The sequence below is a fragment of the Danio aesculapii genome, chromosome 2, assembly GCF_903798145.1.
Source record: "Danio aesculapii chromosome 2, fDanAes4.1, whole genome shotgun sequence".
Taxonomy (NCBI): Eukaryota; Metazoa; Chordata; class Actinopteri; order Cypriniformes; family Danionidae; genus Danio; species Danio aesculapii.
The window spans coordinates 55788527-55860615 of NC_079436.1; the positions used below are offsets into that span (position 1 = coordinate 55788527).

At 36.1% G+C, this 72089-nt stretch overlaps 1 protein-coding gene across 1 annotated transcript; it reads left to right on the forward strand.

Annotated features, from left to right (window-relative positions):
* The first annotated feature begins 4780 nt into the window (after positions 1-4780).
* Positions 4781-58133, forward strand: atcayb (ATCAY kinesin light chain interacting caytaxin b). Its single transcript, XM_056445992.1, has 13 exons — positions 4781-5264; positions 6935-7029; positions 23772-23815; positions 24868-25095; positions 27392-27541; positions 31628-31730; positions 34491-34622; positions 35315-35401; positions 40048-40146; positions 45093-45128; positions 47249-47278; positions 52838-52884; positions 57463-58133. The coding sequence occupies exons 2-12, from the start codon at positions 6953-6955 to the stop codon at positions 52869-52871; spliced, it is 1020 nt and encodes a 339-aa protein (XP_056301967.1). The 5' UTR covers positions 4781-5264; positions 6935-6952; the 3' UTR covers positions 52872-52884; positions 57463-58133.
* Positions 58134-72089: the final 13956 nt, after the last annotated feature.

Sequence of the window (72089 nt, forward strand, 5' to 3'; positions counted from 1 at the left end):
ATATTTAATATTATGGCTATTTCTTTCATGTCATTGTTAGTATTGGTTTTTTGTAAGTATTATAAAACGGCTGCATCATTTTAATCCTTTTGTTTTTAAATCACCTTCAGACATATAATTTGGTGTTTGTAAAACATGGATCTGTTCTCACTTGTCACCAGATAAGCAGATGCAGTTTTTCTCCTGTTCTTTAAGCTGATGGAGGTTTTTGTGAACTTCAGCTCCCTCTGCTGGTAAGTACAGACAAGTACAGCATTCATCCACATCATGTCAGATTAGATCAGATTTAATGTTGTCATTAAACACAAGTACAAGGCAACAAAAAGCATTTTAGGTCTAACCAGGAGTGCAATAGCAGAAAGTGCAGAATTATATAGTGCAACTCTAGAAATCATTGGGTAATGTTTAGAGATGTAATATGAACATAATATACAAGTCGCATTAATAGAATCAGAGATTTACAAATAGATGGACATGATGTACAGGTTGCTATTTATACTCAGAGATATGCAAATAGATGAACATAATGTACAGGTTGGTATTTGCTATGTACAGGAATTACTAATAGATATGTGTATATCATATATTTACAAATGTAGATGCGCAGTGCCAATACTGAGCTTTCTGAAGAAAACAGCTCTGCAATCTGATGTTAATCGAAGTAGGAAAAGTGGATTCTGGTCCAGTAAATTATTAGACACAAATACACACAATATTTTCTAATAATTCAATCGCTCGGAGTGATATTATAATTCCTGCACAGTTAAAGGCACTGTTCAGATGTTAAGTGGATTCAACAAAAATAAAAGTAAGTAGCTTCCCCCCTCCAACACGAAAAACAAGAATCGTGTTGTTTCAGCTTGTTTTATATAAGCAGCAAACTCATTTTCTAGAGTGTGTGCGTGTGTGTTTGTGTGTTTGTGTGTGTGTGTGTACTGTTGTCCGTGAGGCTGATATATACAGAGAAAGCAGATGGTGGAGTGAGTGTGTTTTAATGGATGTTTCAGGTCAGTGTTTGTTTGTACAGAGAGAAAAACCTCAGGCTTCATGTTTCTCAGTCGCTCTCGTCCATTATGAAGAGCTTCAGTGACTGACTAAAGCATCTGAGCACCAGTTTATTAGAGTCTAGGATGGTCATGGCTGTGTGTGTGTGTGTTGAACAAGAGCACATCAAAACCCCTGAGCACTTTTACTTTGTAGGTCAATGTTTTGTTTTTTGTTGTTTTTTTATATATATATATACCTGCACAGACTAATAAAGTTCAAGCCACTGCACTATTTTAGCCACTACACTAATAATAATAATAATTATAATAATAATAATAATAATGGCGGCGGCTCAGTGGGTAGTGCTATCACCTCACAGCAAGAAGGTTGCTGGTTCGAGCCTCGGCTGGGTCAGTTGGCGTTTCTGTGTGGAGTTTGCTTGTTCTCCCCGTGTTGGCGTGGGTTTCCTCCAGATGCTCCGGTTTCCCCCACAGTCCAAACACATGTGGTACAGGTGAATTGGGTAGGCTAAATTGTCTGTAGTGTATGAGTGTGTATAGATGTTTCCCAGAGATGGGTTGCAGCTGGAAGGGTGGAACATGTGCTAGATAAGTTGGCGGTTCATTCCGCTGTGGCGACCCTAGATTAATAAAGGGACTAAAAGAAAATGAATGAATGTCACCACAGTGGAATGAACAACCAACTACTGCAGCATATGTTTTACACAGCAGATGCCCTTCCAGCCGTAACCCAGTACTGGAAACCAGAGCACCCTGAGGAAACCCACGCCAACAGAGAGAGAACATGCAAACTCCACACAGAAATGCCAGCTGACCCAGCCTTAATGTGAGACTGAAAGGAGATTGTGGGAATAAATTTGCATAAAAGTCATGCCTCAAACCAAACAGGCAGATTTATCAGACTCCACCTTCCTGATTTACATGTATGCATAACTGCACATTAAATAGATTAAACAAAATGTAGATTATCTAGCATAAACGTAACAGTAAATAACACATCCAGTTTTTAAAATACATTGCTTTTTGCTTTCTTAATATTTTAGCTTGTACCTGAAATGTACGTATTGTAAAGCAGCACAAGATGAGTAATGTCCTGCCCTATAAACTGCAAATGTCATACTTCATGAATTAAAATGCACAAAGCCTGTGAGCCTCCAGAGTACTAAACAGATGACATCATCACACCGCAGCCCAGCCAATCGGAGAGCGTGGCAGGAAATGAGCATCCTCCAATCAGAAAACTCTAATAGGCGTGGGAGGAGCTTGTGCTTGCAGATGTAGAGCAGAGGGACAAGCAGCTGCCAGAGAGAAATATTGTATTATATTATATTATATTATATTATATTATATTATATTATATTAAATTATATTATATTATATTATATTAATTATATTATATTATGTTATATTATATTATATTATATTATATTATATTATATTATATTATATTAAATTATATTATATTATATTATATTATATTATATTATATTATATTATATTAATTATATTATATTATATTAATTATATTATATTATATTATATTATATTATATTATATTAATTATATTATATTATATTATATTATATTAATTATATTATATTATATTATATTATATTAATTATATTATATTATATTAATTATATTATATTATGTTATATTATATTATATTATATTATATTAATTATATTATATTATATTATATTATATTATATTATATTATGTTATATTATATTATATTATATTATGTTATATTATATTATATTGTTATATTATATTAAATTATATCATATTATATTATATCATATTATATTAAATTATATTATATTATATTAAATTAAATTATATTATATTAAATTATATTATATTAAATTATATTACTATATTATATTATATCATATTATATTATATTAAATTATATTATATCATATATTATATCATATCATATATCATATCATATTATCATATTATATCATATTATATTATATATCATATCATATTATATTATATCATATCATATTATATCATATCATATATTATATCATATCATATTATATCATATCATATATCATATCATATTATCATATCATATTATATCATATCATATTATATCATATTATATTATATTATATATCATATCATATTATCATATTATATCATATCATATTATATTATATTATATATCATATCATATTATATCATATCATATTATATCATATTATATTATATCATATTATATTATATATCATATCATATTATATCATATCATATTATATCATATCATATTATATTATATTATATTATATATCATATTATATCATATTATATTATATTATATATCATATCATATTATAGCATATCATATTATATCATATCATATTATATCATATTATATCATATTATATTATATCTTATCATATTATATCATATCATATATCATATCATATTATCATATCATATCATATTATATCATATCATATATCATATTATCATATCATATTATATCATATTATATTATATTATATATCATATTATATCATATTATATTATATATCATATCATATTATATCATATTATATCATATATTATATCATATTATATTATATCATATTATATCATATTATATTATATCATATCATATTATATTATATCATATTATATTATATCATATTATATCATATTTTATTATATCATATTATATTATATTGTATTATATTATACTATATTATATTATATATCATATTATATTATATTATATTATATTATATTATATTATATTATATTATATCATATTATATTATATCATATCATATTATATTATATTATATTATATTATATCATATCATATTATATCATATCATATTATATTATATTATATTATATTATATTATATTAAATTATAATATATCATCATATCATATTATATTATATCCTAAATTGTTAATTGTTAAATATACTGTTAACTGTTGTTTTTTTCTTCACTACTACTATGTCATTTGTTTTTTTTATGTGTTCTGTTAATTGTAAACAGTACAAATGCTTTGGCGTACATTTTTGACGCAACATTTTTCATGCCAATAAAGCAAGTTTGAATTGAATTGAGCAAAGGGAAAGAGAGAATTAGAGAGAAAGAATATAATTGAAAAAATCTGTATTAAAATGTCTATATAAAATACTTTATATAAAGTACATTTAATATAAAATGCAAATTTGACATTTACCCTTTAAATGCCAAACAAAAAACAAACTAATAATTCACGATATAATGTATATAATTTTTTTTTTGTATGTTTTGTGGTATATTTATGCAATTTTATAGTATATATATTTATGTATTTTGTGTTTTTTTGTATATGCACTTTATTGTTATATATATATATACTGTATATATATACATACATACACACACACACACACACACACACACAACAAATAAACATGTTTTTTTTCTTGCTATGTATGCTTTGCCAATATATATATATATACCGGTTTCATGCCAATAAATTGAATTGAGAGAGAGACTTGTAGATAAATGAATCATTGTAAATACACTAATTATTACTGTTTTGTCCCAAAATGTTAATTGTTGAATGTGCAGTTTATTCAGATTTATTATTAATATTTGTATTTTTTTGCATATTTAATTTTTATTTACTACTAAAATGTTTACTATATATATATTTTTTTATATATATATATATAGTGTGAGTGAGAGAGAGAGAGAGAGAGAGTGAGCGCGATAAAGCGGCTCACAGAGGAGACACTGAGCCCATCAGGGAAGCAGAGACTGGGATGCAGTTGCTAGGGAACAGCGAGAGACGTCCATCTTTTGCAGCTTGTTCCAGATCCAGAGCAGAAGCACAAGACCGCCTTTTATAGCAGAGGGAAATAAATGCTCGTCCGGAGAAAAACACAGAAAGAGACCAACGGGGAGGAGGCTGCAGGTGACATCACATCATCCAGAGCGGGATTATATGCTGGATGCGGAGTCAGCCATGAATAATCACACATCACAGATCAGCCTTTATTTGTGGATGAGAAGGGCAATGCACAGATGCTGAGGAGCTTTTTGGGAGCGTCCTGAAAACATCCAGCCGGCCTGTCTTTGAGGAAAAGCGCGTATACACAGATGAACTGGGAGTATGATCTGAGCATCTTCATCTCATCAACACTATGGATTTAAACATTAGCTGAGAAATCCACAGGCCTGAAGGTGAAGTCATTGAGGAATCGGCTCCGCTGAAGAGAAACTCTTGTGTTGTAAGTGTATTTAAGCAGATGATTTATTACATGATGTTTGTCCTGCAGTGTGACGTATTTCAGAGAAAACACAGCGTTAATGCATTCATTACTTAGGTTATTATTATAGTTTTGTCTTGTTTCTAGTCAAAATATTGAAAGATTCTTAAACAAATAAGTATTTTCTAGACTAATAAGTTTACATTGAGTTTCCTTAAAACACCCTATCTGTTATATTATATTATATTATAATTATCTGTTAGAAAACAAGACATTATTTTATTTTTAACAAAAGCTCCAAGGAATAAATGCACTTATTTTGCTGTGAACAGGACCTTCAGTGAGAGAAATGTTGATCTTGTCATGTGAAGATGACTGGATGTTGACAGGTGACACTCATCTGGTTACAGTGGAGGGTTAAACAGGTGATGTCAGACAAAAAGAAAAGGTTTCAGATTGGCGTTAATTATTGCATTTTGATAAGAGGTTAGCAATTGAGTAAGGGGGTCTACAGAGGAAATATGGTTGCTTAAAAAATAATATTGTGAATATTTACATTTTTCTACAGTATATTCATGGTTTGGCAATGCGGTGGCGCAGTAGGTAGTGCTGTCGCCTCACAGCAAGAAGGTCGCTGATTCGAGCCTCTACTGCAGGGGTCACCAAACTTGTTCCTGGAGGGCCGGTGTCCTGCAGATTTTAGCTCCAACCCTAACCAAACACCTGAACATGCTAATCAAGGTCTTACTAGGTATACTTGAAAAACATCCAGGCAGATGTGTTGAGGCAAGTTGGAGCTAAACCCTGCAGGGACACCGGCCCTCCTGAACCGAGATTGGTGACCTCTGCTCTACTGGGTCAGTTGGCATTTCTGTGTGGAGTTTGCATGTTCTCCCTCTGTTGGCGTGGGTTTCCTCCGGGTGCTCCGGTTTCCCCCACAGTCCAAAGACATGCAGTACAGGTGAATTGGGTAAGCTAAATTAACCGTAGTGTATGGGTGTGAATGAGTGTGTATGGATGTTTCCCAGAGATGGGTTGCAGCTGGAAGGGCATCCGCTGTGTAAAACATGTGCTGGATAAGTTGGCAGTTCATTCCGCTGTGGCGACCCCGGATTAATAAAGGGACTAAGCAGACAAGAAAATAAATGTTTATGTTTTTATTGCTCGAGAAAATACACTCACCGGCCACTTTATTAGGTACACCTGTCCAACTGCTCGTTAAACACAAATTTCTAATCAGCCAATCAGATGGCAGCAACTCAGTGCATTTAGGCATGTAGATATGGTCAAGATGATCTGCTGCAGTTCAAACCGAGCATCAGAATGAGGAGGAAAGGTGATTTAAGTGGCATGGTTGTTGGTACCATACGGGCTGATCTGAGTATTTCAGAAACTGCTGATCTTCTGATGGCTACTTCCAGCAGGATAACCCACCATCTCAATCCAATAGAGCACCTTTGGGATGTGGTGGAACGGGAGATTCAGACAAATCTGCAGCAACTGTGTGATGCTATCATGTCAATATGGAGCAAAACCTCTGAGGAATATTTCCAGTATCTTGTTGAATCTCTGCCATGAAGGATTAAGGCAGTTCTGAAGGCAAAAGGGGATCCAACCCGGTACTAGTAAGGTGTACCTAATAAAGTGGCCGGTGAGTGTATGTAAATGTGTTGATCTTCTGTTGTTTACAGTGTGATCCAGAGCAAAGGATGGGAACCACTGAAGCCACTTTACGCATGGACAACATGGAGGTCAAAGACGAGTGGCAGGACGATGATTTCCCACGGTAAGAAATGATGATAAATCGCTCATAACAATAATACTCATATTTATTGTGTATGTGTATTAAAGGGAAAGTTGACCTGAGAACAGGGCCGGAGTGGGACTCCTTTTCAGCCCTGGAGTTTTAAGCCTTAGACCGGCCCACCTCAGTTCACGACTGACTATATTAAAATAAGGTGATTTCCAATTCAGTTTCTAATGACACTCTCACGTCTTTTTCAAGGAAACAGCTGCTTTAGACCTTCAAATGTTTTTCATAAATATGAGAACATTAAAGGGGAGCTAAATCTCCAACACTATTCTTTAAAACATCACAATGTCCTTTCCTGCAATATCTGATTATATATTCTGTGCAAACTTCTTTATAGCGATCCAGTCCTTTGTAACGGTGGTCACACAAAAAATAAAAATAAAATATGTACACCTATATAAGTAACCCACACAGTATATTATGTCTTAACACTAAAAATGAAAAAAAAAACTATTCAGGTAAGATTCAAACCCTGGTTAGCAGCGTCATAACGCAACGTGCTGACCACAATGGCACTGTTATGTCAGTGCGTGTGGAGTAAAGAATAAAACAAGTATTGCACTGTTTTACATTCTTTTGACCACACTTTCTATTGAGGTCTTTTTCTCCCCTTTTTAGATTTTGATCTCTAGATTTCTGAAGTTATGTCAGATTCATTAATGTAGTGAATCTTCTGATTTTCCTTGAGCAGGTGTCATATCCATTAATTCAGGACTTAATTCAGGGCTCCTCCTCAACTGCCCTCCTCTCCCGTCCGCTGTTCACTTTCACGACTCCCCAACCCTCTCCACTTTTGTCCGCGCCAACCAATAACGTTATATTTGCTCAGGGGGCTGCGAGAAAATAAACATAAAGAGCAGAGCTGCTGTAAAAAAGTGCGACTGCTGAGAGTGCAAGCGGCTAGGGACACTGGCCCTCGCGGCCAAAAAAAAAAGGACCAGACCACCGGGAATTCTCTCGGTCCTCCCGATTAGCCAATCCGGGCCTGAGAATTAAAAATGTTCTCACCCTCAGTCTATCGAAGATGTAGCTTACTTTTTTTTGGTTAAGTAGAACGTTAAAGGGCACCTATGATGCAAAGTCAACTTTTTTAAAGCTGTTTGGACAGACGTGTGTGTACAGAAGGTATAGTGTGTCCACAGTCATATTGGAGTGACAGAAACACAAGTCTCTTCCCAGTGTTTTTGAGGACCACCGCAACATGATGTAGCAGCGTGGATTTCCCCACCCACCACTTGATCGACAGACACATATTAGCATGTCTCAGTATTAACACACATGCAAATATGCACAATTTGCAAAGAAACTGGGATTAAAAGATCTGTTCAACTCTCTGTGATCAATCTGCACTTCAAGAAATAGTAAGTGCTACACTTTGTGTTCTTATAGCAGTAACTCTACTTTTAGAGCAGTTACGTAATTCGTAACTGTTAGTGTACACAACTATAAACGAGGATGCTTCAGTCACACAACAGGAGTCCTGCATGTGGACGTAAAATCAGCTTTATTTGTACTGTAACTGAGCTATAATCAGAATCAGAAAGAGCTTTATTACCAGGTATGTTCACACATACGAGGTTTTTGTTTTGGTGACAGAGCTTCTACAGTGCAACAGGATTACAGAGACAGGACAAAAAACAGATAATAAATATATTTTAAAAATAGAAGTAAGTAGTGAGTGCAAATATACAGATTGACAAGTGTATGTACATGTTTATTACTATATACAACGTTATATGTGCAGCTGTTATGTGCAAATTGGCATGTAAAGTGTGTTGTTAAATAAGTGTATATGTGTATAAAAGTGTATAGCAAGTAGTGATGTTGGTTCCACAATTATTATCATCAAGTGTTCATGAGATGGATTGCCTGAGGGAAGAAACTGTTTCTGTGTCGGGCTGTTCTGGTGCGCAGTGCTCTGTAGCGTCGACCAGAAGGTAACAGTTCAAAGAGGCAGTGTGCTGGGTGTGAGGGGTCCAGAGTGATTTTGGCAGCCCTCCTGCTCGCTCTGGATAAGTACAGTTCTTGGGGAGTAGGAAGCATTGTACCAATGATTCGCTCAGCAGTCCGAACTATTCGACGTAGTCTTTGGAGATCGTATTTAGTAGCTGAGCTAAACCAGACAGTTATTGATGTGCAGATGACTGATTCAATGATGGAGGTGTAGAACTGTTTCAGCAGCTCCTTTGGGAGGTTAAACTTCCTCAGCTGACGAAGAAAGTACATCCTCTGTTGAGCTTTTTTGACAATGGAGTCAATGTGAGTGTCCCACTTCAGGCCCTGAGAGATGGTGGTGCCCAGGAACCTGAATGACTCCGCTGCTGCCACAGTGCTGTCCATGATGCTCAGTGGGGGGAGAGCAGGGGGGTTTCTCCTGAAGTCCACTATCATCTCCACTGTTTTGAGCGTGTTGAGCTCCAGGTTGTTGTGGCTACACCAGACAGCCAACTCCTTAACCTCCTGTCTGTAAGCAGACTCGTCACCGTCCTGAATGAGGCCGATAAGTGTGGTGTCGTCTGCAAACTTCAAGAGCTTCACAGAGGAGTCTTTTGAAGTGCAGTCATTTGTGTACAGGGAGAAGAGCAGTGGGGAGAGGACACACCCCTGGGGGGCGCCAGTGCTGATTGTGCGGATACTAGATGAGAATTTTCCCTGCTTCACCAGCTACTGCCTGTCCATTAGGAAGCTGTTGATCCACTGACAGACATAGGTGGGCACAGAGAGCTGAGTTAATTTGGGCAGGAGAAGTTTTGGGATGATGGTGTTAAACGCCGAGCTGAAGTCAACAAACAAGATCCTCACATAGGTCCCTGGTCTGTCTAGGTGTTGCAGAGCATAATGCAGTCCCATATTTACTGCATCATCCACAGACCTGTTTGCTCTGTAGGCAAACTGAAGAGAGTCCAGTGAGGGTTCAGTGATGTCCTTCAGGTGGGCCAGCATCAGTTTTTCAAAGGACTTCATGACCACAGATGTTAGTGCCACCGGTCTGTAGTCATTTAGTCCTGTAAGTTTGGGTTTCTTTGGGATGGGGATGATGGTAGAGCGTTTGAGGCAGGAGGGCACTTCACACAGCTCCAGTGATCTGTTGAAGATCAGGGTGAAGATGGGGGCCAGTTGGTCAGCACAGGATTTTAAACAGGCTGGTGTTATAAAATCTGGGCCTGGTGCTTTTTTCCTCTTCTGTTTCCGGAAGACCTGGCGCACCTCATCTTCGTTAAACTGTAGGGCAGGTATGAGAGAGGCGGGGGGTGGTGGAGGTGTTAATGGTGGCATGAAGAGCAGTTCAGAGTGGGTGTGGGGGGTTTTCTCAAACCGGCAGTAAAACTCATTCAGGTCGTTTGCAAGTCGTTTATGGGCTACAGTGCTGGGGGATGGTTTCTTGTAGTTTGTGACGTTTTTCAGACTTTTCCACACAGATGCTGAGTCGCTGGAAGAGAACTGACTCCTTAGTTTCTCAGAATAGTTCCTTTTTGCGACTCTGATCTCCTTTTCCAGTGTGTATTTGGCCTGCTTATACAAGGCCCTATCCCCATTCCTGTATCCATTACATTCCTGTAATGACATCCTATATAAGGAAATCCTGTCACATTTGCCTTGAGTAGATAAGCAAAAACAGCACAATATGTTAAACGTGCATATATTTATGTGTGTGTGTGCGTTCATAGCGAACTTTGTAACCACATTTGTGTATAGCTCGTTTGTTACTGTGTGTCTCTTTTTCAGTGTGTCTGATGTGCTGTCTGTCATTTTGCTTTCTTTATCCTGACCCCGATTGTCATTCTCCTAGAGGGCAGGAAGAAACTACTTTGAGTGGGTGGGGAAAACATCTCATTTGCATTTAAAGGCACAGGCTAGAGGTCTGCGCAGGACTGTTTTTTTAGTCCTGCTCCCACCCACTCCCACAAGGTTTTATTCCGCAAGGCTTTGCTCCTGCTGTATATTCAGTCTTTGATCACCCGCTGCCCGCTTAGAATAATTTTCTACCTGACTGTTCCCGCTAAATTCCCGCTGCGTACGCACAAAAACTTACGCCACGTACGCCAGATTTCACGCTCATGTTTGGATTTACGATAAAATGAACGTGAGAATGTGCATTGGTTCATGCCAACTTCATGTCTGGTGTACGTGCATTTCTTGTGTGTTTGTTTTATTTACATTGGTGACTCCTAGAGGCAATTGTGTTAAATTGCACACTACAAAGTGTCTTTGAGCCGTGCAATGGCAGCTGTATGGGGATCATCCGCATGTCTAGCAGGTATATAAGGTTTCCATACCATGCACTTGACCAGCCAAACATTAAAACGCAACTTGCAGCGATCAAATTTGCAGCAACGTAATCGGAGCGATCGACTGCACACACACTGCTATAGAGGCGCCATCTGAAGATGAATTTGGATGAATCAGTAACATTTCCATTCAATAAATGTGCAAATAATATGTGATGCTCAAATGCGCTTAACATACATAATACACACACTTATTAATGATTCCTACTTGTCTTCGTCGTGATGAAGAGTAGGTAAAATCTGATATGTAGTGGGGGAAAAGAAGAATGAGTTCATCAGACGCTGGGTTCGAACCGAGTTCATGCTCGAACGTGACAACAAGAAGAACTTTAGAGGAGAAGCACTTTAGAGGAGAAGCACTTTAGCATCGAGAGCAACACCGTGTAAGTACATTTAGACCTGTTTTCAGTTGCTGTGTTTGGTTAGAGAACACTTAGACTTGTTTTCAGCTGGTTGTGTTGGTTGCAGGACATTTAAAATTGTTTTCAGCTATCTGCGTTTAGTACTAGAAAGTTTAGCCACTGTTTCCTTGGTTACTGTAAAAGCTTGTGTGTCGACGTTTTCGCGCCCAGCCGCTGCAGTTTCGGGTGTTTTTACTGTCGAGGCGTGTCCAGCTGAGCTCAATCAGCAAAGCGCTCAGGGGTGTATATAAGCAGCTAGTCTCACCGCGGCAGCCTCGTGTGAAGACCAACGAGAGTAAAGACCATCGACTCTACCTGCGCGACTCCACCGAGCTACGCCACTCACACTGCTATAGACGCCACAAAATTTTACACCTTTAAGCCGGACGATTTCTTTTTAAATTCACTTACAGTGCGATGTTCAGACCCAACTGCGTTAACCGCGTCAGCTAAACTCTCTCACTCTATTTTTTTTCTTTTGTTATTAATTCCGGAGGACAAACTTGCAAATAACACCGTTTTCGTCCAGTCTACGTCTGATAGGAGCACCTCCAATTCACATTCTGTTCAAAGTTCCTCCTTTTGCTTGCTTTTGCCTTTGCTTTTTCGTTTGGTTTAGCTAAAGTAGAGTCATTAGCATATTCATATGAGGGAGGAGGGAGAGAGGGAGGGGTTTTGTGCTCGTGCACGTGCGCTCAGTTTCACGTTAATTCGAATGTACAAAGAGAATATGTGTGGGATTCTGCGTACACAGTGTTTTACATCTGAATTTTTTACTGCGTACGCTCATTTACAGCTTTGTGCGTATGCAATGTCTTAATATGATTTCAACGCAAGTCTTCGTACATAAGGCCCCTGGTTTCCAAAATTTTACATTTAAATTGGGTACTACCAAAAGAGAGATATAACTGTAGGATGTGCAAGGATTGTAGGCTTACTGTCAGTTTTGTTTGCCCCTTTGTGATGAGACATTAAGCCGCCTTAAACCTGAGGTTCCAGTCTTGTGACTGCTAAAAGGTAAAACCTTGAGGTATTATCACAAAGGGTAATTTTCTTCCAGACTTGCCTGATGTGGGTTTCCTAACAGTAAACTGTTTTCCAATGCAAGCTGAACGCCCTTTAAGGACAGTGCATCTTCAGATTGCTCTGCCATGGTAAAGCCCGCTCTGAGGACCGTTATGCAGATGATACGCACACAGACTGTATAAATAAAAAGCATGTGCAGAAACACTGGTCATGCGTTCAGCATGTGTAACAGTCATGAGCGCTGGCTGTACCCGTGCTCAATAATAATGAGGAAATCACAGATATGCTGTTCTGAAATAACATCTGGAGCGCTATATTGTCTGGCTGCCCGCTCCCGTTCAGATTACACCAGAGTGACCGACTGCTACTGCGTTTTGTTAAGAATTCTATTCCATGGGACTCGACCAGATTTCTTGTAACGCGGGCTCCTGCAGTACAGCTGCGGAAATGCAGACCACTAGCACAGGCCCCAAAAAAGCAAAAATTCTCTCTGACCTCAAATATTGACATTTTCAGCAGGACATAATAAATGATCTGAAGGGTATTTTGAGCTGAAACTTCACACACACATTCTGGAAACACAAAAGACTTATTAGATTTGGTTAAAAGACCAAAACTAGAGCCCTTTACAGAAGATTTTTAGCTGAATCTGTGAAACTTGGTGATTCATATAATTAAAGTCACCCATTTTTGAGATTAACAAAATAAACAGTCCAGATTGAGTCCAAACCAGTCCCCGTGGCTCCTGATGGTTATGTCAGGGAGTCGATTCTGAAAAGAACTGAATCCTTGACTCGGAGGAGTTGAGAATCAAGAGTCTATTCCAAAGTTCAATTCCATAATGAGAATCGACTCCTGGATGTACATTTGAATTGATCTGAATCACACTGAGGTCCAATTTGTAGCATTTTTGCAGAGTTTTTGGTATAAATAAGAGCGTGGGCTTGGCATTTGATCGCATTTGAGCTCATTTAAATCTATTTTAGAGTGTTGTATACTGAATTCAGACATTTGACTGGTAGCGCACACCAGCAGCACAGCTATAAATCTATAATTGATGATATTTGTAATGATTTTTTTGCCTCACGGACCTTAAGAAGTTTGTTGCTAATAAGCTGACAATGCGAGACCTGACATGTCTATCTATATAAGCACAATCTGTGTGTCTCATGGGGCTTGTTAAGCCTGAGTTACTTCCACAGTCTCTGATTTCTGATCAATAAAGTGAGCTCAGTGTTACAGATGGAGGAAAGCTGAAGAGACTGTTCATAAGCCCCGCCCACTGACATCATCATAACATGACTATATATGGGCAAATATGAGTTCATCACTGTTACCATGACAATAAGGGCAGAGCGAGACACACACAGTGGTGAATAATTGATGGTGTTCACTTAGTGCTCAACTATAGAAACTTTCTCCAAACCTCAGAAACGTTTATTTATTAAGTTTTACATTATACATATTGACCTGACAATTCATATTTATCTGTCCATCCATCTATTCATTATGTACATTATTATTTAAGTCCTTCAGGCTAGGCGTTCTCAAGATAACCCCCAAGTCTAGTTAACATTTAAAGGGACAGTTCACCCAAAAATGATTATGTACTCACTATTTACTCTGCCTCAGGTGGTTCCAAACCTTTATTAGTTTCTTTATTCTCATTGAGCACTAAAGAAGATATTTTGAAGAATGTTTGAAACCTGTATACATTGACTTTTGTAGTAGGTTTCCGGCTGTTACAAACCCCTGATGTTAGTCTAGGGGATGGTGGGGTTTGACATTCAGGCGTAATTAAAATATATTTATACAAACAGTGAATAAATGCAAAAGACAACCAAAATAAACCAAAATTGTGATTTTATTTATATTTCCCAAAGTGAACAAAAACAACGAGTAAATCCAAAATAAAGAAAATAAAGTAAGGCAAAATATACTATTTACAATATTTACAACACTGAGACAAATACAAAGACAGGAGAGCGGGCAGAAGGGACGTGGGCGGCGCTAAAGGAACGAAAAGAACAAAACCCAAACTAAATCTAACTTCCCAGAAGCATCTAGCTAGCTAACTATGTGAAACAAAATAATTAGCACGCGAAGAGTCTTCCGAGTCCTGACTGTCTACTCTATCTATCTATCCAAAAGTACAAGGGGTGGCGCTCGCCCCTAATCTAATGTACTATACAGAAGAGTAGTCCTAAGTGTTGCAAAATGTATGTCACGTGACCTTCTTACCTGTCCGCTTCGTCCAAGCCTCGTAAACAACGTTTAAACAGAGAAATGGAGTGATATAGGAATAACGGACAGATAACGTGCACACAGAAACGGGCAACAACAAAATACACAGACGGGTTCTTTCGTACAGAACGCAACAAGAAAACAAGATAAGAAAGAGAAAAGAGAGGGCTGGTGAGTGGTCTGGCGCGCGCTTTTATGGTGGGTGGTCTTTACTTATTGGATGTAGGCATGTGCCGGTATCACATTTTCATGCTGCGATTAATTGATTGAGCTTTTATCACGGTATACTGTATTATCACGATATTTTACTAGAGAAACAGGTAAAAAAACACAAAAAACTTCAGTTTCGTCAACTTAGTAACTTTAATAACTTTTTAATTAACTAAAAGTACTTCAAACATTTAAATACAAATAAATATAAATAAAACAATACACAATATAAAAGTAAACTTCAGCAATTATATCAAAGTGAATGTGCAAAGGGAAACCGTCTTCGATCAGCAATCCCTGTGCATTTTTTTGGAACCCAAAATATTTCCAAACCTCTGACTTTTTTTTTGAAGGGGGATAAATTGTCGGCAGCGTTCCTCCTTCCGCCATGCTTCTTCATCGTGTGAGGATTAGAGAGCGGTGGCGCGCACTGTGTGCACACAGTGCTTCTATATGCGGGGATTGTTTACATCAGAGTGCGCATCAGTTCTGCGCAGCATATACGCAGTGTTTCTTCAAGCGGTTGATGGAAAATAAGCTAAGGCGCGTTCTAAGAATGTAAATTCGGATCTATTATTTTTCACGGTATTTTGAAGCGCCCGCGATAACAATATCGTGCATATTCATTACCGTGATTTATCGCATTACTGAATACCGGCACAAGCCTAATTGGATGTGACGTAAGAATGACGTAACCGTAAAATGACTGACAGCTGAATAGACCAATGAACGGAACCTGTGAATAATGAAAGCAGATATGGGAGAGCAGAGCGAGCGAGAGAAAACACAGAGCACAAATAACACAAATATGTAACACCGGCTTTCTTCAAAAAAAAATTCTTTGGCGTCAAACAGGTTTGCAATAAGTGAAGGATGAGTAAATGATAACAATTTTCATTTTGGGGGGAACTATCCATTTAAATCATTAAATAATATCATATATTTGGTTTGTATTGCTGTAGCTCAAGCATGTCAGGGTCAGGGCTTTGACTGCATGAGCTGATATACTGATTTAATGTAAATTGCAAGTGAATAAAAGTGCAGGCCAATTTGCATAATAGTAAATCCATGTTTATTCAGCATGACAGTGACTATATTAGATTAGATTAGATTCAACTTTATTGTCATTACACATGTACAAGTACAAGGCAACGAAATGCAGTTTAGGTCTAACCAGCAGTGCAATAGCAGCAAGTGCAGGATACAGGTATAAGTTATAAAGTGCAGTTATAGAAAAACTATGGTGATATTTACAGATGGATGTACTATCAACATTATATACAGGTTGTATTAGCTATGAACAGAGATTTGCATAAATGAATATATGTACATGATGCTATTAATAATCAGGAGTAGCAGATAGATAAACATAATTACAAATTACAAATGTCCATGTGCTGTGGGTATGTCCAGTTCAGATAAGTGAATCAGTGCAATGAATATGTGCAAACTTTAAATGTGCAAATGTTAAATAGTGCAGTGATTGTGAGGAGTATAAGTTAGAGGAGTGTGGGGGGTGTATTGGGGGGGGGCAAAAGAGTCAGTGAGGGGCAGAGTTCAAAAGGAAGACAGCTCTGGGGAAAAAGCTGTTCCTCAGTCTGCTGGTTTTTGTCCGGGGGAGCCTGAAGCGCCTGCCGGAAGGCAGGAGAGAGAACAGTCTGTGAGCAGGGTGAGAGGTGTCCTTAAGAATACTGCGTGCTCGGCGCAGACAGTGTTTCTTCTGGATGTCCTCAATGGCTGGCAGTGTAGTTCCTGTGATGCGTTGGGCAGTTTTCACCACCCGCTGCAGTGCCTTACGCTCAGCAACAGAGCAGCTTCCATACCAGACTGTGACGCAGTTGGTCAGGATGCTTTCTATTGTGCAGCGGTAGAAGTCCACCAGGACGGCTGATGAAGGCTGGTTCTTCTTAAGTTGCCTCAAGAAGAATAGGCGCTGATGAGCCTTCTTGACCAGGCTGGAGGTGTTGGTGGTCCAGGAAAGGTCCTTTGAGATGTGGGTCCCCATCGCATATTTTTGCTGTATCGGTTATCGGCCAGCTGGTACCGATCCAAATCCGATTTTGAGCGTGCGCTATATTCTGTGTATTTTATAAGCCAACAAAAGCCACGAAGTTGTCATGTAGGCCTAGTGGCCTACTATATATCAAATGTTCTGAAGTCATTCTATAGTTTAACGTGAAGTACAGATGAATATTCATGTGCTTAAATTCATGTTCAGTTCAGCGCTTCCCTCCGCTGCACCTGTCAGTCATTCTTCATTCATTAACAAGTCTAACTGCCTGCCGCGTTTGTTTATGACAACATGAAAAACTTTCTCTATTAGTTTAAATAATCTAAAATGCATTTAGTTTTGCATTAAATTGGGTCATTTTGACCTGCAACATGGAGTTCATAGCGGTTTCTACATCATGTTGCGCTGTGTCTGTTAGACCAGCAGATCGCATTCACAACACTGGAGTAGAGAGGGTTATTATTACCTGCTCTTCACTCACAAAGTAGGCCTACCAGAAACTTTAAATTAGAAAAGGCTCAATAATACATCGGTCAGATCCTCAACGCGCTGATTTCTCCCCTTTGTGCTGCTGTTTTGGAAGTGTCTGCAGGTACCGGAGAGCTGCGCACTGTGTCTCAGTGATGCATCAAGCGCTTCATTCACACATCCGGCTGCGCAGACACGACGTGAGCCACTCAGTAAATTTATTCCCACAATAACTTTCTGTTCTCTCATTATTCAGACTGAGTTTATTCTTCCGAGGGGAAATACTTTAAGTGCTGCGAAAAGTTTGTAAAGCCTGGCTCATTGTGGCCAGAATAGTTTATTAAATTAACAAAAGTGAAACTGACGGCCGCATATGGATTGTCATTAACAGAAAATGATTTAGCCTAATATAGCAACACAATCTCACGGCAATTCGTAACTTTTTGATTTAGTGGCTAATTCGTTCGATCTAGTTCGTACAATTTAGTACAATTTGCTCATCCCCCAATGACGGTTGGGTTTAGCGGTGGGGTTAGGTGTCACGCCTCCTTTTTAAAATCGTACAATTTCGTACGACTGAATTCGTACGAATTACCCACTAAACTGACAAAACGTAAAATACTTACGTTTTCTATAGGCTACTCTCAAACTGAGGATTTCACTGTCAGGTTATTTATATTAATATTTTATTAATCAGACCTGTTTGTCAGTTTGTGCGCTGAAGCCTATATGCGGACCTTGTTTTGAACTTCACCTCAAATATTCTTGTTTATGTTGTAGATAACTGACCAACAAAAATACATAAAAAAAATAACCAACAAATGATACCAAACCAAATTCGTTTCAAAAAGGTAATTTTTCAGACATAAATAATATTTCAGAAATGCTTTCAGTTTCTCTGTCTCACTCACGGCAAGGTTAGATGACAGAATGTTTAAGGCCTCAGACAGTTTAGTTTAGTCTGCGTCAAACCTGCAGGAAAATATCAGGCTTTGCTAAAAGGCTGGTTATTTTACCAAGGATTAGGGTCAATAGTGGTAGCCTATTACAGATTTCAAAGAAAAATCTTATTATTAAAAAAGGAAACATAAGCTGGACCACAACAGATCAGATCAATGATATAAGGAAAGATCAAATAATGTAGCCTAGTTTACAGCAAGCATCATGTTTTAGTTATATTGTGCCGTCTGTCATATACAATAGGTCTATTAGTTTTTACTAAAGAAGATATATTTGAGTTTAGCACCAGAACTATTGAAACTATTATGTTTAAAAAAAAAATAACAGCACAGTATCGAGATCGGATCTGTATCGGTTGATACTCAGAATTTTGGTATCAGGATCGGATCTGTATCGGTCGATACTCAGAATTTTGGTATCGGGATCGGATCTGTATCGGTCGATACTCAGAATTTTGGTATCAGGGTCGGATCTGTATCGGTCGATACTCAGAATTTTGGTATCAGGATCGGATCTGTATCGGTCGATACTCAGAATTTTGGTATCAGGATCGGATCTGTATCGGTCGATACTCAGAATTTTGGTATCAGGATCGGATCTGTATCGGTCGATACTCAGAATTTTGGTATCAGGATCGGATCTGTATCGGTCGATACTCAGAATTTTGGTATCGGGATCGGATCTGTATCGGTCGATACTCAGAATTTTGCTATCGGGATCGGATCTGTATCGATCGATACTCAGAATTTTGGTATCAGGATCGGATCTGTATCGGTCGATACTCAGAATTTTGGTATCAGGATCGGATCTGTATCGGTCGATACTCAGAATTTTGGTATCGGGATCGGATCGTTTCCAAAAAAGGTATCTGTGCATCCCTAGCTCTCTTATATACTGATGTAAACAGTATACAGTTTTCTGACAATTTTCTGTATGGGTCTTTTGCACAAAACTAAACAAATACGCTGTTTATAAATCTTAATTTGAACACATATTAAAGGGGACCTAATATGCCCCTTTTTACAAGATGTAAAAGAAGTGTCTGATGTCTTTAGTGTGTGTGTGTGTGTGTGTGTGTGTGTGTGTGTGTGTGCGTGTGTGTGTGTGTGTGTGTGTGTGTGTGTGTGAAGTTTCAGCTTAAAATACCACACAAATAATGTTTTATAGCTCTCTGAAACTGACCCTTTTAGGCTTTGGTCCTGATTGTGGCGTTTTGGTGACTGTCGCTTTAAATTCAAATGAGATTGAGCTTTTTTTAAAGAGGGCGGAGCTACAAATGTGTGTGTGTGTGTGTGTGTGTGTGTGTGTGTGTGTGTGTGTGTGTGTGTGTGTCAGCAGATTCAAAAACAAGACTAACGTCCTATACTAATGAGGGAGAGATGGTCACTAGTGGGCGGGGCTTTCCCCCTCTGATGGCACGTACAAATGGAGAATGTCAATCAAAGTGTTTCTGCAGACTGTTTTAATCAAGTCTGATTATAAAAAATACAATTAAAACATTGTTAGCATTCAAAGCTGCTCATAGTCACACACTGCTGCCACACACCTGTGTTTAAACCCCTTAAAAAGTGATTTTTGCATAATAGGTGCCCTTTAAATTTTAAAATAGATCTTTGAGTCTGTTTCAACTGCTTGCTGTAACCCTCTAGACTCTTATTAAGCAGCGTGTGGCCTGTCGCTGCACAGACTGCTGGGTAATAATTACACACATTGTGGGTTTGTTCAGCTGAATTTAGTTTGTCTGCTCCTCACACACACTCTCCACAACGAAAACACACACATACATACACACACGACGGGATGATTGTCGCCTTTATCCCTCCCAAAGTGTGTGCTGTTGTTCACGTCTGACACAGATGTGCTAATACCATTAGTTACTGCATGTCTGTGCTGAAACTGTGCTTTAAATAACCAGCCTGTGCAAATGTCACTGTGGTAAAGTTTCATATATTGGTAATAGTAAAGTAAGGTCTTATCTGTTTTAGCTATAATACTCTAACTGTTGAAATCTAATATGTTTTTTTATTCAGTTTCATTCATTTATTTTTAATGTTATGCAATTTACTGGTTTTTATCTTGATATATAACATTAAATATAACTTAATATAACTGGCAACGCAGTGGCGCAGTAGGTAGTGCTGTCGCCTCACAGCAAGAAGGTCGCTAGTTCGAGCCTCGGCTTGGTCAGTTTCTGTGTGGAGTTTGCATGTTCTCCCCGTGTTCGCGTGGGTTTCCTCCGGGTGCTCCGGTTTCCCCCACAGTCCAAAGACATGTGGTACAGGTGAATTGAGTAGGCTAAATTAGTGCGTCCGTAGTGAATGAGTGTGTATGGATGTTTCCCAGAGATGAGTTGCAGCTGGAAGGGCATCCGCTGCGTAAAACATGTGCTGGATAAGTTGGCGGTTCATTCCACTGTGGGGACCCCAGATTAATAAAGGGACTAAGTCGAAAATGAATGAATAACTGTCTAATATATAATTAATATATCATATATCATGACAATAGCAGTCAGTGACATTAAGAATGGCAATTAACAATTGGCATCAAACAATTATCTCCCATAACAGAATAAATAAACAGTAGGAAGAAGAATACCTATAAAAGAGTGCACATTAAGCATTTAGATGCAGCTTATTATTATAAGGAAATAATATAGGGGCAGCACGGTGGCGTAGTGGGTAACACAATCGCCTCACAGCAAGAAGGTCGCTGGTTCGAGTCCTGGCTGGGTCAGTTGGCATTTCTGTGCGGAGTTTGCATGTTCTCCTCGTGTTGGTGTGGGTTTCGTCCTGGTGCTCCAGTATCTCCCACAAGTCCAAACACATGCGCTATAGGGGAATTGGGTAAGCTAAATTGTCTGTAGTGTATGTGTGTGAATGAGAATGTATGGATGTTTCCCAGAGATGGGTTGCAGCTGGAAGGGCATCCGCTGAGTAAAACATGCTGGATAAGTTGGCGGTTCATTCCGCTGTGGCGACCCCTGATTATTAAAGGGACTAATTATTTTTTTTTAAGATCAGTTAATACAATTGCAGTTCTCCATTATTTGTTGATGGAAGGTCATTATGTTAAGAGATGCAACGTCTGCACAAGTATTTTTCTCTTTTTTTTTCTTCGTTATACAGTAAATAATTTTTAGGGGGTTATAATAATAATTATTGTTGTTATTATTAAATGAACTTTTGCTAATTAATAATAAAGCATTAGAAATTTTAATGAAAACTTAAAAACAAAAAGCAGATTTGAAGTGTTAACTTTAATAGTAATACATTTTACTTGTAACACTTTCTCATCCCCAGAATGCTATTATGTGTGGTTTATTTAATTTCGAGAGGAGCGTGTGCTTATGATTGAACACAGCTAGACTCGCATTAGCTACACGATCCACCAATCAGTCAATTCCTAACTCACCCTAAATAACCAGAAGTTCTTACCCGAGTATCTTTGTTTTGAAGAATCCCCCCCTTCCACCCTTACTCCTCCTCGCTTTCTAGACAGGGCAGCATGGTGGCCCAGTGGTTAGCACTGTTGCCTCACAGCAAAGACATCACCGGTTCAAGTCTTTACCAGGCCAGCTGACGTTTCTGTGTGGCGTTTACATGTTCTCCCTGTGCTTGCGTGGGTTTCCCCCGGTTTCTTCCCACAGTCCAAACACACGCGACATAAGTGAATTAAACAAATCGTATTGGCACTATAGACGAGTTCTAGCCAGCAGGATATTTCCACAGTAATCCATCATTTGTCACTTGATGGAACAGGGGAGTTCTCGAGATCTACCTCTCGCCCTGCAAACGGTTGGGTCTCAAGGATCTTATGAGCTCAGGGCTCTCTCCCGGGTCACCATGCCAAATACGCTTTATTATCAATCATCAGGTAAGGGTGAATAGGGTATATTTCGAGCTAGTGTTGTTGCCATACTGATAAACATCCGGTGACTGGTTATTGTGAGTTTTTTTTCCATTTTATACCATTCCTTTTACAGCATCGATGTTGTAATGTTATTAAAATACAATCAGTTAAACAGACTTTGGCATTTGTTCAGTTGCTCAAGCGTAAAACGAGACAAAAAGCCGTTTACTCGCACGCCCCCGTCAGGCTAGCGCAGAAGCTCCATTGAATATACTGGGGTAAAATAAATGCTCATATTATAAAGACATGACGGGGAAAATGTAATTTAATGCAGTGCTTCTTGTACAATCTGAGACCCACTTTATAGCGGATATCACTCAGCCAGTGGAGATCGCTGATTTGTAAAGAAAACAGACCTTAAACGCGCAGATTTTGCAATGGTATACAATTTACCAGAAGTGCTTAACCCAATACTGACAAATTAAAAGTCCTATTAGCATACTTTGGCATATACCCTATTCTTGAAAAAACAAAACAGTCAATAATAGATTAACTCTGTTTGTGTTTGGGATTTTATTTCTGACTCGGTCTATAAATGATCATGAATGTGTAGTATTCTTTAGTCTTATGGTCATCTGTCTATTAAGCTACTAAGTACGACCTCCAAAGACTACGTCGAATAGTTCGGACTGCTGAGCGAATCACTGGTACAACCCTTCCTACTCCCCAAGAACTGTACTTATCCAGAGCGAGCAGAAGGGCTGCCAAAATCACTCTGGACCCCTCACACCCAGCACACTGCCTCTTTGAACTTTTACCTTCTGGTCGACGCTACAGAGCACTGCGCACCAGAACAGCCCGACACAGAAACAGTTTCTTCCCTCAGGCAATCCATCTCATGAACACTTGATGATAATAATTGTGGAACCAACATCACTACTTGCTATACACTTTTATACACATATACACTTATTTAACAACACACTTTACATGCCAATTTGCACATAACAGCTGCACATATAACGTTGTATATAGTAATAAACATGTACATACACTTGTCAATCTGTATATTTGCACTCACTACTTAATTCTATTTTTTTAAATATATTTATGATCTGTTTTTTGTCCTGTCTCTGTAATCCTGTTGCACTGTAGAAGCTCTGTCACCAAAACAAATTCCTCGTATGTGTGAACATACCTGGCAATAAAGCTCTTTCTGATTCTGATTCTATAATAATTTTTTGTGTTTATTCACAGGCCTCTTCCTGAAGATGGTGATTTAGATGGACTCACTGACAACTGTAAGTTCTCTAGTGCTTCTGATTCATGTGTTTTTAACAAGTTGAGATCATTCAAGCTGAAAGTTAAACTGATTGTTGTTATTGTTGAACTTTATAATAACTTTAGCTTTTAGCATGATGACCATACAAACCATTTGACTAGCTATTTTGCATGATACTATTCAGCTTAACTAGGTTAATTAGCCAATTTTGGTTCAGTGGTTTGTTCTGTAGCCAGTCAAAAATATATATTTATTAAGGGGACGAATATTATTGAGCTTTTATTACTTTTAATCCAGTCAAACTAAAGACAATAAGACTGTCTCTAGATTAAAAATATAATAGGAAATACTATAAAGAATGACTTTGCTCTGTTAAACATCATGTGGGAAATATTAGATTAAAAAAAATATAGAAATGTCACAGCTCGTCTAATTATTTTGTCTGTAAATGACACTAAAATAGCACTGCTGTCCTCTGCTTCAGGAGTGTTTTTTCTGAATATAGGCTGAAGAAACTTAATGAAAAAGCATTTCAGAAGTAAAAAGTGTGGGATTTTATTTCATATCTCTCTCATTAAAATACACATGAAATCAAAACCAACCATATTGATTTAGTTAGCTCACATTGCTAGATTTGAGGTGAACTATTCATCTGAGCGTGTCATTAAGAAAAAAAAAAATGGTCGCCCTTGTAATCTTTAATTGAAATCTGAATATGCGCTTCCTGTTTGTTTTCAGTTAAATTCTCAGATTAGGTCTGTCTGAGGTTTTGGGCGTGGCTAACATACTTAACCACGCCCCTCCAGCTGTCACTTTTGTCACAACAGAAATGGTGAGCAGGAGGAGTCTGTTAGGTTGTAATAACTTTTCCTCATCTTTCTGAATGAAATGCCTACTTAACTACATCCAATCAGCTCGCAGTAGAAAAAAAACAAGCCACGCCCACAGTTTTCTCATGTAATATTTATATTAAATATATAATCTCATTTAAATAATAACTGCATCACTATACGAAAAAAAACAGCTGCAGCTTCTGGTTCATGCAGACTTTAATATGTGTAATGTTTTCAGCTCATCACGGCGCTCTGACGGTGGATCATGTGGACTCTGTCAGACAGAAGCGCCGCACGCTGATCGCTCCCGATATAAACCTGTCGCTGGACAAAAGCGAAGGTTCAGTCCTTTCTGATGACTTTCTGGAAACTCCAGATGATTTGGACATAAACGTGGACGACATCGAGACGCCAGACGACGACTCTCTTGGCTCCGCCAACAACGGCACCGAGCTGGAATGGGAAGGTCAGTCGCTTCCACTGCTGGATAGTACCTATTTTTACTTCACTATTGTGCTTAAGTAATTTTTTTTAGTATCTGGTTGTCTTAACTTTAAAGTCTGCATGAAAAGGAAGTTGATTCTTTTATTGAGTTTAAGTTGAGACTTTTATTTCAATATGTTAATGCATCTAAAATGGCTTTATGCACAGGCACTTTTCATTTTGAATAAGCCTGCTCAGGCTATTCTGCCATTATAAACTCACCACGCAAAATAAGCATTGTATGTTTTGATTTCACACAGACTTTAAAATCTTAAACTGTTTGGTAACCATGGTAATTTAAAAAATATTCCATTCCGATTGGAAATATGTCATCGTATTGAAATAAAAGTCTGCAGCAGCTTCCAGTTCACACTGACTTTAAGTACATTAAAAGTGAAGTACACTCACAGGCCACTTTATTAGGTACACCTTACTAGTATCAGGTTGGACTCTCTTTTGCCTTCAGAACTGCCTTAATACTTCATGGCATAGATTCAACAGGGTACTGGAAATATTCCTCAGAGACTTTGCTCCATATTGACATGATAGCATCACACAGTTACTGCAGATTTGTCGGCTGCACATCCATGATGAGAATCTCCCGTTCCACCACATCCCAAAGGTGCTCTATTGGATTGAGCTCTGGTGACTGTGGTGGCCATTTGAGTACAGTGAACTCATTGTCATGTTCAAGAAACCAGTCTGAGATGATTCACGCTTTATGACATGGTGCGTTATCCTGCTGGAAGTAGCCATCAGTAGATGTGGTCATAAAGGGATGGACATGGTCAGCAGCAATACTCAGGTAGGCTGTGGTGTTGACATGATGCTCAAATGGTACTAATGACTGTATGAACATGGCTCCAATATCACATTGTAAGAGTTCAGCTGTCATAATGTCAGACTGAGCGTCAATAAACACCCCCGGGTTTGACATCATTCACCCGTGACACTATCCCGCGTTCTGAAATGATTCCTCACAGCAAACGTAAACAATCTGTAGCGGCATTTTTGCACACAGTGTGTCTCAATAATAAAACCAGGAAGATAAAAAACTGTTTGGACATTTATTTTTTAAATTTATTTATTTATTTATTTATTTATACAGGGACAATGTACAACATGACATGTTGTGCCAGAGTTAGCTATAAAGCTAATTTACATCTGCAGTCCCTGGGCAGGAAGTTGTAACAAATTTAACAGTAAAAAATAATACAATATACACTTACAGTACAATAAATACAATACATCATTGTCAATAAAATCAAATCAGTGGCTGCATATCTGATTTTGTTTAAGCCAAATTTTAAGAACAATTTAAAACTGATTAAAAGTGGTACTCTCTCTGATATACACTGGTATTTTATTCCATCTTTCTGCTGCTTTAACTGAAAAAAACTTATTGTCCAAAAGCAGTTCTCCTAAGCTTAACCGAACAATCACCTCTAACCGATGACCTAGTCTGTCTTATATTCTCCTTGCTGACAATCACACATTGTTTAAGGGGTGGTGGTGCAAGATCATTAAATATTTTATACATTAAACACACATCAACATAAAATAAAAAACTGTCGAATGTTAGTAATTTATGTTGTGCAATACAGTTACAATGATGATAGCTCCTTGGCTTTTTAGCTAAAATTTTAACAGTTTGTTTATATATAACATACAATGGTTTTAATGTTGTAATGTTCGTGTGGGACCAGCTTGTAGCACAATAAGATAAGTGAGGGAAAATCATTGCATTCATAAAAAGTTTAGCATTTCCCTGCGGTCATTTGAATTGTCGCACCGGATTGTTTCATCAGATTCGGAGCTCCTATTGGTTCTTGGATTGACGCTCATCACAGCTGTTGTCATACTGCAGGAAAGTGTCTGAAATCTTCTAACACTGCCAGAACTTCATCAGAGGAAAATATGATGACAACTGGCATTAATCAGCTGTCTGTGAACATGTCAAAGATCACAGATTTTAGCCTAGGATTTCAGGAATCTTTTAGGATTTCCTAAATTTGTCTTAATGACAAAATCGTCGCTGAAATCTCACAGTGTGAGCAGGGATTAAAAAAAACCTTCTCCTGTATTTTGAGTTTGGACTCCAATATCTTGGTCAACCACTAGGTCAGTACAGCAGCTTTAAGTAAAATTGCAAAACAGGACTATCTACTTCTACTGGAATAGTTTATTATTTCCTCCACCACTGATCGATTTGACCAAGCAAACGCAGACCGTATTGCACTTTTGTGGCTCAGGAGATTTTTCTTCATGTTTTGGTACAGATGACACTCCGGTGGCGAGTGCGAAGGGTCCGGGTGGAGATGATGGCGACGGGACGGGGCGTCTGTGGAGAAGTGTGATCATCGGGGATCAGGAACACAGGATAGACATGCAGGCGATCAGACCGTACCTGCGCGTCGTCACACATGGAGGTCAGTGTTCTTGTACCTGCTCATCTCAACATACAATGTAAAACTACACTCATTTACCCACAGAATATAACCTTCGAGGACAACTTAATACACAAGTACACTTCATTATGGGCGAATCAGATTTTTTTGTCCACATGTGACTCAGATCAGTGAGATCAGTGAGATCTTTATAACATTCTTTTCAGGATTTTCACCTTTAATTGATATTACAGTTGAGAGTATTGACAGGAAAGTGTGGGGAGCAGAGAGAGGGTAAGGATCGGCGTAGGACCACGAGGTGGGAATCGAACTCAGGTCGCCGTGAGCACCGGAGTGCATGTGTCGACACACTAACCACTACACCACTGGTGCCGACTCAGAACTGTTTTTGTCTTGACAGTGTGAACAGCCCAAAATGCATGAAATCTGATCTTTTCAATTAAGAATTGGGCTACAAATATATGTAGTATTAAATCAGACACAGATCTGGTGTTTTGCAGTGCGACCGCAGTGTAAACGGTTATCATGTGACTTTTACATAATCTTTGAGCGACGTGCGTCATCATTCTGTGCTGCAGACATCATCTACTCCTCTGCAGCATAGTAGAATAGCACACAGGGCGATTACTTTACCACAGAAAGTTGGTTGTTCATTTTGAAAAAGGCAAAACTGATGCTTGTTAACCAATCTGGTTAACATTGGGGCACGGGTTGAACGCGAAGCTGAAGAGCGTCAGGAGGTGTTGCGGATAGGGGATCCATGTGAAAAGGAGGAACACTTTCATTTTAAGTATGACCTTTCTCTCCGGGAGAAAAAATGGCAGGTGCTCAAGCACCCAAACCCCCTTCTGCACGTGTCTGTTGTTTATAACGAAGAAAAATTAAATAACGCTGCAAAACAGAGATAAACCAACTTAACAGTTCTGTCTGCAGCTGCTCATTAACCCTTGATCAGAAAGACGCGCACCACGGTTGTCATAAATCACCAATGATCAGTGTTTTCAATCACAACAGACTTATTTTAGGTTTCAAATGCTGAAATACACATTAGTAGTAGCAGAAAGACCCTTTACAGTTCATGAAATTCATCACGGTTGTCTGTGAAAAGGGCAATAATCATATAAGCATGATCTGACAACATGCTTGCTACATACTGTACACACACTGTGTGCATAATCAGACATTTTGTTTTGTCCATTCCTGTACTTTTGCGCATGCAGGTCAGTTCGGGACGATGATCTGTTCACACAGCAAATCTGATATTGGTCACATTTATAAGGGCAGTGTGAACAGCTATGCAAAAAAACAGATCTGAGAAAAAATCTGATTTCAGCACTAAGCCTTGCAGTGTGAACGTAGCCGTAGACATCACCTATATGCTATCTAACTGCAGTTTAACTATGCTTATATATAATAACTTTAACTGTTAAAAGCTGTTAGTTACTAGTTAATTTAATTAGCAACTAATAAAGTTATGGTAACGAAAACTTTTCTGATTTTGATTGTAATGCAATAATGTGCACCTTTTTTAAAAGCTGCTTTGAAATAATAACTATTGTGTGAAAAGCGCTATATGAGCAGTTTTACAATTTTTAGAAAACATTTTGAGGTCAATATTATTAAGCAATATTTTTTTCGATCGTCTACAGCAGTGGTTCTCAAACTGGGGGTCGCGACCCCTGCAGGGGTCGCAGAATAATTTCAAGAGGTCGCGAGAGTGATTTAAAAATTGTGTAATTTTCAGTGATTATAATATATATTTTTCAGTATTACAAGTGAAAGCTACTATTTTCTGATTTTTAAAAGATATTACTGATGAATTCATAAAGTATTTAGGACACATTCAGGCAGAATGCATCTTTGTACTTGAAACGCAGCGCTCAGGAACAGTTTAAAACTGTTGTCATGTCAACTTGCTGCAGTAAACAAAGCCGGCAACGCTTGTCCCGCCTTCGCTCTCTTCTTATTGGCCCACTGCGCTAGACTGAATCATTCAGTCAACGCCTTCTGCCTTCAGATGACAGGAGATACAACCGTGAAAATGTAACGCGCTGAAGATGAGAGAATGAAAACAACACTGACAGATTTAGATTTAGAAACCAGCTAAAGCTACAAATAATGGCACGTCTGATTACTGATCATGTGCTGAATGTTAATCCGCCATCTACACTTTTCAAAGAGTGGATAAGCCTTACATTGGCTTCAAGTCTGCCATGAAAATAACTAAAGCGTTCCTGTAAAGTCTGTGGGACGGAACTTTCAGGTAACAGTTTGCCACATCTACACATTTTAAGCACGATAGGTTCTGTTTAATCCTTTATTTAATGGCCAGACGCTGTCAGCCATGCAAGTGGCAGCTATATGTAAAATTTAACACCACATACACCATCGCAAAAGGACTTGCACTGACTAAGATTAAACTAATATTGCAGCTCATGAAAAGACCGGTATTGCAATTAAAATGATGTAAAAAAATAAACAGGTATATGTCAAAAGCATCTGTGCAATATCAGACACAGCACAGTTAACGTATTGGTAACAGATTCATTAATAAATTCATGTCAAGCAGTCCGTGCAGGGCCGGTGAGCGGTTCGTCCGTGTAACTTTTGGTCACTCAATTATGCTATAAAAATGTGTTTTCTTGTGATAACGGGATTTCATTGAGACATATTTTCCTCACGCATGCCTATATATATTTTGCTTGTTAGTCTTGATTAGTGTTGATATCAAATGCAATAAATCTGTTTATAAAACTTAAAATAAGTTATTTTTATTGTTTGTATTTGCTTTGGTAGTGGGGGGTCGCGAGTTCTTGACGATCTTGCATTGGGGGTCGCTGGCTTAAAAGTTTGAGAACTACTGGTCTACAGAACAAACCACTGTTATACACTAGCTATGTTTCCATTCAAAAATGCGACTGAACTTTATACGCAAAACTGGATTATCGCAATAAAGACGTGTGAATAAAGCAGCGTTTCCATCCAACGAGTCAAAGCGAACAAAATCGTCACTTACTGATTAACTGGCACCAAATATCAACAGTAAAAACTGAATTTACTGCGGTAGGAGAAGCTGCGTCAATCTTTTCTTCATCTAATAAACGACTTGCGCCTCAGAAGGCAGTCCTGACACAGTGAACACGCGGTGGCATTTGAAGGTGTCATACGCGGAGCACAGACGCTGTTGATTCTGGAGGTCATTAATATAATAACACTAAACAGTAAGGCGTTTTAGAATGAGCAAAACAACAGTTGAGATGGTTTACAGTGTGCTCAGCCTGCTGGTTTGTCCATTCACACGCATTTTCCTCATCACATGATCTCTTATAACAAAATCACATGACCTTTAATGCGCATACTGAAATTTGTGCGGTAAAAGTGTCTCCATCGTAGTGTATGCGCATCTTTTCTTATCGAATAAAAAGTTTATCCTACTCAGTCATGCGCAGAAGTTTTTTTATCCGTATTTTCAAAATTGATGCGCATCATGGCGTTTCCATCAACCTTTTTTTTTTAATGCGCATATGCAAAATGTGCATAAAAATAGGTGGATGGAAACATAGCTAATGACTTGCCTAATTACCCTAACTTGCCTAATTAACCTAGTTAAGCCTTTAAATGTTACTTTAACCTGGATACTAGTATCATGAAAAATATCTAGTCAAATATTATTTACTGTCATCATGGAAAAGATCAAAGAAATCAGTTACTAGAAATGAGTTACTAAAACTATTATGATTAGAAATGTTGAAAACAATCAAGTCAGGGTAATTAGGCAAGTCATTGTATAACAGTGGTTTGTTCTGTAGATAATCGAAACAAATATTACTTAAGGGGGCTAATAATATCGACCACTACTTTTATTCTAGCCAAAATAAAACAAATAAGACTTTCTCCAGAAGAAAAAATATTATAAGACATACTGTGAAAAACTGCTCGCACTGTTAAACATCATTTGGGAAATATTTCTACTAAAAATTCACAGGAGGAGAGTGAATAACTTTGGCTTTAATTGTATATATGAAATCCAAGGTCATTTGTATAGAAACAGAAGAGATTCATGAACATGGAAACTATTAACCTTGAATTTCTCTCTGGTGTTGACAGGTTATTATGGTGAAGGGCTGAACGCCATCATTGTGTTTGCGGCCTGTTTCCTGCCTGACAGCAGCTGCGCAGACTACAACTACATCATGGAGAATCTCTTCCTGTAAGACACAAACACAACATTCAGTGTGTTCATATGGTAAAAGAAGTGTGCTGAGCATTTGCACTCAAAATAACACAGACTAATGTGTCTTCAAGAGACTAGAAGTGAACAAAGATGCCTTTAAAAAAAAATTCATTCATTTTCCTTCGGCTTAGTCCCTTATTTATCAGCGGTCACCACAGCGGAATGAACCGCCAACTATTCCAGAATTTGTTTTGCGCAATGGATGCCCTTCCAGCCACAACCTAGTACTGGAAAACATCCATACACTCTCACATTCACACACACTCATACACTACGGCCAATTTAGTTAATCAATTCCCCTATAGTGCATGTGTTTGGACTGTGGGGGAAACTGGAGCACCCGGAGGAAACCCACGCCAACACGGGGAGAACATGCAAACTCCACACAGAAATGACAACTGACCAGCTGGGACTCGAACCAGCCACCTTCTTGCTGTGAGGCGACAGTGCTAACCAATGTGAACTCCTCATAATAATAATAATAATAATAATAATAATAATAATAATATATATTTACTTTTTTTTATTATTATATATGAGTGAACCAGATCAGAATCAAGTTTTGAGTTAAACATTTTCAAATATTATTTACTGTAATTTTGAGCTTAGCAGTTTCTTTGTTTGTTTTATTACTCCAGCCAAACTGAACAAAATGAGAAAAAGATTATAGGAAATACTGTGAAAAAATAATTTAAATAATAGTCAAATAATTTTGGCTTTAACTGTATATTCTATCACAGGATATATGTTTCATATTATTTTTATTTTTTTTAATTAATTTATTTTTATTTTGTAATTATATTGTAAGTTTAATAATATAAATAATTCTGGAAAAACTAAACACATTGATAAACACAAATGAGAAATGTTTTTAAATGAAAATGTAATTTAATAACATATATGATATGCAATGATATTTCTGTGTGATTTTTGTATGTGTATGATTTGTTTTATTGTTCTTTTTTTTCCAGGAATGATGCAATAAGTTGTACAATAAGCCCGTCATTTAGAATGATAGAAAAGAAACGTTCCTTTTAAAATGTGTATTCATCAAATGATTATGAAAATGCTGAAAAAAGACATAAAGCAGCACATTAGTCGAAAATAAATACATTAAAAAATCAACCTATCAGATGCTGAAGACTGGACTATTCATTTATTCATTCATTTTCCTTCGGCTTAGTCCCTTATTTATCAGGGGTCGCCACGGTGGAATGAACCACCAACTATTCCAGCATATGTTTTACGCAGCGGATGCCTTTCCAGCTGCAACCCAGTAATGGGAAACACCCATTCACACACACACTCATACACTACGGCCAATTTTGCTTACCCAATACATTCAATAGCACATGTGTCTGGACTGTGTAGGAACCCACGCAAACACGGGGAGAACATGCAAACTCCACACAGAAATGCCAACTGGCCCAGCAAGGACTCGAACCAGTGACCTTCTTGCTGTGAGGCCACAGTGCTAACTACTGAGCCACCGAGCCACCAAGACTGGACTAATGATGCTGAAAATTCAGCTTTACATCCCAAAAATAGATTGTATTTTAAAAGACATTCAAAATGTAATTAGAACTTTAAAATGTGAATGTTAATATTCAATTGTAATAACTTTTCACAATAGTGTTGTTTCTATCGTCAGTGAAGAACACTCAAAAGTTTTGATAAAGCAGCTAATTTACAGCCTCATGCTTTATTTCTCTTGAAATAAGAGTTCTACTAGAATGCATAACTGAGCGATTATCCAACATTATGGACGTGACACTTGCAGTAAAAACTCAAAACACACGTAGAAAGCATGTGCTAACATTATACTGAAACATCTGTTTATATCTTCCACACAACAAGTTCTGGGATCAGAAAAATATCAGTCTGTAAACATGTTTTATATTTTAAATGAGGGAAATAAACATCAGTGTTGCCAGATTTAGCTGATTCCAGCCCGAAAGCTGTCGAAAAACTGCTGAAAACCAAAAAGGCCGCCCAACACTCAATACACTATAATAACCTGGCTTGAGGCTGAGGGGTGGGGTAGGGTGGAGATGGGGGCATTGAGATCGTGTCGGGGAGGAGATCACAAGCGTTTCTTCACTGTTCTAAGTGTATGTATGCGAAGAACGGGGACTAAGGCATCTCTTTGGGAGATCAAAACGGGTTTATAAGGGCAGACCGGGGCTGGCGGGCACGCCGTTGCAAAACCGCCCATTTTCACTGTCATTTTTTACCTGCATAAATAAATTCAAAACCTGATAAACATAAATTCAACACAGATAAACATGCGTTATAAATGTGACCAAAAAAGTCTGAGTTTACAGTCTACAACATACTTTGTAGAAATTCTGTGAATTGAACTGCACAACCTGAAAAAAACAATGCTAATCTAAAGGATAAGAGTTGACTGACATCAGAACAACCATGACTGATTTTATTTTATCTGACATTTTATAAGGGAAAAAGCTTCAGGATGGATGTGAAATTCTCTCTGTTATGGATGTGATGGATGTGAAATCGGCACTTGTGTGACTTTGGTAAATCAAATATAATAGTTTGAAAACACTGACAGACATTTTAGAGTATTTCTAAAGTACTGTAAAATACAAGCCTACACAAAAAAACCTAGAAAGGGTTTCGGTGTTTTGGTAAAAACTTAATTATTTTCATGGCAAAGTTGACATTTGTATGGGATTGCTCATCTTTAATTTGAGTTGTATTACTGTATGTGTGCAGGTACGTGATCAGTAGTTTGGAGCTGCTGGTTGCAGAGGACTATATGATCATCTATCTGAACGGAGCCACGCCACGCAGGAGAATGCCAGGCATCAGCTGGTTAAAGAGATGCTACCAGATGATCGAAAGACGGTACACACACACATGCATGAGCAACACTGAGACAGAGCTGATTCTTCATTAAAGGAGACCTATTATGCAAAAATGACTTTTATATGGGGTTTAAACACAGGTGTGTGGCAGCAGTGTGTGAATATAAGCAGCTTCTAATAGTACAAATGTATTAACTTTATCGTTTATAATCAGACTTGATAAAAACAGTCTGCAGAAACACTTTGATTCTCCATTTGTACGTGTCATCAGAGGGGGAAGCCCCGCCCACTAGTGACCATCTCTCCCTCATTAGCATAGGATGTTAGTCTTGTTTTGAATCTGCCACTAGGCTGACACACAGGCATGTGTAGCTCCGCCCTCTTTTTAAAAGAGACCAATCTTATTTGAATTTAAAGCGACAGTTGCCAAAACACCACAATCAGGACCAAAGCATAAAAGGGTCATTTTCAGAGAGCTATTAAACATTATGTGTGTGGTTATTTTGAGCTGAAGCTTCACACACACTCTAGAGACACCAGAGACTTATTTTACAGCTTGCAAAATGGGGCATAATAGATTCCTCTTCATTTAATTACAATTTGAATGATGTAATAGGTAGTAAATAATAATTTACCCAAGACTTGACCCACGTTTTTGGTTTTTGATGTAGGATTTGACAATAATTGTGTTAAGATGATAATATTGAGTGTCTTTATTCTGTGATCCTCCAGGTTAAGGAAGAATCTGAAATGTCTGATCATTGCACATCCCACCTGGTTCATCCGCACGGTTCTGGCCATCTCACGGCCATTCGTCAAGTAAGAAAACTGCAAATGTGTATTATCATAATCACATACAGGACACTGGCGGTCAAATTCTAGAATAATTCAGATCTCTTAACACTTCTCCACTCCTCATTCAGGCTCATGCTCTTTAGGGACCACAGGCAACAAAATATATCTATCTATAGTTTTTTTAATAAATGGAATCGTTCATTAATGTATCTACTCTACATATGAGCACTCTTTGGATGATTTATATATGTACAGTCAATCCTGAAATTATTCATATGTAGTGTATATATGTTTTATTTTAATAAGCAGCAGCTTGCTCTTCGCAACTCTCACATGGTCGCCCACTGAAGCCAAGCAGGGCTGCGCCTGGTCAGTACCTGGATGGAAGACCACATGGGAAATCCTAGCACTAGGTTATTGCCAGATGTGGTGTGTGTGAGACCAGCAGGGGGTGCTCTGGGTCTGTGTGGGTCCTAATGCCCTAGTTAGTATATTGACAGGGACTCTATACTGCTCAGTAAGCACCGTCTTTCGGATGAGACGTTAATCCGAGGTCCTGACTCTCTGTGGTTATTAAAAATCCAGGATGTCCTTTGAAAAAGAGTAAGGGTGTAACCCCGGTGTCCTGGCCAAATTTGCCCACTGGCCTCTGTCCATCATGACCCCATAACCATCCCCATATCATAGCTTGCTTCATCACTTTGTCTCCTCTCCACCAAAAAGCTGGTGTGTGGTTTGCAAACTGGTGTGATGTGGCTGCCGTCGCATCATCCAGGTGGATGCTTCACACTGGTGGTGGATGAGGAGATTCCCTCCAAAAATGTGTAAAACACTTTGAATGTCCAGAAAAGCGCTATATAAATGTGAGGAATTATTATTATTATTATTATTATTATTATTATTATTATTATTATTTCCACTCCCCATTTAGGCATATATATATATATATATATATATATATATATATATATATATATATATATATATATATATATATATATATATATATATATATATATATATATATATATATATGTATGTATGTGTGTGTGTGTGTGTGTATATCTGTAGATGTATAGATATATATATATATATATATATATATATATATATATATATATATATAGATAGATAGATAGATAGATAGATAGATAGATAGATAGATAGATAGATAGATAGATAGATAGATAGATAGATAGATAGATAGATAGATAGATAGATAGATATATATAGATATGTATGTGTATATATATATATATATATATATATATATATATATATATATATGTATATATATATATATATATGTATATATGTGTGTGTGTATGTATGTATATATGTGTGTGTATATATATATATATATATATATATATATATATATATATATATATATATATATATATATATATATATATATATATATATATATATATATATATATATATATATATATATATTATATATACATATATAGATAGATATGTATACATATATATAGATAGATATGTATGTGTGTATATATAGATGTATGTATATATATATATATATATATATATATATATATATATATATATATATATATATATATATATATATATATATGTATGTGTGTGTATGTATATGTATGTATGTACAGTCAATCCTAAAATTATTCATGCCCCTGGCAAATTCAAACTGTAAAATAGTGTATATATATTTTATTTATTTATTTTTGGTAACACTTTAGTTTAACACTTTAGTTTAAGTAACAAATCACAGCATTTACTACTGGCTTAAGATATTAACTGTTTATTAGATCTTATCTTACATTCCTAATCCTAAACCCAACTACTACCTTATTAACTATTAATAAGCAGATAATTAGTAGATTATTAAGCTAAAAGTCTTGTACAGTACATTAACACATAGTGTGGCCATATTTTTACATATGATATCATACAAAAACAGGTTTTTATGCAAAAATTCACTTCATAAAAGACTCAGAATTCTGACTTTCATTCATGAGGATAACATGGATAATTTGACATGGTTTAGTGTAAGAGGTTTGTCCATTTAAAGTCTAATATTTTCATTTTCACCAGTAGATGGCTGCAGAGCTCCACTATTTGCTATTTGACAAACTTAAGGTTATCTTCAAGTTTTCATTCGGTTGGATTCATACAGTATCTCAACAGAAATCATAATTAGAGTAATAAAAATGACTTTTCTTCTGAAGACTGAAGTCATGGGATTTTGTTTATTTATAAAAATGCAGAACCATTTTATTTACTTTGTTGACAGAGCGCCGCTTCATTTCTGCCTATTGTTTCTGATATTAATGAGTTTTAGTTTTTTTTTTTGTGATCAAATTTTTATTGAACAGTTGAAAATAATCTTGCATGCATAGTTATAGACGAGGATACCAACCAACTGCGTTTTCTATTATTACCCCAACCCACCCCTGGTGAAAATAATAAATAATTAACTAAAAAAGGAAATAAATCAGAGCAAAAAACAAAAAGAGAGAATAATAATAATAGTTTAAAAAAAAGGTAGAATACCTACATAAATAAATAAATTAACCTCTGCATTTAACTTCTTACAATATCACTTTTAACAAAGGTAGATAAACTTTCTTTAGACTTTTACACGTAGGTTAAATAAAATACAAAGAGAAAAATCACAATAGCAGATCTTTTATCTTGGTTATTGCACATATCCCTGAAGTATTAGCTTTTCTAGAAGCACCATGCATCCTTGCCACAGACAGTTCCATATTTGTGATGTCCAAGAACATATACATCCAGTGTTAGCGGTCCAGGGAGTGTGGAGGCTGCCAACGTAAAGCTAACATTTTTTTAGCTGCTGTTAGAGCAGAAAATAATTTCTTTTTCTGAACTAAAGAAAAGTCAAAGGAGGAATCATTATTTAAAAGGAAAAGCTTAGGACAACCAGTATTCCAGTGTCCTTCAAGGTCAGTGACACATTATCCCAAAAGTTAATTACTTCAGGATAATCCCAAAACATTTGTTTGTATGTACCTATGACATCTCTGAGCAGAAATTACAATTGGGAGAAGATGTTAGTTTCATTAAGTGATGCTTCCTAGGAATGAAGTCAATTCTTTCAATCATTTTGTAATGAATTAGCTGATGATTAGGGTTCTTTGAGGTAAGTTTAAAGCAGGGGTCACCAATCTCAGTCCAGGGGCGCCGATGTCCCTGCAGAGTTTAGCTCCAACTTGCCTTAACACACCTGCCTGGATGTTTCAAGTATACCTAGTAAGACCTTGATTAGCTTGTTCAGGTGTGTTTGATTACAGTTGGAGCTAAAATCTGTAGGGCACCGGCCCTCCAGGAACAAGTTTGGTGACCCCTGGTTTAAAGTTAGTCCATTTACCCCTGGTTTCACGAACAAGGTTTAAGACTAGTCAAGATTAAATTGCATGTTTGAGCTGTCTCAACTCAAAATAACTTGAAGTGAGATGTCCTAAAATACGCCAGTGTCATTTTTTGTCTCCAGGTGCACATCAGTAATATATTTTTCTAAGGCCATTTTAATTAATGTGGTTTAAATAGCCTAATTTAACTAAGGCCTAGGCTTAATCTAAACCCTGTTTGTGAAACTGGGCCATAGAGTCCCAACATAAGCCATCAACATTTGTAGAAGAGTTTGTGTCACACAATTCTTTATGCCGGATGTTCATAATTGCTAATTTTTTGTGTGATGCCTCTAAAAATTAAAAAGATACAGAGCAGATACTAGACCTTTCGTATTTACTTGTAATGTCAAAGTACTGTGAATTCTAATGGAGGGAATGTTTACTCCCCACGGGACACCATAAGCTTTCATTGCAGATCAAAAGATGTCCCTGGAAGATTTTATTGTGCCTTCAGATCACTAAAGGAGCGCATGCCGTCTTCCCCCTAAATGTCTGCTAAAGTGTGAATGCCTCTGTCGCTCCACTCTGGGAAAATAAAAGGCTTATTTTCTGTGAGAAGTCCTTGATTATGAAATATAGGGTTATGGGAATGCCATTTAATATTCATCCACTCATTCATTCATTTTCTTTTTGGCTTAATTCCTTTATTAATCTGGGGTCGCCACAGTGGAATGAACCGCCAACTTATTCAGCATATGTTTTACGCAGCAGATGCTCTTCCAGCCGCAACCCAGTTCTGGGAAACACCAATACACACTCATTCTCACACACACTCAAACACAGTTCCCCTATAGCGCATGTGTTTGAACTGTGGGGGAAACCGGGGCACCCGGAGGAAACCCACACCAACACGGGGAGAACATGCAAACTCTGCAAAGAAATGCCAACTGGCCCAGCCAGGACTCGAACCAGCTGCATTCTTGCTGTGAGGCGACAGTGCTAACCACTAAGGCACCGTGCCGCCTATGCAGACTCAATTTTTTTTAATTTTTTGGTTTGTTGGAAGAGTGCCACTTCTAGAAATGTCTGTCTGTCGTTTCTGATTTTAATGACACGTGTTAATTGTTTTTACAATATAATAAATACCAGATATAATTAGAATTTGTAGATCTAAAATGTAAGTTATTCCTGTGATTCATTACTCCAGTCTTCAGAAAGCTTTGTAATAGGCTGCTGACTGCCAGTGTAAACAGCTCCGGCGCTTTGTTGAACGTGTTTTTAATCAGCTTGTAATCTGTTCTCTCTGCAGTGTGAAGTTCATGGATAAGATCCGCTATGTGCAGAGTCTGGAGGAGCTGGCTCAGATTGTTCCTATGGAGCATGTGCAGATTCCTGAGTGTGTGTTGCAGTAAGTCAACTTCACCAGCAGGAGGCGCACAGACACACATGTACACTGATGAACCAAAACATAGAGTTAAAGTCAGAATTATTAGCCCTGCTGTATATTTATTTCCCCAATGTCTGTTTAACAGAGAGTAGATTTTTTTCTAATAACTGATTTATTTTATCTTTGTCATGATGACAGTAAATAATATTTGACTAGATATTTTTCAGGATACTAGTATTCAGCTTAAAGTGACATTTATAGTAATTTACTTTATAGTGTATTTATAATTGTTATGGTTGTAGTAGTAGTTGTGGTTGTTGAAGAAGTAGTAATTTTTGTAGTAGTAGTAACAGTAGTAGTAGTAGTAGTAGTAGTAGACATTGTTGCAGTAGTATATGTTGTAGGAGTATCAGTAGTAGTAGACGTTTTTGTAGTAGTCGTTGTTGTAGCAGTAGTTGAAATAGTAGTATCAGTAGTAGTAGATGTTGTTGTAGTAGTAGTATATGTTGTAGTAGTATCAGTAGTAGTAGATGTTGTTGTAGTAGTAGTCGTTGTTGTAGTAGTATCAGTAGTAGTAGTAGACGTTGTTGTTGAAGTAGTAGTCATTGTAGTAGTAGTCGTAAAAGTATCAGTAGTCGCCGTTGTTGTAGTACAAGGGCGCCGCTAGGGGGGGAAGTTAGGATGATTCTAAGGGCCCATACATTTAGGGGTCCCCCAGAGACATTATCAAGGGCTCCTACCCCTCGTACCCCTCCCCCGCTCTTGACTTGCATCAGCATTCTCCCCCCCCCCCCCCCCCCCCCCCCCCAAATGCGATTAACCCCCCCTAACTTTCAAACGTGATCACCGCCACCCTCCCCGGTCTTCACTTTCAATTGCAATCAACCCCCCGCTCTTCACTTTCAAATGCAATCATCCCCCCGCACATTATCTGTATCAGTAATAGTACACGTTGTAGTAGTAGTAGTCGTTGTTTTAACTAGTATCAGTAGTAGTAGACGTTGTTGTAGTAGTAGATGTTGTTGTAGTAGTAGTAGTAGTAGTCGTTGTAGTAGTATCAGTAGTAGTAGACATTGTTGTAGTATCAGTAGTAATAGACGTTGTAGTAGTAGTAGTAGTAGACATTGTTGTAGTATCAGTAGTAATAGACGTTGTAGTAGTAGTAGTAGTAGACATTGTAGTAGTAGTAGTAGTAGTAGTAGACGTTGTAGTTGTTGTTGTAGTAGTAGTCGTCGTTGTAGTAGTATCAGTAGTAGTAGACATTGTTGTAGTATCAGTAGTAATAGACGTTGTAGTAGTAGTAGACATTGTTGTAGTATCAGTAGTAATAGACGTTGTAGTAGTAGTAGACATTGTTGTAGTATCAGTAGTAATAGACATTGTAGTAGTAGTAGTAGACATTGTTGTAGTATCAGTAGTAATAGACATTGTAGTAGTAGTAGTAGTAGTAGACGTTGTAGTAGATGTTGTTGTTGTTGTTGTAGTAGTAGTAGTAGTCGTCGTTGTAGTAGTATCAGTAGTAGTAGACATTGTTGTAGTATCAGTAGTAATAGACGTTGTAGTAGTAGTAGTAGACATTGTTGCAGTATCAGTAGCAATAGACGTTGTAGTAGTAGTAGACATAGTTGTAGTATCAGTAGTAATAGACGTTGTAGTAGTAGTAGACATTGTTGTAGTATCAGTAGTAATAGACGTTGTAGTAGTAGTAGTAGACATTGTTGTAGTATCAGTAGTAATAGACGTTGTAGTAGTAGTAGACATTGTAGTAGTAGTAGTAGTAGACGTTGTAGTGGATGTTGTTGTTGTTGTTGTAGTAGTAGTAGTAGTCGTCGTTGTAGTAGTATCAGTAGTAGTAGACATTGTTGTTGTATCAGTAGCAATAGACGTTGTAGTAGTAGTAGTAGTAGTCGTTGTAGTAGTATCAGTAGTAATAGACGTTGTAGTAGTAGACATTGTAGTAGTAGCAGCAGTAGTAGTTGTTGCTGTAGTAGTAGCATTAGTAATTGCTGTATCAGTAGTAGTAGTTGGTGTAGTACTTGATGTTATTATTATTATTATTTTTTAAATTGTTTAAAACTGCTTTATTCTAGCCGAAATAAAACAAATAAGACTTTCTCCAGAAGAAATAATATTATAGGAAATACTGTGAAAAATCCATTGCTTTGTTAAACCTCATTTGGGAATTTTTGAAAAAGAAAAGAAAATTTACAGGAGGGCAAATAATTTTGACTTTTGTTGGTTTTTTGTACCAAAACATACAAGTACCACGAGAAGATGATTCTTGTTCAAAACAGCCTGCAGATTTCATGTTTAAAACTGTATTAAGATACACTGAATTCAGACTACGTTGCGTGTTTAACCCTAAGAAGCATGATGTGCAAAATTGTCTATAAAAATGCACTTATATTTTAAAATAGTACAGTATTTTGAAACACTCAATTAAAATCTATTTGGTAACACTTTAAAGACTGTCATTAAAACTTTATAATGAATGAATGTGAATGAGATGAATTTATGCATGCTTCCTAAAACTGTCGTTAAGTGTCATTTGTGTCATTTTAAATGCAAAAATGACCTTGTTTGTTATGACAACTTGACATAAACAAATACACCACAACCTATTTTTGTTTTTGTCATGACAACTTGACGTCACCAAGACAACAAAACTTGCCATAAATCTGTCATAAACACCCCCTTCAAGCAAAGTGTTACCAAATAGGTATACAGTGGGGAAAATAAGGATTGAACATGTCATGTTTTTTCCTGGGAATAATATTTCAAAAGGAGCTGTTGACATGGAATTGAACCAGATTTTGGTAAACCAGAAACATAACCAGAAACAGAAACATAAAAATAAAACAACAAAAAATCAGAAAAATTGTTTAGTTTAGTAACAATAAAATAAAACAATGAGAAAACCCCGAACCACTGAAATGCGTTTAATACTTGAAACAAAAAGCTTGTTTGGTGCTGCAGGTGAAAGACGCCTCTCATATGGAGAATAAAGTCACATGCATTGCTCAGGTGTGAGTTTCTCACAGACTTCAAAATCTTGATGGTTCTGTGGGTCTCGTCTATCAAATCTGAGCTTTATTTTGTATTTTCTATTGGATTGGAGTCAGGTGATTGGCTGGGCCATTCTACAGTTTCATTTTCTTTCTCTGAAAGCATTTGAGAGCTTCTTTGGCTGTGTTTTGGATCATTGTCTTGCTGAAATGTCCACCCTGGTTTCATCTTCATCCTCCTGCTAATGTAGATGTTGGACTGAAGCAGATGATATTCATTTACGCTGAGGAAGGGCAGAGGGTTGCTGAACAACTACTGAGAGATTTCAGCTGCTGTCTGGGCTTACCATGTTTTTCTACACCTCCCTTTCTTCATGTGTTCAATACTTTTTCCCTGCATAATTTCATTTTAACTTCATTTGTAAACTAATTAGATTTGTTTTCTTTGCATATGTGGATTTCTTTGGTTGTTACCAACATCTGGGAAAATTTTCAAGTCAACTGCACCTTAAGAAATATGTTTTCTGAGAAAAAGGGTGACGTGTTCAATGCTTATTTCCCCCACTGGATATGCATATCTGTTTTATGTTTTGTAGCATTTTTGACTTTTATGGTTCATTTAATTTGATGTAATGGGACAAAATAGCTTAGTTCTATTCAGAGGTGCAAAATATTTAATTTGGTGCAGATGCTAGACAGATGGCCATCAATTTGTTCACTTGTTTAAATTTAGCATGATAACTAATATATATATATATTAGTAGGTACAGTTTAAAATAAGTCCAAATAAATGAATGTTGTTTCATGTTTATATAATATACAGCTGAAGGCTAAATTATTATTTTCAATTACAACATAGGCTAATTCTGAAAGCGTACCATTGTATACATTTCTGGAGATTGTGAATTATGTAGCCAGAGGTACATATGGCTGCATTTCGTCTTTAAAACGAACATTACGGGGCGGTATGACGCCGTTCCGTATGAAGCGGGTAAGACGAGAACTAAATTACAGGGTGAGAATGTGGTAAAATTTGAAAATGTTGTAAAAATCAGGCTACTTTTTCTTGATTGCTTTTTAAAACTGTTGGTTGGATTTAGGGAAGTGGATGGGCGCTGGTCAATCGGTGCTTTTGAAAACACTATCGGTTGGGTTTAGGGAAGGAGGAGGGTGGGTCAGTCAGTCAGTCAGCCAGCCTCTGGTGGATTTACGTGAGAACAGCAGGTGCGAAAGGCACTCGTTAGAGAAAATTTGAGATCTGATAAAGCGTACACAGCGGCCTCTGGTGAATTCGCGAAAAAAAAACTGCAAAAAATGTAGCTCCTGGCATGTATTTGGCGCTCTCCACAAATGTATATAGGGGTACGTTTTCAGAATGAGCCTGGGTTGATCGATTATTTTGTAAATATTTCCCAAATTATGTTTAACAGTACTTTTCGCAGTATTTCCTATAATATTTTATGCAGAAAGTCTTATTTCATTTAATTTGGCTGGAATAAAAGCAGTTTTTACTTTTTTCATGGTCAATATTATTAGCCTCCTTAGGAAATTATTATTTTATGATTGTCTACAGTAGAAACCACTGTTGTCAAATAACTTGCCTAATTAACCTAGTTAAGCCTTTATATGTCACTTTAAGCTGAATACTAGTATCTAAAAAATATCTAGTCAAATAGGTATGTGCTGTCATCATGGCAAAGACAAAAGAAATTAACTAGAAGTTATAAAATATCTTTAAAAATGTGTTTGATAAACTTGAGAACTCTGATAAACTTGAGATATATTTGACAAAAATATTTCATTTCTAATCATTTTGTCTTCAAGTGTACAATAAATATTATGAACGCAATCTACACACACTTTTAGATTTGCTTGTGCTGAAGGGGTTGTGTAACAGAAATGCACAGTGTTTGTAATGTGACAGTGTGAGAACAGAGTGTGTATCTTCTCTTCTTTCTGCAGATTCGACGAGGAGCGAATCAAAGTTCAGAGAGAAAGGTAAAACTGCAGGGGTTTGTGGGATAGCATGAGGAAATAGTGCGTCTCAAGTTTACACTCTGGCCTTTACATGATTTAGATGTTAAACAGGCAAGAGCGGGGTGGTGTCTCTTACACACTGGACTATAACACACACACACACACACACACACACACATATATATGTATATATATGTACTGGCAACTGCATTTAAAGACGAAAAAAAGGTTTTGTCCATCATCAAAACAATTCAAGAATTTACAAACATGTAAATATTTTTCATGCATTAAATTTTTTCTGTTTAATACTTTTTTTCTGATCTTAATAATTTTATTATTGTATTTACACTCATCGGCCACTTTATTAGGTACACCTTACTAGTACCGGGTTGGACCCACTTTGGCCTTCAGAACTGCCTTAATCCTTTAATATTCTTCAGAGATTTTGCTCCATATTGACATGATAGTATCACGCAGTTGCTGCAGATCCATGATGGTAATCTCCCGTTCCACCACATCCTAAAGGTGCTCTATTGGACTGAGATCTATTCAATTCAATTTATCTTTATTTGTATAGCGCTTTTACAATGTAGATTGTGTCAAAGCAGCTTCACATAGAAGATTATAGTGAATTGAAACCGTGTCAGTTCGGTTTTAGAGTTTTAGTTCAGTTCAGTGTGGTTTAATAATCACTACTAAGAGTCCAAACACTGAAGAGTAATGTGCAGCTCCACAAGTCTCAAACTATGCAAGCCAGTGGCGACAGCAGCAAGGAAAAAACACCAATGGGCGAAAGTGAAGAATTAAAAAAACTCGAGAAACCAGGGTCAGTTGGGCACGACCATTTCTCCTAAGGCCAAACGTCTTGTGCAGAGCTGCAGTCTAGGCGCCAGAGGCTGGAGAACTCCACTCCTCCATGACCACCACAGCAGCTGCTCAGGATACGGCCTGGTCCAGGTTTATGGAAACCTTGGGATCATCTCTTCGCAGGTCTTGGATCGCATCAGTGGCACTGCACAATCTCTGGGGATTGAGATCTGGTGACTGTGGAGGCCATTTGAGTACAGTGAACTCATTGTCATGTTCAAGAAACCAGTCTGAGATGATTCACGCTTTATGACATGAAAATCCCAGTAGATCAGCAGTTTCAGCAGACTACTTCCCAGTAGTCCAGCCCCTCTGGCACCAACAACCATGCCACGTTCAAAGTCACTTAAATCACTCTTCTTCCCCATTGTGATGCTTGGTTTGAACTGCAGCAGATCGTCTTGACCAAGTCTACAAGCCTAAATGCATTGAGTTGCTGTCATCTGATTGGCTTATTAGAAATTTGTGTTAACGAGCAGTTGGACAGATGTACCTACTAAAGTGGCTGGTGAGTGTATACAATAGTTATATATATATATATATATATATATATATATATATATATATATATATATATATATATATATATATATATATATATATATATATATATATATATATATATATACACAGTTGAAATTATTCGTCCTCCTGTGAATTTTCTTGTCTTTTTCAAATATTTCCCAAATTATGTTTAACAGCGCAGGGAATTTTTCACAGTATTTTATATAATATTTAGTCTTTAATTTCTAGTCTTTTATTTCGGCTAGACTAAAGCAGTTTTTAAGTTTTTAGAAACACCATTTTAAGGTCAATATTATTAGCCCCTTTAAGCAATATTTGTTTTGGATTGTCTACAGATCAAACCACTGTTATACAATGACTTGCCTAATTACCCCAACTTTAGCCTAGTTACCCTAGTTAACCTAGTTAAGCCTTTAAATGTCACTTTAAGCTGAATACTAGTATCCTGAAAAATATCTAGTCAAATATTATTTACTGTCATCATGACAAAGATAAAATAAATCAGTTATAAGAAATGAGTTATTAAAACAATTATGTTTAGAAATGTGTTGAAAACAATCTTCTCTCCATTAAACAGACATTGGGGAAATAAATATACAGCAGGGCTAATAATTCTGACTTCAACTGTGTCAATTTAATTTGAGGCAGACACTAAAATCTTGTCTTTGGCGTTTGTATAATATATTGTATTTTCTCAGACTCTCACAGTGCACTGATGTGTTTTTTTTTTGTATTATTTAACCTCACAGGCTTGAACAAGTGAGCAAGACATCAGAGAGGTGAAACTCTTTACACCCACATATAAACTCATGAAGCTCATGTTTGATGAATTTAACAGCAGGCATTACAGCAGCATCAAATCTCTGTTTGACACTCAAAGTATCTCACTTGTCAAAAAGTGAAAATTTCTGCTAATATTCTGACATCACACCATATCAAACAATCCTGTCTTTTATTTATTAAATTAACTTTTAATTCGCACAAAAAAATGTATCTCACTTGTCAAAAAGTATGCAAGAATTTTGACACGTTACCAAATCAGAAGAATCTGTCATTTATTTTATTATTATTTCTTATTTTATTTACATAATTTAAAAAAAAGGGTGTTTATTTATTTAAATTTATTTCTATTTATTTTATTCTCAATTTACAGACTAAAAGTATCTCATTTGTCAAAAAGTGAAAAGGTCTGCACATATTTTCCATCATCCCATATCAAACAATTCTTTTATCCACTTCAATTTTTATTTGTTTCTTTTTGTTTTATTGTATAATTTTTAAAAGTATCTCACTTGTCATAAAAGTAAACAATATTTTGACATGCTACCAAATCATAAGATTCAGTCTTTTTTTATTTTATTATTATTTCTTGTTTTATTTTTATGCATATTTTTTGTTTATTTCATTTATTTATTTATTTTTTTTCAAGTTGCTGACTAAATGCATCACACTTGTTTTTTGAAATGCTGCCATATCAATGAAATAGTTTTTATGTTTTGTTTTTACTTTATTTGTTATTTATTTTTTAGATTTTGTTTTATTTTATTTGTTATTTATTTGATATTTCATGTATAATTATTTATTTATTTTTATTTATTTTATTATGAATGCACACATATGCATTAGTTAAAACATAAATTCACATAGCTAATTTTAAGTTAAAAAAGGAGAATCATCAAAGAAATGAAATCAAGTTACGATATCATAATTATTTATTTATTTAAATTTTATTTATTTGATTCTTTACTTTGTTTTTGTTATTTTATTTAAGTTTAGTTTTTATTTTTATTTTTTTATTACAATTTTTATAAAAACATGTTCAAAAGAGAACCAACAAAACTCAGATTAAGAAATTATGAGTAAACATTTTAAAAAAGTAAATATGGATGTATGCACACAAGAAATGCCCTATAGAGTAAACCCACCGAGCACCTTTGACATTTTCAGCGTGATTAATTCTTATCTTGCATACTGATAGATGGATAGTGTGCAAATTGGGAAGCAGCCATCGCATAATCTGGCCGTGTGTATCAGAGATTTAGATTTCAAAGGTTACTGTGTTAAATGCAGACTAATGAGAAAACATCATGCATTTATACTGTTTTAGAATACATGATTCAGTATTTAAAGTTCACATACTTCCATCTTACTCACTTGTGAATCATTATGTCTAATAATTTCACAACAAAAATATGCATTACAAAATCTCCATTTTTACAAAATGGTCATGCCATCTTATATATCCATTTTTAAAAAATAACATGACACTTTAAAATGTGTCAGATTGTGGAAGTTAAATGCATTGGAAATAGGGCTGCACGGTATTGGAAAAACCTAACATTGCGAAATTTGTTATTCTGAGATTTATATATTTAGAATTATTCGCACCCCTTTGAATTTTTTTTCTTTTTTAAATATTTCCCAAATTATGTTTAACTGAGCAAAGAAATGTTCACAGTATGTCTGATAATACTTTTTCGGTAACACTATAATAACTACACACTATAAATCATTTATTAAGCATTAGCAAATAGTTAATTCATTATTTGTTAAGCATTAACTCTACATTAATAAACGTTAGTAAGCATTTTATAACTGCAGCTACAAATGCTGTATTCTTGACTTACAAACATATTTATAATGTGCTTAATACTTGTACTTTCATACTTTGTTAATGATTGATTTTTCATTACTAAATTAAGTATCGCATTGTTTACAAATCATTCGTATTTAAAAGTAGCTGAGGGTTTTTAGGATCATTCAGAATGAGTTAGTAAATGATTAATAAACTATTGAAATCAACATTTACATATCTTATTATTTAGGCATATATTAAGGGTTACTATGTATGTTAATAAATGCTTTATTAACTCAACTTCATCTAGTTTTGTGACCTAATCTAAAGTGAGGACTATTAATGCTTTATAAATCCCTTATAAATGACAAATAAAGGCTCAGTTAAACTCTAAACAGGAAAAATGACATTATTCATTCCTTTTCATTTAAAGATACACAAATAAAACTGCACTTCAAATGAAAAATAAATCTTTGCAACCTTATCTAAACTAAAAATACTGTACAGTTTAAACATTGCATCTTATTATATTGTTCAATTATTATATTGTTGTTGTTGTTTTATCCAGTTTTATGTCGTATTTTGACACTCCTGTTATTCAGCAATGTTTAAACTTTACAGTAATTTTATTTTTTAGAAAAGATTATTGTTTATTTGATTCTGAGCCTTTAATTGTCATTTATAAGGGATTTATAAAGCATGAATAGTCCTCACTTTAGATAAGGTCAGAAAACTGGATGAAGTTGAGTTAATAAAGCATTTATTAACATATTAGTTAACTATTAGCACATGCCTGAATAATAAGACATATAAACGTTGATTTCAATAGTTTATTAATCATTTACTAACTCATTCTGAATGATCCTAAAAACCCTCAACTACTCTTAAATACAACTGGTTTGTAAATAAAGCGATACTTAATTTAGTCATGAAAAATAAATCATTAACTAAGTATGTAAATACAATTATTAAGCACATTATAAAGGTGCTTATAAGTCAAGAATAGAGCATTTGTAGCTGCAGTTATAAACTGCTTACTAACGTTTATTAATGTAGAGTTAATGCTTAAATAATGAATTCACTGGATGCTAATGCTTAGTAAATGATTCATAGTGTGTAGTTATTATAAAGTGTTACCATTTTTTCTTCTGGAAAAAGTCTTATTAGTTTTATTTCGGCTAGAATAAAAGCAGTTTTTAAATTTTTAAAATCCATTTTAAGGTCAAAATTATTAGCCTGTTTAAGCTATTTTTTTCCCGATAGTCTACAGAACAAACCATCATTATACAATAACTTGCCTAATTACCCTAACCTGCCTAGTTAACCTAATTAACCTAGTTAAGCCTTTAAATGTCACTTTAAGCTGAATACTAGTGTCCTGAAAAATATCTAGTCAAATATTATTTACTGCCATCATGGCAAAGATAAAATAAATCAGTTATTAGAGATGAGTTATTAAAAATATTATGTTTAGAAATGTGTTGAAAAAAAATCTCTCTGTTAAACAGAAATTGGGGATAAAAAATAAACAGGGGGCTAATAATTCTGATATATATATGACAGATAACGTTAGTCCGGTTTTGAATCTGCCACTATGCTGGCATTTGTAGCTTCGCCCTCTTTTGAAAGAAGCACAATCTTATTTGAATTTAAAGCGACAGTCAGCAAAAGGACACAATTAAGGTTTTTGCAAACTGAATCCGAAAATTTTTGTCAGTAATTTTACACATAAAAAAATAAATTCAACCTCACGTTGTGTCAATCATATTGACACACTATCTCCGAAACTTTTCGTCCGTCATTAAATTAACCAATTTCTTTTTTTTTTTACGTTTCTCGCACCCAAAATAGTGCTTTGAGAGGTGTTTTGACAGTTCAGAGCCACCGTACAAGTGAAAAGATAAATACAGAATGCCGTCATTTGAGCTACAGATGACAAACGCAATGCATCATATAAGACGAAATGTGGTGGACAGTTGAGAACCCCTATATGCTGGATTCAGTGACTGGCACACCTCTCCCCTGCTGTTTTGTGTGTGTGTGCGTGTGTGTGTCCATACATGTGATGTTCTACCCATAAACATTATAATAGAAAGCATAGTCTGCTTTCATTCTGTTGCTTCGACATGTCAACGTATAATGTCTAGAGGTACTGCCAGTCTCTGTTTAGGATCTGTTTGGGTACGTGAGTGTGTGAAGTAACACAATCTATCAAAATTCCGCTGAATTCCTGAAATAAACTTTGCATTTGGGGGTAATCCAGAGCAGAACTCTCCTTCTAGTAACACAATATGCTGCCTATTCCTCTTTCTTTTTCTACTTTGGAGAAGAGAGGAGAACTAAGTATCAGTGCTTGATCCGACTCTGAAATGTTCTGCGTTTTCTTATAATGGATTCATTATTACACATTAGACTCAAGGTTTGTTTACGTGATGAATTTTTCACAAATGAGTACGGAAAAATGCATACGAGAATTCCAGACTTCAGTGTGCAAAGAGCTTTAGGATCAAAGAAAACAAGGGTCAGTTTCAAAGAGTTATAAAACATTATTTGTGTGGTATTTTCTTCACACACACTCCAGGGACATCAGAGACTTATTTTACATAGGGGCATAATAGGTCCCCTTTAAGTCTTTAGTTACTATACTCCCAAAATCATTTTACAAAATTCCAAAAAAATGTCTACATAAATTCTGTCAGGCCAAATTCAAGTTCTGCATTGGCCAAAATGTACATATTTCTGTGTTCAGCTAAACAATTTAAAAACCAAAAGTGAACTCACCACTCTTTGTTTTTTTGTTTCAAGAGTTCACACTTAGCTGATGATTCATCAAAAGCTTGTTTGGCATGGTGTCCCGGGAGAGAGCCCTGAGCTCAAGGGATCCTCGTGCCCGGGGCTTCCTCCCGTTCGCAGATCGAGAGGGGAGCTTGAGCTCGGTGGATCTCAGAACTCCCCGTCTGCAGTAGCTAAGGGAACACGTGAGGAAAAAAGGGGGCTAGACAAATGCTTGATTGTTATGCATGACTTACATCTTTGGATGGTGGGAGGAAACCAGGGAAAACCCAAGCGGACACAGGGAGAACAGACTCCTCACAGAAACACCTACCGACCTGGCAGGACCAGGGCTGGCAGTATTCTTGCTGTGGGGCTAACAGTGCTAACCACTGGGCCTCCGTGCCGCCCGATCTATAGTAAAGGATGAGAATGGGGAGGAAGGGGGGTTTCTTCCAAACGAAGATAAAGTGGACTGAAGACTGTGGTTATTTATAGTAGCTTATGGCTCATATTGGATAATACTGATTAGCTTAATATAAGACCGGCTGTGATAAATCATAAGCACGTGATCCTCTCGAAATTTTAGTTTATGAATAAACTTCACTTGATCGGGCTCATAATAATTCATATCAAGATTAGTATTTATCAGCTTATGTATTAGTTATAAACTTCTATATTTACAGTACAGTATATGGAGTTATTAGCAGGCCAGACAGAATATGCAGATATTTTTAGCTTTTTCTGTGCAGAATTATATACAAAATCTGCAGATTTACATGGAATGATTTTAAGAATATAGTAAGTGAAGAAAAAATGGCATCAGGTTATTCAAGATTCAGATTATTAAAAAAACAGCTGCATCTTCAGCTGCACACATGATTGAGTTCTTATCTAATCTGAACATGCATTGGAGAAATTCAAAGAAATGTAAAATGCATGTACTGTGTGTGTGCGTGTGTGTGTGTGTGATTGGTGTGTTTTTTCACAGGCCACCCTCAGTGGCTGCAGAGGCCTGTCCCTGACGTGTCTCACTGGGTAAGAGAGCGAACGCCTGACAGTAACCGTACACGAGTGTGTGATCTGCCGTATTTGGGGAACAGCGGGCGGTGTGTGAATGGCGAGAGGGGCGGCATCTAGTCTCGAACAGTGCAACATTTCTGAAGCGTGTTACATAAAGTGCATCTGCTGCTCTCATCAGACTCGAGAGTTATTTCTGACCAGACGACACATGCTGAAGTCCAGCAGAAGCGCAGGCAGTAATGTAGACGTATGCTGAGATTCAATAATTCAATATATTGTGATAATGAACATGCATAATATTAATATAACGAGTACACTCTGGTCCCACTTTATATTGGGTGGTCTTAACTACTATGCACTTGCATCAGAAAATAAATGCAATGTACTTACTGTGTTCATAATGTATTGTAGAGCACTTCTGATGCTATTGAGCTGGGATACGAGTCACAATAATCAATATATCGACTTTTCGTACAATACTTGGAGATGACCGTTGCAATAAATGCTTACTAATTCACACATAACGTTAAAGCCATTTTACAATGAGATTTACGCTCTACCTCACCGGTGTCAATGTTTATAGCTGGACATTTACCTAATAGGACATTTAATAGTGTATATATATAAGGACATTTGCCTTTTTAACATTAAATATAGAATCTAAACAACTTTAAGAATGGTACGTATTTATTGCTATTTGCATTATTATAAAATTGAATCTCAAAATGACAATAATATTGCTTATCGCAACAATTTCTGTGACAATATATCGCACAACAAAAATTCCTTATCATGACAGGCCTAGATGTGGGTCGGGTGAGTGACAGGTTTGGGGGTATAGGTAGGTTTAAGGGTGGGTTAAGGTGTAAGGAATGGTCAACAGTTTAATTACAAATGTAATTACATAAATTAATTACATGCATGTATTTGATCACAAGTGCAATGTAAAAAACATTTATTTAAACAACATTTTAACATTATTAAATTCAGTTTAAGTGCATAATACCACTAGCCCTGTCATAATAATCAATATATGGACTTCTCACACAACACACGTGGACATGACCTCAATCATTTTTGGTGATGCAATATATAACACCCATACTTAAAACCAATTCTAGCAATGTTTTAGCTGATTGACAACACTTTTGTGTTAACATTTATTATTTATTTAGGATGTGTTTTCACATTCTGAATCCAATGCATAATTATTGAATTGCTAAAATGACTATAATTAAATTAAACATTCTTGGGAATGAAATATTATATGTTTTTTTTGGAAGAGTGTACTTGCAATATGCATATATACACTAATGGTCAAAAGTTTGGGGTCAGTAGGATTATTAAATGTTTTAAAATAAGCTTCTCCTGCTCACCAAGGCTGCATTTATTTCATCAAAAATACAGTACACTCTCAAAAATAAAGGTACGCAAGCTGTCACTGGGGTGGTACCTTTTCAAAAGGTACAAATTTGTACCTTATAGGTCCATATTAATACCTCAAGGGTACATATTAGTACCTAAAAAGTACAAAAGTTCAATTCAATTCAATTCACTTTTATTTGTATAGCGCTTTTACAATGTAGATTGTGTCAAAGCAGCTTCACATAAAAGGTCACAGTAAATAGGAACAGTGTAGTTCAGTTTGTAGTGTTTAAGTTCAGTTCAGTTGAGCTCAGTTCAGTGTGGTTTAATAATCACTACTGAGAGTCCAAACACTGAAGAGCAAATCCAACGATGCACAGCTCTACAGATCCCGAACCATGCAAGTCAGTGGCGACAGCGGAAAGGGGAAAAAACTAAATGGTGGAAATGAAGAAAAAAAATCTTGAGAGAAACCAGACTCAGTTGGGCACGACCATTTTAATTTCTCCGCTGGCCAAACGTCTTGTGCAGAGCTGCAGTCTCAGTGGCGGAGGCTGGAAGCTGGCCTCAGCGAAGACTCGTCTGTCTCAAGCGTTACCGGAATCAGTCTCATGTTCTCCACTCCTCCATGACCACCACAGCAGCTGCTCAGGATACGGCCTGGTCCAGGATATGGAAACCTTGGGATCATCTCGTCGTTGGTCTTGGATCGAATCAGTGACTCTGCATAGTCTGAGGACCTCGGTAAGAGTATCCCCAGGTGGAAATGGAGAATAAAGAAAATAATTAGCGTAGCTGTTGTTCATAGTGTATATAAACTAGATGCAGATCCTGTGTGCAAGCCCCCTAAGTGGTGCACTAAGTGTATGCTTTGTGTCCCTTTTAAGTACAAATATGTACCTTTTAAAAAGGTACCACCCCAGTGACAGCTTGCGTACCTTTATTTCTGAGAGTGTACAAATAGTAAAATTGTGAAATGTAATTGCAATATAAAATAACTGTTCAAAAGTTTAATTTAATAATTTATTCCAGTGATAATAAAGATGATGTGTACATATATTTTCATTCTGGCATTAAAATGAGTGGCATAAAATGGTCTTAAATAATAATAATATCGTTTATCGCAATATATTTTGGTGCAATTTATTGTATAACAAAAAAGAGATATTGTGACAGGCCTCAAAACCACATATGCAACTACCGGTACTGGTACTTCAAACTACAGTGAACACTGTAAAATAGATATATATATATCCATAAATGAGCAGTTTTACGTATCTAGTGATTCGTATTTCTTTCTTTTGAATGACAGCACCTTGTTCTTTCCTCCAACAAATTTTGATCTTGAAAAGTTTTTAAGAAAGTGACTTTTACTGATGTTTTTATTATTGATTTAGAGTCTGTATTGGTGTTGTAAATAATGGTACAATAAATTGTACTTTTTCTGTAATTTTACAGACTTTTCTGTATATATTATTTCTGAAAATATGTTGTTGTTGAAATATATTGACTAAAATGTCAATAAAAGTCACTTTGTGACTGTGAGTTGCGTTTCACCATTAAAACAAAAAGTTCCCATAATGCTACTCAAAACATAAATAAACAGAAAACACCTGTGGATTACTAAAAATAAAGTATAAAGTTAAATATAAAGTTATTTAACTGATATTTTGTCCAGTGCAATTATTGATTATACTTTACGCGTTATTAGATTTTTTGGATATTCAGATGCTCATATTCAGATATTCAAACAATGCTTTTCTTATTTACAGTTTTTGTCTTGTTTCAAGTTCAAATCTCTAAAAATTATTAAAGTTTTTATTATTAGTTTATCCTTTGATTAAGCCAAAATAATCTGCCAGTGGGGTAAGCAAAATAATCTTGTTTTTGTCTTGACATAGGATTATTATCTTACCTTATTGGCAGATTTAGTTTTTTTCTATAACAAATTTTTTTTAAATACATATTGCTCTTGGGTAAATTTGCCTGAATTAAGTTAAACTAACACTATTTAAACGTGTAGAAATATGTGTCATAATTAAATTAATATACACTATTGATGTATTTTTTGAGTGTAGTATTATTCAGCTAATAGCAACCAAGGATAAATAAAACTAAGTGCATATGACTGGTGGGCTTTAATCCAAGTCATCTGAAGTCTTACGACAGATGGAAACTAATGTCAGGTTTTGGTCATGAGACGTGCAAAAGCAGTGATATGACATTGATGCACACTTTGGTGTGAAAGGCATTCCAATAAAATGTTTCTGAAGCTTTTTAAACATTTTAAACACTTATTTAATATATACATTGTTAATATATAAAACAATTTTACATTTATAAAATAAATAAATACAACAATTCTAAACTATATATATATATATATATATATATATATATATATATATATATATATATATATATATATATATGTTATTTATGTTTAAATAAAACAATATAACAATCTACATTGGGTCAAATACGTATGGACAAGCCAACAGTTGGGTTAATTTAATGTTTTTTTAAAACAACAACAATTGTGTTTGTCTGTATTTGACCCAACATTGGGTTAATACATACACACACACAATTAAAACAATAAAAGTAATGGACAAGCGCAACAATGTTGCTGTTTTTTTTTTTCAATTAAACTTAAATGACATTTATTTTGAACCAACTGTTGGGTGTATCCATGTATTTGACCCAACATGTTATGACAACCCAGCATTTTGAGTGTACATTTTTAAGAATACATCATAGTAATATTCGCCCAAAATGAAATGTGTCAAACTTTTTCATTAAAGAAATGTCAAATATTTTGATTGCTTTTACAAAATTGTGTATTTCTTAAAAAAATGGCAGTTGGTTTAGTCCATATTTGACCCAGTATTGGGTTAATACAGTATATAAATATATGCTTTACTGCCATAAATGAAATAAGAGTCAAACTTTCTCATAAAAATAATGTCAAATATTTTAATGCTTTTAACAAATTGTGCATTTCTATAAATAAAGTCTAGATATAAGCAGGCTTAATTAATAATAAAGCACATTTCATGCACAGTAATTTGCATAAATGTATTAAAAACAACCATCAAGTACATCAACTAGCTAGTTTTCATTAAAAAGCTAAACTGTACAAACACAAAATGAAGTAATGCTAAATATGAACTGATCTGCTGACCCTTATCCCTGACTGTGATTGTTTTTCTTCTCATTTATTTCCAGATGCAGAGCAGGGACTCATCTGTGCATGTCATTTTCCAAAGACGTTCCTTTAAAGAGCAATCAATCACGTGGACTAACTCAGTCAAAGCTGACGTTTGCAGACTGCAGTTTTTTCCATTCACACTGATCTATGAGCAGCTCGTAAGTGTGAACCGCAGACAAACAAAACAAACAAACACTCGCCGACTGAAGGGCAACATCTGTGCAAACTCCAGCATCTTGTGTAACAGTCACTCGTGTGGTGCAGATGTAAATCATGCTGTTTTTTTTATACCAGCCGGATTAACATGACTTGGCAGTTTAAGCCAGTTCTGCTGCCAGCCGCTTCCACAATGGGAAAAGTATTCAGGCTGTTACATAACGCAGCCGTTTACAGGTTAAAAGTCAATGTGAAATCATGTCCGTCTTCATGCAATGCAATGCAAAAAAAAGATCTCATGTCTTTTCCTGCTTTCTTGTACAAATATCTAAACTTTCCTACAGTAAATCTGAGATAGTTTTGCTTCAAATGCTAAATGACATGTAAGGTATAAAGTACATCCAGCCGGTTGTTATTGCAGAATAACACCTAACATTTGTTTCCAGTTTCCTATATTTTTGTCATTCAAAACATCACAGTGGATTGTAATGCAGAACAAAATTACGTTACATCAAACCCAGCAAGAACATAAAGTCAGAAAACACTATAAAAACCTAATATAACATAATAAGCTTTATTATATATATTATTATATTATATTATTATACATAAAAATTTAGGTATATATAAAATATAAACAAATTTAAAAATCACAAAAGGAATAAATAAATACTTATCGCACAGTTTGTTATAATAGTTATAATATTGACAATTTGTGCTAATTTACTGTTTATGAGTTTATTAATTCATATTAGCTATCTGTAGTATTTAAAATGTGGTCTTAATTCAAACGTCTTATAATAACAGGATAAAAAATGCACTGATCTGCTCCTCAGGCTTTGGTACCGCCTGCCTGATGGCATTAGCATGAGCAGACTATGGCCAGGGTGGGTTGGATCTCTTAAAATGTTATTTGTCCGTAAAGCATCGTTGTTGATACAGTTCCTCAATAGATATCATTCTGACTCCAATGGACCTCTCAGTTGACGTTATTATCTTCCTAATGTTGTTCTTGTCTGATACACTGCTGTTCTCATACCAGAGAGAGATGCCCATATTATTATGCTGATGGGTTTAATCTGGAAAAACAACCAGCTGGATGTACTTTATCCTGCTTATTACAGAGATATTTGCCATATAACGGAACAGTTAGACACAATGCACTGATTTTAGCTGTAATACTGCTCTTTAATTAATATATATATATACACTGTAAACTATTTTTAGTTGAATCAAATTAACTTTTTAGTCATCTGAACTCAAACTGACACAAAAGATTAAGTTAAACTTTGTACAACTTTAAAAAAATTTAGCTGAAACCTGAATAACTTATTAAAATAAGTTAAAGTAACATAAAAATTTATAATTAATATTTTTAGTGTATGTTAATACACTCGATAAAAGTCTTGTCGTCGATCTCAGTTGTAAGAGAAACAAATAATAACTTGACTTCTAGTTGATCATTTGGAAAAGTGGCAGAAGGTGGATTTTTCCAATGAATCATGCGTTGAGCTGCATCCCAATCATCACAAATACTGCAGAAGACCTGCTGGAACCTGCATGGACCCAAGAGTCTCCAAGAAATCAGTCAAGTTTGGTGAAGGAAAAATCATGGTTTGGGGTTACATTCAGTATGGGGACGTGCAAGAGATCAGCAGAGTGCATGGCAACATCAACAGCCTGAGGTATCAAGACATTTGTGCAGCCCATTACATTACAAACCACAGGAGAGGGTAAATTCCTCAGCAGGATAGCGCTCCTTCTCATACTTCAGCCTCCACATCAAAGTTCCGGACAGCAAAGAAGGTCAAGGTGCTCCAGGATTGGCCAGCCCCGTCACCAGAAATTAACATTATTGAGCATGTCTGGGGTAAGATGGAGGAGGCATTGAAGATGAATCCAAAGAATCTTGATGAACTCTGGGAGTCCTGCAAGAAGGCTTTCTTTGCCATTCCAGATGACTTTATTAATCAGTGATTTGAGTCATTGCAGAGATGTATGGATGCAGTCCTCCAAGCTCATGATGGAGTCAGACACAATATTCATTCTGTTTCCACTGCAGCATGACCACATATTCTATACTGGACATTATTTCTGTTCAGTGACAAGACTTTTGTCTAAGCAGAGTCAGACCTTACTGTCCTAATGAAATCATTCAAAATCAAGGCGTGATCAAATTTATTTTGGTCAAATAAGCGTCATCTAGAGGCCTTTGCCTTTCATATAAGCCACTTCTGATACCAAATGATCAACTAGAAGTCAAGTTATTATTTGATGCTTCTAAAACTTGGATACACGACAAGACTTTTGTCAGGTAGTGTATGTGAATAAAGTCAAGAATAAAATAAAATAAAATAAAATATTGTTTTCTCAAGATTCTTTTATTTGTTTCACCTAAAGGGCAAGCAGAAGGCGTTTATTTTATACCGCACTGATTGAATATCGTAATTGTTTAAAACAAACTTAATTAACCGTGTACCTGTGTTCTTCAGAAAAACAACACTTAATATATCATTTGATAATTTCTCAAGTTCTAAGAGTGTTTAGATATTCATACTGGAAAGCAAATAAAAAAAATGAAAGATATTTCAACCCAAAGTGATCAGGTCATCCATATTGAAGGTGACTTTCATTTTGTGGAATTATAGTTCTTGGTGATTCATAAAATACAAGTCAACTGGTACTTTAACAGTCAAAATATATATATGGTCAAAACAGTCAAAATGGGCTGTAGTACAAACAAGCCGTTCATTGTAGTTCTCTCTAAAAAGAGAGTTATCAAATATCACCCTTTGGAGTGGACTGTGAAATGTGTAACCTTTTAGATCTTTTTTTTAATGCCCAAGAATACAGCACTCAAAAAATGGCTTTTTGCTAAAAATACATTAATTTTGGACATTACAATTTTAAAAATAACACAATTTTCACACACAATACACGCTGACTAACATTCAAGAAGTGAAAAAGCATGATTGGACCCCTTTAATGCAATTATGAATGTTCAGTGCTGATTAGCATTCATGTAATGACGTTCAGAGCAATAATTAGGCTGTACTTAAAAAAAAAAAAAAAAGGAAGTTGACCATGTTGACTTACAGACATCTGAGTTAATGGCACGTGATCGTGAAAGTGAAGGTTGTGTGCGTGTAAATACTGTGAGTTCAAAGATCACTTCACTGCGCCTGTAATAAATGTCTTTAATACGTATTAGAGCCTGATGTGCTCAGAATGCAATACTAGCATATACTTATCATCATATACTTATTCATTTGAAACCGTGTGATGATAAATGCTTCATAATGCTTATTGCACACAGCAAAAAAAAAATATATATACCTGTATATATCTTCCTCAGTATTTTTGTCTCTGCTTGTAGTACAAAAATCTAAATGTGCTTGTACTTGCAAAGCAAAATGACTAAGATAATATGCATTGCTTTCTGAGAAATGCATCAAAATTATGTGAGAATTTGCTTAGAAGAAAAACATTTGAGTTTATTAAAGGGTTGGTTTTTGATACCATATCATTATTGTTAAAATATAAATGAGTGAAAACGTTTGCGTTTTAGTACATGGTTTTCATGTAAACATAATAAAAAAAAATAATAATTGGTTCCAGGGTTTAAAGTACAGTTTTCCCTTTGAATTATGATTATTTTTCTGACCTCACTGGCATATTTTAAACAAGACTTTGATATATTTGTGTGTATTTTTACTTCTAATATAAATGTTTAATCAGTCTAATATAATAAAAGCTTATTTCTAATATATAGAATTATTACTTCTAATAAAAGTCTAATTTCTAATATAAATGTTTAATCAGTCTAATATAATAAAAGCTTATTTCTAATATATAGAATTTTTACTTCTAATAATAGTCTAATTTCTAATATAAATGTTTAATCAGTCTGTTGTTTACTTTTTAATTGTATTTTATATATCAAATTGTATTTTATTATTCTGTGCTTCTATTTTAGGTGGGACTTAACATTCTGTAAGGGGTCTACAGATGAAAAATAGCCATTCTTGGCTAATTTTGGCACATTTTACAGTAATGTTTATTAATGTGCATTGGCCCTGTAAACAAATAAACTTAACTTATAAATGTTTAGATATTTGTAGTGGAAAACAGACTAAAACACCAAGAAAATGAAACACTTTTTACAGTGCATTGCATGTTTTACTCAAATGGTGGCACTCAGATTTAATATCATTTAATGCGGTTTTGTTAAAATGGCAATAATTTGGACAGTACAGTTAAAAAAATATATGATTTTCATGCATCATACTTAAAACTAACACCAAGTTAAGTGCAGTGCATTGTTAAATACATTAATAATCACAATTTTATGGCAGAAATTTGCATTTTGTTCTTGTTTTAAGCAAAAAATTAAATATCATTTTGTTTCTCAAGTAAAAGCCTTTTGATTTACAAAGATTTACTCATTTGTACTGGAAAGCAAAACAATATACTGAGTAGGAAATGCATTGCATGTTTTATTGAGCTGTTTTTTTTTTACATGCATACCACAAGAAAATAAGGGTCAAGATGAGTGCATTGTGGGATACGTTGTTCACAGTAAGCCGAATATTCAGTGCACAGTATGCATACTGTTAGTACAGTAGTCTGACGGTATGATATTCAAAACAGAGCCGCGGTTTTTGGCATGAGCCGTGATCCTCGTGAGCGTACAGTATGAATGGACTGAAAGTAATCCAGTAATCCATGCACAGTACATAGACTCTCTCATGCAGCTCCACGATAGGACTCATGTGTGCTTCCAACACAAACTTCCCGTTATGACATCATCACGAGAGGCGGAGCTTGTTTTCCCTCCCTTCATGACGCATTATGGGTACTGTGTAATATCTGTAATCAGATACAGTGTGTTCTATATCTTCAGGTACAGTGTGTTCTTACTATAAATGCTGACGTTTGGTAAACATTAGTCATGGAAGATTATCTGACGATGAATATTTAACAGGTTATAATGGCTTTATTTTTTTGTTACATACAGTTGAAGACAAAATGATTAGCCCTCTAGTGATATTTTGTATTATTTTTCAAATATTTCTGAAGTGCTGTCTAACTTTTTAATAAGTTTTAATAACTAATTATCTTTTGTTTAAGCCATGATGACAGTATAGAATATTTTACAGGATACTACAATTCATCTTAAAGTGACATTTAAAGGCTTAATTAGGTTAATTAACCTCCTTGGGCTTTAGTGGCTCTTAAGTGGCTATTTAAATACTTTAAGTGTTTATATTTTGTTACAAACATGCAGTGTCTATGTCACGGTCACTAGCGATCATAACTCCCTAGATCGCTGGTTTGCACATAAGGACTACAAATCCGCCATTCATGGACTACATATTCATACATGCACTCCGTTCACACACACACACATGCTTCCTCATTTCCACTGATTAGACTCCCACAGCTGTTGCAGCTTCTAGACTGATTACAGACACTATTTATACAGCTCACACTCTCACTTCCATTGCCGAGTCTTGTTATCTGTAACACGGGGAGTGACAGAGACAACTGAAGTTCGGATCCAAGTGCAGGTTTAATCAAAGCCAGTCAAGCAATGGTCAACACAGGTGCAAACAGATGTATAAAGGCAGTCCAGAATCGTAGTCAAATACAGGCGAGAGGTCAGACGGCAGACAGCAGACAGGGAGAACTAGATAAACAAGACTAGGGTCAAAACACAGGAAAACAAGACTAGGGAAACGTGTTGAATTGTCACTTTAGAGATAACAAGACTCTGCAATGGAAGTGAGAGTGTGAGCTGTATAAATAGTGTCTGTGATCGGGGAGTTAGGGAGTAGTGTCGATCTAGGGAGTTATGATCGCTGGTGACCGTGACAGTCATCCTGCAACTGTTTTGCAGCATATGAAATGTCCCAAACACTATTTTTAACTGTCCAAAATGGGGAAAAATTTTTGTTTTTACTTTCTGATCTATGTTAATCTATGTTAAAATCTCTGTTTAAAAAAATCTATGTTAAAAATGCATTCAAAAAAATTCAGGAAAAAGTGTTTTGTAAATTCGGACCATGAGTCCACATATATGGACATCATTTTTCTCTAAAAGTACATCATAACAAAAGATGATACTTAGATTTTTATTCTAATTAGGTTCTAGTAAGCCCAAATAGCAAAGAGAAATAAAAAATGCATGTAAAAAAAACACCTTGGGCCTTAAGAGGTTAAGCAAATTAGGTTAATTAGTTTGTGAAACAAAAATCTTATGGGGGCTAATATTTTTTTTCGATCTAAACTAAAACAAATTAGACTTTCCCCAGAAGAAAAAATATAATAGGAAATACTGTGAAAAAATAATGTCTTTGCTCTCTTAGATATCACTTAGGATATATTTGAAAAATAATGACAATTTAATTATAAAAATATTTTACATTTATAATTGCGTTAAATTATAAAATATTTTTCGTCTTCAACTGTATAATTCTTATAATAATCTATTTTAAATAAATAATCATGTTTTGTTAATAGTTTTACACAAATAAATATAGAAACTTAAATATATTTTTATATTTTCCCTTTTGTTAACAGGACCTGACGAATAATAATCTGTAATATGTAATTCATTAATCTTAGTTCATATTAATGATATATTTGCTTATTTAGTAATGCATTATTAAAATCAAATGTTGTCCCTATTTTAAACTAACATTATTATTATATTATGAGCTAACATAAACTAACATTAACAAAGTTACAAAAATTAATAAACACTGAAAATACTGAATTGCTCTGTTATTACTTTTAATTTCTGATTGTATGCATTGACCAATAATACCAATGTAAAAAAATGGCTTTTTATGTCACTCATTTCACAATAACAATAATAACATTTTTATTTTATTAAGCAAATTCATTTAATAACACTATAGATCACTATGGACATACTGAGTCAACCAATCAGCAAGCAGGAATGTAACTACCCATTTTGTAAGTGCCCATAATGCATTTTGAAGGGATAATTTCATCCACATTATTGTATAATGTACATTAACAGACTGTTTAACAGTGTACTGTGTGTAAATCATTTGTAACATATGACGTGTAATAATTTAATAGTTGCTAATATTGATGATGTGATGATTAATAAAATGTAAATTTGACTGTCAAGCTTTGTATTTTTCAGTTACTCTTCACTCAGATACAGAGAAGCAGAGAGTAGTTCTTAAAGGCACAGTGTGTTGGCATTTTGGCCACTAGAGGGCGCGTATTCACAACAAACAAAGCCATAGTTTGATGAGGAGTGTGGAATCATGGGAGTTGTAGTCTTTATTATCATACAGGACTCCTGCAGAAATCATGTTGATTGGTGAGTAAAGCATTCACCACTTATTAATATGATGGTATTAGCAAGTGCTGATGAGAAACAAGCATGATACAGCTTACATTTATCATGCCACAGCCCATCACTTCTGGTTCTTTAGCCCGTGATCACATGGAGAAGCAACACTGTTTTATCAGACTAAATACATTTTAGGCTTCTGTTGTAATAATGCAGCTCTGTGCAGTCGAATAAAACACACAACATAGTAAAGGTCCTGTAGTGCGTTAAAATGGGCATTTTTATATGATGTTTAACATAATCTCAACTGATACAGAAAACTTTTTTAGGAACAGCCAGTAGCTTTTCGTTGATATCACAACTTTACAAGGCTGAGATGTTGAGCTCAAGCACATCAGACTGATAGCCACAGTCAATAATAGTAACGTTGCATTCACACCAGACGCGGATGAAGCGTTAAGCACGAGTGATTTACATGTTAAAGGGCACCTATGGTAAAAAATCTACTTTTCAAGCTGTTTGGACAGACATATGTGCATGTATGGTGTATAGACTGCCATATTGGGGTGATATAAACACACCCAGTGCTTTTTTTTTTCAATTTAACAACATAAAAAACGGTGGACCAATTGGATCGGTTTTCAGATCGACCGCAACTTTACGTAGGAGAGCGGTCCCCCCGCCCACCAATATTGATTGACAGGCGCGTCATCATATCCTCAGTTTGTTGATTCACGTCCGCCATTTTCAGCGTGAGTCGAAGCGATATCACTAAACGAACACACTAGCTCTATATTTAGATGCAAGGCTCATTGGGCTCAACACAAGATCAATATTCTCCACATTATCGCTCTAATCGGAATTATTGGTTGTATCTTTAGGTAGGTTTGCAAACATGTGTACTTCTCATTGAGTCTACCTTATACTTCAGCCGTTTGCATTTCTCGCGATCCCAGAAGCTCCCTGTGATCTTAACTAGCATGCGTTTTAGAATTCTAAACATCGGTTTCTATCAGGGTACACTCAAGTCGACGGCTGGGCGCCGCGGACCGCTGCAGAAACCTACGTTTAGAATTCAAAAATGCGTGGCGCGACGATTCGGGACACTTCATGTTTCTGCCGCGCCACAGAGAGTGTCTGGTCTGCCGTGTCGCGGCTTCGAGCGGCGCATCCGGTGCCTCATTCAAATTTAATTCAGTGTGCGTGGTTATTAGTTTCTGTGTACAAGCTCGGCACTTGAAACTAGCACACAGTTGGCTGTAAAACTGTACAAAGACACAAATGATTTTGTACTCTCTGCTTGGTCTGTGTCCGAGTCGTACATGTACGACTGAATGGTGATCCTCTCACTCCTTCTCCTCTGAGTCTGCCTGTCAGACTCTGTTGCAAACGCAGAGCGGGTGAGCTCATGGCTCCGCCCCCTTGTTACGTTGGGCGGGAAGCTGAAACTAATTTACATGTGAAGCAACACACCCCTAAATCAGCAAACTGTGGACACGCCCCCAACATGACACTTTTTAAACACATTATAATAAACAAATCTGAATTGTGTTTTTAACTGAACCTAAACTGGCACACTCAGAAGAACCTTAATATTAATATTACATCATAAAAAAGAGGTAAACTATGTGCCCTTTAAGTCAATGCAAAGATGCAATAACACATCCTGCTCTGCTATACGTGCAAATGAGGAGGTGCGAAGGACTTGATTTGTGCGAATGACACAGTGCAGATTGAGCATTTTGGGTGTTTTCCGTGATTTGCGTGTGAGTCTATGCCATTTTTCAGTCTTTCTAAAGCACATAAAGCACAGCTACTCTCTCAATAAAATTCATGTCAGTCATTTTGCAACAAAACTGGAGTCAACAGGCAGACGTAAATCAAGCAAGTAAACTCAAAATGTTTAAGCGTTTAATTATGTGCAATACCACAATCTATTTGTGCAAGCTGCATCTGGTGTGGACATCCCATAATACCGAATCTGACTTGCTTTACAGGTCAGATATATTTTGTGGTCTGTTCTGACTTATGATCTCTCTGTGCTGCGTCTCTCTGGGCTTCACATTTAGGGTTTGCCGTAGAGAGGTGATGCGCGTGTTTCAAAACTATTAATAAGGAGTTCAGATCAACACAGCTCAGTTTAGGTGAACCATTAGTTTGAACACACTTTGACGTGAATAAATGACCGATTTCAGCATCACCAATTGAAGGGGGTGTCACGTATCAAACACCAGAGAGCATTTGATTGGTCAGTGGATTTGATTAGAAACTGAAGGATAAGGGTCGTGACATCACAAATATGGTTGATTCTATTTGCCAGAAGAGACAAACCTAAAGCTTTGAATGTTTATGTATCTTTAAAATATGAATTGTGTCACTGTTTAGGAGCACACTAGAGTGTAGATTGCCTTAAGACTTTATTATTATTATTATTATTATTATTATTATTATTATTGATAATAACATCTAAAAAAAAACCTTAATTTTGATTTCACTGGGACTTTAAAGGGGAACTATTATGCGAAAAACACTTTATAAGGGGTTTAAACACAGTTGTGTGTCAGCAGTGTGTGAATATGAGCAGCTTCTAATGGTATTTTTTTTTATTAATTTTATTTTTTATAATCAGACTTGATAAAAGCAGTCTGCAGAAACACTTTGATTGACATTCTCCCTTTGTACGTGTCATCAGAAGGGGAAAGCCACGCCCACTAGTGACCATCTCTCTCTCATTAGCATAGGACGTTAGTCTTGTTTTTGAATCTGCCACTATGCTGACACACAGGCATGTGTAGCTCCGCCCACTTTTGAAAAGAGCCCAATCTCATTTGAATTTAAAGCGACAAATTAGACGATTAAATGCCACAATTAGGATCAGTTACAGAGAGTTATTAAACATTATCTGTGTGGTATTTTTATTTATTTATTTATTTTTGGGGGGTTTTCACCTTTAATGTATAGGATAGTAGAGATTATTGACAGGAAAGCATGGGGAGCAGAGAGAGGGGAAGGATCGGTATAGGACCACGAGGCGGGAATCGAACTCGGGTCGCCGTGAGCATGTGTCGACGCACTCACCACTACACCACTGGACATCTGACATCTGTGTGGTATTTTAAGCTGAAACTACACACACACACACACACACACACACACACACACACACAACCACAAACACACACACACACACACACACACACACACACTCTCTCTCTCTCTCTCTCTAGAGACATCAGAGACTTGTTTTACATCTTGTAAAATAGCATTGAACATTCTTTGAAGTATTTGAGATTATATGTAATATGAGCATATAAGTCAGCGAAATATATAACCTTGTTCTTTTATTTATATATATATATATATATATATATAAATAGAATCATATTGTGCCTTTAATTCAGTAATGAATAAACACTGCTGTATTATGACAGCAGGCCTCTGGTGTGAACTGTTCATAGGTCAGGAATGAAGTGAGTCATTGATTCTGCGGTGAATCATTTCCATCTGTTCGTTCATCTGACGACCGAAGGCCAGAAACAAAACATTGCAAGCAAACGCAAACTGAGCTCCATCACCTCACACTGTCTGTAATCTCACGCCAGGCTGGAAAAATAAATAATATTCAAGCTTTATGTCTTTGACCTAGTGAACAAAGGCTGTTAATAGAATATCTCGTGGCTTTTATTGCTCATTTACATTTTTGAAGAGGTACAGTTTAGAAGGTACATAGAAAGTAAACACAGTATGTATGAGGAAATGAGGATCTGTACCTGTTATACAGTGAATCTATTCAATTTAAAATGAGTGAACGCTTATTTTCAGTGCACGGTTGTCATGAAAACTAAGTGACATAATAACATAAAATAAAAAACATGTCTGCCAGAGGAAAGAAATCTGAAGTAAGATCACACTTATGAACCTCTGTCAGATATTTCTAACTGGATTTTGATTTATTTGTGTGTATTTTGTTTCTAACGTAAATGCTTAATGTTTAGATAACTGTAGTTTAAAACATAACATGCTCAGAACTTTTAGATAATTGGACTAGAAACCATACAACTATAAGAAAGGAGAGCATTTTTGCAGTGTATTTACCAACTGTCAATGATCCATACTTTAATACACGACTGTGTAATAAGAAATGTGAACCAAATGTATAAATCAGAAGCTTATTTTATTTTTTTATCACCAAGTTTCTGAAAAAGCATCTTGTTGCTGTGCCGTGTACTGTTGCTTCAATCACGATATCAGTGATTCTGCAATATATCAATATATTATCGATATAATGGCTCGTTTCCACTGACTGGTATGGTACGGTACGGTTCGGTTTGGTACGGGTCACCTTTATCAGGCTTGCGTTTCCACTAACAAGGGTACCCTTTTGGTGGGCGTGGTGTATGACAAAGTTTCAGTCGACGTCATTCTTGCTCGAGGAAATGTCTACAATAAAGCTGTACAGGTCGCTCACATATCATATCAGAAGCACTTCTCACCAAACAGATGCTTCATACACATAAATACTTGTGTAGAAATGTTTATTACTAACTTTACTATGAACATGAGTTGATTATAACTGCAGATCAATGACAGTGCGAAACAGCCTACTGTAACGTCTGTAATTATATTAAATAACTAAATAAATGAACATATATAAACACATACAGCCCCTTACAGTCTCCGATATGTTACCAACTACAGAAGAACTACATATAGCAGACATTTCGCCGTATTTAGGTTCAAAAGAACCCAAAATATAGCCTACAGTCAGTGAAAACCTCTCATCTGTGTCTGTAATCTTCAGCAGCACATGTAGCCTCTGTTAGAGAGTAATTCCCTCATTCCCAGTTCATATTAGTCCAAAAGGTGAAGATAATAAGTTAGTTAAACATGGCATTTTGTTCATGTTTGCTGAATAATAATGTGCTCCTTTTTTCAGGCTTCTCCTTTGTTTCTTCACGCTTCACTCTCACGTTTATCAGTGTCTGACAGGATCGGGTTTCAAAAGCACGTCAATAATCAAGCGCACGTTATTATCATCAGCTCAAGAAGTTATTTCAGATATAATGTTAGACGTGCGCGAGCGCTAGCAAGAAAGCGAAACCGCTCGTGCTTCAAACTGGCTCGTAAAAAACTACGGGGCACAGGGTAAATCTGCTCTACTCCATGGCTTTGTGGCTGTTTATCAAGATGACAACAAGGTTTGTTTGAGCCCGGGTCGATCATGGCTCGTTATTATATGTATATATAATTCCGCTGTAATCTCTCGACTCGTCGACTGTGTATTTTAAACATGGCGGTTTTTTTGTTTTCATTCTGGCTTGTTGCGTAAGCGAATGACGTATCTCTGTAAATCAATAGCGTTCAGCTGCGCGTCTAGCTCCGCCTTTTGGTACTCTTTCTCGTGTTTAGTACCCTTTCGAAAGGGTGCCGAAAAAGTGGTACGGTACGGTTCGGTTCGGTACGCTTTTTGACAGTGGAAACGGCCATAAAAGCATACCGAACCGAACTGTACCGTAACACTCAGTGGAAACGGGCCTTAATATATATCGATCACAAGAAAACCAATAACAATATATCACAATTTGGTAAATGAAGGGGAAAAATGCATTAAAAAGTTATGATGCATTTCTATAATTAACAGCACATTTATAGAAATGCATGAAGGTAAAACAAGCGCTCATCTGTCAAACCAGCTTCAAAATGCTGATGTGCAGAGAGCAGTTTGTGACTGAAGAGAACACATCTCTAGCACAGCAGCAGAATCTCCGTTTTGTGGATATGCATTTCAGAAAACACGGTCAAAATAGTAATTTATTGCTTTCTAATTTTCTGTAAACTTAAAACACGTATTGTTATTACAACTTAACCAACTTATTTTATGAAAACATGATTAACATGATAAACAATCATGCATTCCCACTAGATTAATTTTTCTTTAACTGATCAAAATGCTCAGAGGTGAGCTCAGACTTCTCTGAGCATGTATGATGTTTTCAGCAGTAAAGAACATTAGTTAGTTACTCATCTCTTTAAAAGAAGCATAATTTTTAAGTTTTTAATTGCCCTAATATTTTTTTGCCAAAATACTATCTACAAGACTTTGCCAATGTCTGTAAGGGTTAAATAAACTCAAGGTCCTTCAAATTATATGTTCATGCCTTATTGATATCTTTATCTAACATATATTTTGGCAGAGTTAAAAAGTTTGAGCACATTTTCCTGTATGAAGTCTCACAGCATTGACCGCAGGCACGATATAGCGAAGTGAAATTATGGACAAATCCAACGGTGTCATTTAAATTTAGCTGAAAAAGTTAACTTAATGTTGTATTAAAACAACCCAGCATTTTTTTATTGTACATTTCATGATATACAGTAAATTATAAGTTTTTATGACTGGATTTAGTTTTTTCCTGCATCTCAGAAATCATGGGGCTTTATTAGCCTTTATCAATACAGAGACTAAAACTGTAAACTGTTTGTTTACAGACATATAAGGAAACCGTATGTGACTCATGTCATCTATATGGTCATAAAATCAAAAGTTCAAAGCTTCAACTACTCTTTGTTACTGTAATACTTTTATGTTATTTAGAAATTGTGACATGGGAGTGATAAAACGTTGCAGGTCAAGCTTTTCAATATCATACGACTGATAATTATGAATGAGCAAGAGATAAAACTTGGATAGAGCATGTTAGATTATTAACAAAGACTGTTGCAATAGTCAGAAAATTAAGTGAAATGTTAGTTTCGTCATCTAGAATTCAACTTCAACTCAACATGAAATGGTTATGGTATAATTATCTATGTTTGTGTGTGTACCAGTTTTTATATCCCAGTGGGGACTTAAACCTGGATGCACACATACTCTTGGGGACTTGTGTCACCATGGTGACCAAACTAGAGGTCCCCATGGGTAAACACGCTTGTACTGTAAATCACACAGAATGAAGAGTTTTGGTAATATAAAAATGGAGATTGTTTGATGCAAGGGTTGGGTTTAGGGGTAGGATTAGGGTAGGAGGATAGAATATGTGGTTTGTATTGACCTTATTCTTCAATGTGCGCTTGTTTTTGCGCTTGTTTTAGAACTTCCGATTCAGCTGCCTATGGGAGAAATGACTAGGAATAATAAACGGCTGAAAACGGTCA

Bases quoted from the DNA above. Each gene is read 5' to 3' on its own strand.
- atcayb (XM_056445992.1), top strand. From the start codon at position 6,953: ATGGGAACCACTGAAGCCACTTTACGCATGGACAACATGGAGGTCAAA. The intron at 7,030-23,771 runs GTAAGAAATGAT...GTTTATTCACAG, and splicing joins CAGGACGATGATTTCCCACG to GCCTCTTCCTGAAGATGGTG. The intron at 34,623-35,314 runs GTACACACACAC...GTGATCCTCCAG, and splicing joins TACCAGATGATCGAAAGACG to GTTAAGGAAGAATCTGAAAT.